A 60,948-nucleotide genomic window follows, 5' to 3' on the forward strand; every position below is an offset into this window, starting at 1 on the left:
TGTTATTACTGGTGACTTACCTGTATGCATAGAAAGCCTTAATGGTACTAGATCTAACTTAGGTAAGGTCCCAGATTCACTCTGTAATAAAATCCTTTGGTTTGATTCAGATGATGTAGACTGGACTTCTATACATAACAAAAAATCATTAAAAATTGACAATGTTACATCATTAAGGAACTTATTGAAACCCATATGTTGGCTCGATGGAAATTGTAGGTAAATGGAATGCCTAAAACGTACCACTATGTAAGGTAGATAACAGTTCTGAATGCTGGATAGATCCATACACAGGACATATCAAGAAAGGGAGTTAATCAAACTTAATTTATGACTGCATAGATTACTTTATCCAATTCGAAGAAGTGTTTTTGCTCCTATCCTGGTTTAAACCACAATCATTCAAACTGACAATGTGCACACGCCAACATGCCAAAAAATAATCATGATATTCATCTCACTCCTGATTTGTGGGTAGTGGGATCTGTCTTCATAGTTTATCTCGGTAATACTGGGTTTTTCATTCTGTGTGGTAATAAGACCTATACATGTTTTCCATTCCAATGATCTGGACACTGTGATTTGGGTTCTCACTCCAATTAACTAAATATGACTTCTAAATGATACTCAAATTCTTAACAGGATCATCTGTACATAGAACAACTCCCCTTCCCCATAAGTTTCTCATGAGCCTCAAAACCTCATTATATGAAGAAGTTCTGGATCTTGTTCTCTTACTAGAGAACTCTGCCCTCAAATGGTAGTGTCTGTATTACAAAAATCACTTATCAATGTTTCTGCAACTCTTGCAAAATAACTTAATGGTACCTTAAGTTCTCTTCAACTGATAAAATCTGAAATGAGCAGTTTAGCCTCAGCAGTGCAGATGCTCCCCAACCTATAATGGGGCTACATCTGGATAAGGCCATAAGTAAAAAAAAAATCTTAAGTTGACAGCACATTCTAGACTTGTATTTTTAATTTACCATGGGCTTACTGGGACATAATCCCATCTTAAGTCAAGGAGACTAGTGAAAACATATCTCTTTTGCACCATCATTAAGTTGAAAAATCATGAGTCCAACCATCATAGGTTGAGGACCTTCTGTACTTCAAAACAGAAAAGTTCTTGATACCCTAACTATTCAACAAGGAAGAGTTTGTGCACTTATTGGAGAAAAATGCTGTTTTTATGTCCATAAACAAGGAATTGTACACCCAGAATCTGGAGACCTAAAAGATAAAATCCAAGTATTCCACCTAATTGGGAAAGCCCAATCAGTTTATCTGTTAATGGTTAAAACTTGACTCTGGGGGACCTTGGCTTTGGGGTATTTCTCAAACTCCTGGTATTACCCTCCTATTAGTCATACTAACAATATCCCCTGTATTCTTTCAACAGGCTTACACGCTTGTCAGCAGCCACTACATCATTGGATGATCTCCATGAGAATTGAAGGACAGAAACTGTATGAACTCAAATCATAAGAAAATAACCTATACTTTCAGTATGCAATCTTTAGATGATCATGGGAGAAGAAAGCAATATGTGGTGATTGAGAGTAACACTTAATAGTTGGCCACACTCCCAGTTAACTGAGAGCACGACCAAAGAGGCAAAAATGTTAAAGATATATTTTTTAGAGGCCACAGTTTGATTATCCACCTAAAGCAGACATCCATAGCCACTTGCGTGAAAACTAAAACTGTCCTGATTCCCCCGTAATACTAGCTGTAACCATAAACACAATTCAAGCTTTCCCAGGTCAGCGTGACCTTACAATTTCCAGCCAATTAGCGATCAACAGGTAAGCTTACAGAGCACAGCGGCCTGAAGTTTCAAGTAGCCCACCATGATAGGGAATAACGTTCTTCCTCATTCATACTTTATAAACTGTGCTGTAACTGCTGTGGGCTGAGCTTCTTAATGCTTTCAGTTTGAAATTCACCAGATCCTGGCCTGTACTTCAAAAACTTTTAAATTGTTCCAATTTGATCTGGTTTTAATTTGCCAAACTGAAAAGTACAGGTTAAAGCCAGGTTTAGGCACAAGGAAGCTGGACTCAAATGATGTCACAAAGACTTTCTCCCCGGGTTACTCAGTTCTGCTTTCCTCCATGTTGGCTTCCTTCAGTAGTAATTCAAGGCTTTTATCATATCAACAGTTGCAACCCCAATAGCTTAAGCAAAAGATCCAGTCACTTTGGTGACAGGGGACTAGAACACTGATTGTTTAGTTCTGGGTTATTATTTCTATCTCTGGGTATAGAGACTGAGGGTAGAAAAGTGCTGGCCAAGGAAAAACCATGATGCAGTTACCAGGAGAAAGAGAAATCAATGCTGAGCACCCAAAGACAACACACGCCCACCAACACACATCCAAGTGCATTACCTGATCTGTGAAAAAGAGTGAGGAATTCTAATTCACCTCAAAAAAGTGTAATACTAGGATCATTGAATTAATGAACATCAAATATCAAATTATGAAATGTATAACAGTTTAACTACTCTTATAGTATTGTATACGGTACTTGACATTTTACTTTATAGGGGACATTAAGTATTCAAGAGAAAGTAGAGGAGGTTTTCCTAAAAACATCTATGTAGAAAGATTTACAAAACATAGTTGAAGAAACCAGGAAATGTTTGTTTTGGAGAAAAGAAGGCTTAGGGGATACAGGATCTCTGTCTCCAAACATTTAAAGCCCTTACTTCTGACAGAGGATGTCCTGTGTGGTTCTAGAGGGTACAATCATAGGATCAGGTGGAAGATTTAGGCTCCAGATAAGAAACCACCCTCTAAAATGAAGGCTGCCCAACAATAAGATGGGTTGACTCTTAAATCTGGGAGGACTTCTTGTCATTAGAAATGTTCAAACAGGGTTTGGATAATCAAACTTCTGGAAGGCTATTGAAGTCTGCTGGGGATATTGCATAGTGGAACAGCATTTTACTTCAAAGTTAGGCTCTAAAGTCAGTGAGGCAAAAATCACATATGCCAAAACTGCCTTGAAAATTACCTGTAAAGTATGGTATATGAATCATGGTTTTAGGACATGTGATATATATGTACAAATGTATTATATATTTAATAATGCACAATATGATAAATAATGCAATTTTTTAAACACTGGCATCACAAAACCCTGTGAGAGGTTTTACAGATGTGTGGGAACTAAATAAAACAACCACTGCAATCACTGATTCAAGTATCCTATTTCACGTTCACTTTGGGGCACACACTGATGGGGTATACAGTAGGTGCATTGCTGTAAACACCTCACTCTTTGCTCTCACTAACAAACAAGCATATTTAGTTGAATCATCCTCTTGTATAATAAAGAATTTGACTAGCTTTTGTCCCTGGTTCCTGGGAGGGAGACTAAATCCTTAGAGTTTCCCAATTAATAGCAGTGTCTTTGTTATTCATGAATCTCTCGGATCACACCTGAGTTCATGGTAAGAGATGAGATGACTCAGGATGGGGGTTGGTCACCAGAAAAACCTACTGTATGAGGAGAGCTTTGGGACTTTGAGCCAGCCTGACCTCCAGAAGGGTAGAGGGGCTAGAGATCAAGCCAATCCATGGTCAGTGATTCAATCAATCATGCCTACACAGTGAGACCCCAACAAAAACTCTGAACATTGAGCTGAGTGGGGGAAACTTCCCGGTTTTTGAGACCATCAGTGGCCCAGAGGGTGGTGCATGCTGGTTCTACAGGAATAGGACACGGAAGCTTTGCATTCAGGACCCTCCCAGACCTTGCCCTATCATCTATTTGGCTGGTTTATATCTTTTATAAAACTAATTGTACATACAGTGCTTTCTCGAGTTTTGTAAGTTGTTTTAGTGAATTATCAAACTTAAGGGTGTTGGAATCTCTGAATTTGTAGCTAGTGGTCATAAGTGTGGGTGGGCTGGGGACCCCTGAGGTATGGCTGGCATTTGAAGTAAAAGCAGTCTTGTTGGTGACTATGCCCTTAAACCGGCAAATTCTGACACCAACTCTGGGTGATTAGCATCGAAATTGCTTGGCAGTACATCAGTTGGTGTCAGAGCATGTCTTAAAGAAATACAGAAGGTGGTTGCACAGTACCTCCAAAGAGCCTTGTCATTCTATTTTTTTTAAGGCAAAGAACCAAACAAAATTAATAATTTTATTCTGGCCCATATAGAAGTGATTAGGCAATTGTCTGTTTCACTATCTTGCTTTATGAAATTTGTGTTCAAAAAACACAAGAAAAATGGAATGTAGGAGTCTTTAACTCATGAAATCTTAGCTTAAAGAAGATAAGGTCTAATGATAGAACAACAGCTTGTCCACAGTGAGGCTACGCCAATCAGGAAGAGAAGGCAGAGCCCGTTTCTAAATCAGAATATGGCCTGGAAGACAACAACATTCTAATAACAAGATGAGCATTCCCACAGCCTAATGGCTTAAGGGTTGCCAAGATTTTTCTTTTCTTCTCTTTCAGAGAAATGTGAGTCAAAAATACCTACGGCTAATATTAATGTAGGGGGAGGGGAAATCTATTTGCAAGGTCTTTTGGGGCCAGAAGGACAAGGCATTATTTTCCCAGTCCCTTTAGTCAGAGCCTAACAGCAGCAGTATTCATCTCAAACACATCTATTCAAATCCCTTATGATGAGCCAGAGACGCTGCCCTGTTCTCTTGGCACAGAAGGGCAGAGAACGAATTCCCAGAGAGCAGAATTGGGAACAAGGGTGGAAGTTACAGGGGACCTTCTCAGCTGACTGTAAAGAACTTTCTGGTGGAGGAGTATCCTCAGGAGATAGAGAACAAACACCGTGTTGCCAACAGGGTCTAAACTTAGGGCCACAGCCGTATTCTGGGGACGAGTGGATGAGGATGCACACAGAGAAGGAGCAAAGACACCAGATGATATCTAGATCCCTGTAGTTCTGACAGTCTAGTTCTAACCTGACTGCAGATTCAAAGAAAAACCAGGGAAAATATTCTCACATAAGGAGTTTTCTCAGCTGTGTTCTTACCACAAATATTCTTCAACAATAAATCCCACTAGAATACCTAGCGGCACATTATTTAGTGCAGTTAAGGGAGATTTTAGAATTACTGCAATGCTGTTTAAATTCATTATCTAATGCTAATTAAAATGATCTGTTTTGCTGTCACCAAGGAAAATCTTGTTAGGGAAACTGATGAGGTGCAGCGAGCTCTCTGGTACTGACAGCAGATGTGTGCTTAACAACATCATACATTTTGTGCCATTGACAATTAAGACTGAGAGAGAATTAACCTGGCAGTACACCCTGCCTCAGGCAGGTTTGGGGGCCAGCCAGGCATCTAAAGAGCACTCGACTACACAGCAGACCTGCCTGTGACCCTCTCTGCCAGTCACCTTGGGGCAGTCACCTCACCTCTTTGGGTTGGGTTAGATCAGTGGTTTTAAATCCTGATGCACTTTAGAATCACCGAGGGAATTTTTAATCCAGATTCCCCACCTAAACCAATTAAATAAGAATCCCTGGAGGTGGGGCCCAGGCATAAGGATTTTAAAGCTCCTCAGGTGATTCCAATGTGAAGGTGGGGTCGATTACGACTGCATTTGATGGTCCCTAAGGACCATGCCCATTTCCAGACTAATTGACAGATGAAAAATCATTGGCTTACTTCAACACTCCCTTGCAGACATTGGTTATTAGGAGTCTGACTCAACTGAGTATTCCACGTGGGTATCAGCTAGGCAGTAATCGCTGTTAAACCATGGTCCATGTCTTGGTTATTTTTGTAAATGCCTAGCATATCCTAGGCGCTCAGTACTCATTTGATAAATGAATGGTTCAGAGGGCAATAATTCAATTTTCAGTTCACCCTTTTGGCTTCATTTTGGGTGGCAAAATGAGTTACAAGAGTTACAAATTTTAAATAATGTATTAAATTCATCTTTAATAACAGAACAGCACAAAATAGCAGTAGCTTAAACAAAAGTTTATTTCTCTAACACATAAAACATTGGCTTTCAAAATATGGTCCTTGAACCAGGATGATCCAAATGACCTGGGGAGTTAGAAATGTAAACTCTTGGGCTCCAAACCAGACCTACTAAAATAGAAACCGTGGGGTATGGCACAGAAATCTGTTTTAATAAGCCCTCCAGGTGATTTAAGAAGCACTGCCATAAAAGAATTTGAGAGGTAGGCAGTGCAAGGCTAGTATACCAATTCCATGAAGTTGGGACCTGCACTCTCTGCTCACCATTCCTTCACTCCTAAGGCACAAACCTTGTCCACATGATATGATATGGCTGCTGGAGTTCCAGCCATCATATCCAAGCTCAAAGGAGAAGGATGGAGAAAAACCTAGAGAAGAGCACTCACTCTTCTTTCACGTGAGTTCCTGTCTGAGAGGATTTCTTGTCCTCTTAGATCTCATTGGCACAAAAACTGTTCTGTGAAGAAAACTAGAAAATGTTATCTTTTAGCTGGGCACATGACCACCCACTAAAAATTAAGGTTCTATTACTGAGGTGCTAAGACAGTAATCTAGTTGTTTCTGCCTTAAATAATTACTCAACAGCGGTAATAAAGAAAATTAAAACTTAAGTGCTAATATGTCCAGGTATTGTGTTAAATTCCTTATGACAGTATCTTATTTAACCTTCATAACTCTATGTGGAATTGTTTTTCTCATCTTGTCGAGTAAAAAAACAAACAGAAAACAAACAAACGGGTTTTTGGAGATTGGTTAATGTGCTTGATGTCACATAACTAGGAAGTGATAAAGCAGAATTTCAACCTAGGTGGTTTATCTGCAAAGCATGCATTCTTAGCTTCTAAGATATGCTACTCTGATAAGTTTTGGTGGAGATGAAAAATGAGTAATAAATGACATTTTATATGTGTTCCTCATTAGCAGGAATAATATAACACTGGTTTTGCCATCATTTGACTAGGTTGAGCTTGCAAAGCAACTCCCACCCCACTCCAAATGGCTGATATGTTCTAAGACTATGTTTTCAGGTCACTTAGGACAGGTCTGCAGTGGTGTCTGCACATTAAGCATTGGGGCTAACGCTAGGGAGAATCCAGGGCTCATGGGACCTGAGGCTTGTACAACTTAGGATCCCCTCTTAAGAAAAAAACCATTAAATTGTGAATACACAATTAGGTAGTGGGCTTTGGAATGCCCAGGAAGTGAGGGGCAGTGATACTTAAGCCTCATTGGCTTCATGGGAAATCTACCTCCAGCCTAACGCTTCCTTTCCCAGCACTGCTTGCCTGTAGCATGGAGGATACAATGCAGATCACTGCAATCAAGCAATCACCAACTGTAGAAGAAATACTAGAGATGACATTGATCAGTGGTTTGGTTTGTTTGTTATTAATGGCAGAACCCTGTTACAAAAAGAAATCTCACTCTGAATCTGAACACATTGAACAGATACAAGTGTGGCTGCTCTGGCTGGAGACCAGGTGGTAGTAGGTCAAAAGTCCCATCTGTTCTTGCCCATAGTGTAATCTCCCAATGAGTTAGTCTTCCTCCTGCCCAGATAAATCCAATTCACTGAGAGAGCATTATTGCAGTAAAGAAGGAGTTTAATTAATGCAAAGCCGGCCAAGAGGAAGGACTGGAGTTATTACTCAAATCAGTCTCCCTGAGAATTTGGAGGCTAGGGTTTTATAGATAATTTGACGGGCAAGGGGCTAGGGAATGGGTGCTGCTGATTGGTTGGGGATGAAATCATGTGGGAAATGGCCCTTGTGTGTTGAGTCCATCTCGGGGTGGAGGCCACATGACTGGTTGAGTCATGTTTCACGGGTCCAGGTGGGGTCAGTTAATTGCCAGGATGTAAAAATCTGAAAAACATCTCAAACGACCACTCTTAGGTTCTACAATAGTGATGTTATCTACTGGAGCACTTGGGGAAGTCACAAACCTTGTGTGACCTCTGACCACATAACTGCTGAGCAGTAAGGAGTTATAGAAAGTACACCTACGTTTTAGCAGAATTCAGGCCCCTTCCATAATCCTAATCTTACGGCCTTTCATTCATTTTACACAGACAGTTTCAGTCCCTGAATAAGGAGGAGGGGGCTGTTTTAGGGAGGGACTATTATCATCCTTGCTTTAAAGCTAAACTACAAACTAAATTCCTCCCATAGTTAGTGTGATGGTTAATAATGAGTATCAACTTGATTGAAGGATACAAAGTATTGATCCTGTGTGTGTCTGTGAGGGTGTTGTCAAAGGAGATTAACATTTGAGTCAGTGGGCTAAGAAAGGCAAACCCACCCTTAATCTGAGTGGGCACAATTTAATCAGCTGTCAGCACAGCTAGAATATAAGCAGGCAGAAAAATGTTAAAGGAGACTCTGGCCTAGCTTCCCAGACTGTATCTTTCTCCTGTGCTGGATGCTTCCTGCCCTTAACATTGGACTCCAATTTCTTCAGTTTTGTGACTCAGACTGCCTCTCCTTGCTCCTCAGGCTACAGATGGCCTATTGTGCGACCTTGTGATCATGTGAGTTAATATTTAATAAACTCCCCTTTATATATATACACACACGTATATATATACACACATATATATACGTATATGTGTGTATATGTATATATACGTATATATGTATATACATATATATGTGTGTATATGTATATATACGTGTGTGTGTGTGTGTGTGTATATATATATATACTAAATTCCTCCCATGGTTAGTGTGATGGTTAATAATGAGTATCAACTTGAAGGACACAAAGTATATATATATATATATATGTATATGTGTGTGTGTGTGTATATATATGTATATGTATGTGTGTATATATATCTTGGGGTGCCCTGGGGCCTCAAGGAACCTATCTAAAAATCACCTGATGTATTCTAAGCCCCTCTTCTTATGGCTGAGAGAACAAAGACCCAGGAAGACTAAATAACTCAGCCTAGGTCATCACCTGGTTACTGGCAGGGTGGGGACCACAACTGTTATCTATCCACAGATCTTTTCACTATACCATAATAATCCTTTGATTTCTAGGCCAGCCTTCAAAAGCCTTTTATTGAGCTGTCTCTTGCCTTTTCCCAAATATAGTATTTGTAGTATATGATAGAATCAAACCACAAGGTATTATTCATTTCTATGGGAAAAGTCAGAAAATGTCTCCCCAGCTGCAGCCCTAGTAGAGAAGGGGTGGGTACTCGCTCAGCTTAAGTCACTAGAGGTTATTCCCCTGAACTGCTGTTGTTCTTTCTCCCCTTGTTTTACCCTGCATTACTAGCCAAGTCCCTGGCACACCCCAGGGAAGGCAAGAGGCAGAGAATGGAATCAGTGGGTAGCATTTGTACCACTGACAGGGAAAAAGCAACAATCCCTTGGGTCACAGGGACATAAAATGTATAAGTTGTGTATAGAGAGAAGCTACCTTCTTGTATAAAAAAAGGAAACCAACATGCAATGAAATATTACACATAGGCACATGGCTATTTTCTTTTCCATCTTTGATTTTGATTGCTGACTGACTTAAATATGGGCTGCAAATTTAATCCTCCTCACTTGCTGGAATTTCATTTTTTTTTTCTGACTATGCTTCTGGTCCTGGCAAAACTTTGGCTTACGAAATCTCTCCAGAGATATTTTAACTTGATGCTCATTTTCATGGAAGTATCACTGATTTTTGCCCACCTAGGTCTTACACTCAACTTTCTCATCGGGTTGCTTTTTCTTTCACAGCTTTCCTTGATTCAAACAATTCTCAAATAAGTTGTTAGTGGGCAAAATTACTTCATTTAGGTCTTCTAATTAGAAAGGAAAAATTCTTCCATCAGTCCCATGCTTTCCTCAATTATAAAATTTCACTTAAAAATCTCAAACTGGTAAGAAGGCTTAATGTTATTCAGTAACTAAAATTATAAATCTCTAAAGCTTTCTTTAAAACAAAAGAAACCTAAAATGCAATCTGAATGTAACAGTATCGTTTCCACAGAATAGTCACATCATGACCACAGCTGACAATAAATGGTAACTGGAAACAGTTTGTTCTTCTACTTGGGAAATGGGCATCAACGGGCCAACTTTTAAAAGAAGTGAATATCTCTCTTAGGTTTTGTTTTGTATTAGTCCGTTTTCACACTGCTGTAAAGACAATACCTGAGACTAGGTGATTTATAAAGGAAAGAGGTTTGACTCACAGTTCTGCATGGCTCCGGAGGCCTCAGGAAACTTATAATCATGGCAGAAGGGGAAGTAGGCATGTCTTACACAGCGGTAGGAGAGAGAGGAAAAAGCAAAAGGGGAAGAGCTGCTTATAAAACCATCAGATCTCATGAGAATTCACTCACTATCGTAAGAACAGCATGGGGGAAACCACCCCCATGATCCAATCCCTCCTTCAACATGTGGGGACCACAGGTACCCTACTCCACACATGAGGATTACAATTTGAGCTGAGATGTGGGTGGGGACACAAAGCCAAACCATATCAGTTGTACAAAAAGGCGGCAAAATAACCATTACCTCTAAAGTGAAATAAACAAACGGCTACTTTGTGATGTCAGAATATTAAAAATATGGTTCTCACAAAAATATATGTCAAATATTTACGTAACTCATTCATGAGAAAACAAGCAGGTAAAACTAGTTCAGAGGAGGATACGGTGGACTGTTATATATGTACATTTTTCTGTATGTCCATTTCAAGAAAAGTCTACTGGAATAAGATTGCAGTTAGATTAACACCAGGTAATAAATAGGGCAATACTGTAATTTCTGGTGTTGTCTCTACTATTGGGCAGAAATCATTTGCAATTTACTGATATTCTGCTCAGCATTATCCTCCTTCCCAGAGTCTGGGCCCTAACAGAAGAGCAAGTCAAACAAAATCACCCCCCTCCAGAAAGTCAAACAGCCCTGTGGTTTTGCAGACCATGCTGTAGCATGTCTTTAAATGGGACAAATCTTTTTGCTTTATTTCTAGGCTTTGGATAATTTTACTTAATGGTAGTAGAGCTTTTTTGTTTTTGTCTGTTTTTTTATTTTTTTTTCTTTATAATCTGTAAACTACAACCCTGTGACTTGAGAACCAAAAAAGGCAAGGAATATTTGGATCTATCTGGGGAGTCATAAACACAATGTTTTTATAAGGCATCTTCACATATGGTCTTATTTGATTCTGACCCCAGCCTCCTGAGATGTGCAGGTATCATCCCTATTTTCACAGATAAGAAAATAGAGGTTCCTAAAGATTGTGACTTGCCCACATTCCTGGTCAGAACCAGGGTCAATCTGCAAAGCCAGATCTTCTGATAACAAACACCAAGGGCTTTCACTGTGGTGCTGCTCTCAACAACCCCTCACATTGTAGAGAAGCTTATGGTTTAAAAAACCCTTGGCAAATTGAGGGCGCACAAAGCAGGTGGTTTTGTTTCATAGATGGGGAAACTGAGGACCATGATCACCTGCCTAGCAAGTGACAGAAGCCAAATCATGTCCAAGTTGCCCCAAACAAGTCAAAGGCTAGTTCCTCCACAAAACGATCACCTGGAGTTAATCCACTTTGTCCCTTGGCGCTGACCCAGATTTCATCTCTGGATGCCAAGACCAGCAAACAACTTGAAGCCCCCACTTCTCTGCTGTACCTCCACCTAATAGGGGTGTGAGTTCAGTTCACCCCTTTCTCCTGCCCCAAGAAACAAACTCCCTTGTTAACCTAACTCTCTGCCATCTACCTCCGCAAGTTGATAGACTTCACAGGAAGGCGTTAATGACAGCTAGTGGTGCTATTCCACCAGGGTTATTTGTATTTTAAAAGCAGCCCCATTTTGGTTTAAGTACTTTCACCTTTTGCTTCCTAATCTATATTGGCAGAAATGATTACAAGGAGCCTGCAAACCCAACTTTCGCCCAAGCACCAGCTGCCAAGGGAATGAAGGCTCATGTTTTGACTACTTTTCAAATGTATAGTGCTGATGTTCAAAATTGTAAATAATATATTTTAAAGTGGTAATGAATTTGTGGGTATTCTTATGTGACTTCTTAGCAAATATATGTTTAAAAATGTAACTGTAACTATGTGTAGGGGCAGAAGCTGCTGAAATGTTTTACGGGAAAAAACTCAAGGAGGGGAACCTAACCCTCACAAAGACACAGCGAGGTGTGATTATCTTCATTTTAAAAATGATGAAAATGAAGCAGAGCGGGTATGTAACTTACAAAGATCATCCAGCTACAGAGCCAGGCTTCAAATGTGGTTCCAGGCCTGTGCTCCCAGCCACTATTTTATATTGCCTTTAATTTTACCTGATTTTCATTTTCCAAAAGGGTGTGACCTATGTGGCAGAAAACACCTCATCCTAATGCTGATCATCTGTCGGAGGGTCCAGCAATAAAGAAAACTTTTGAGGGGTGAAAAGCTACTACAGAAAAGCAAACCAGGCTTGTGGAGACTGAGAAACATTTGAGAGAGGACAAGATGGAACTGTATTTTGCCAACTGTAACACTTTGCCTCTAAGACGTAACACTATTTTATCACTCAGAAAAAAAGCTGCCTATCAACGGTCATGTGAATATGCCACTGACTGTAAGTGATGTCCTGAAAGATTTGTTAAACGCAAAATAAAAATGTAGAATTGATGAAATACAGTAACACGCAGGCAGGCAGCCCAGGTGATAGTCTAAGTTTGAGATTCCAGAATAAGGGAGAGCATCTTTCACATTTTTCTTCCAGAAACTGACTTGATGTTAGTACATTCAACAGTGTTTTAGCCAGAGAACTGTAAGTGCTCTGGTTTCAGTCTCATGCCAGATCCTGATATGGTGCTACTCTTAGTATTAAGAGTACAGACTGTCCCTGATTTATAATAGATCAACTTACGATTTTGTTTTCTTCTGAGACAGAGTCTCGTTCTGTCACCCAGGCTGAAGTGCAGGGGCGCGATCTCAGCTCACTGCAACCTCCACCTCCCAGGCTCAAGCGATTCTCCTGCCTCAGTCTCCTGAGTAGCTGAGACTATGGGTGCTTGCCACCATGCCCAGCTAATTTTTGTATTTTTGGTAGAGATGGGGTTTCACTGTGTTCGCCAGATTGGTTTTGAACTCCTGACCTCAAATGATCCGCCCACCTCGGGCTCCCAAAGTGCTGGGATTACAGGTGTGAGCCACTGTACCTGGCCTACTTACGACTTTTCACCTGTGCAAAAGTCAAAATGATGAAGCAAAGTGATACAAATTCAGAATGCTCTTCAACTTACCATGGGACACGTATACTTCATTAATTAATCACGGTGGCCAAGAGAGTGTTGTGGTTCAGAGGCCAGAGTCACATGCCACTGGTCGAGGCAAATCATAATTCCACTCCAACCAAAAAGGCGACTGAAATGTAGGAGGAGGGGAACCTCCAGAAAGGTGCCAGGCAGGGTATTATCACCAAAAGAGCAGATTCCAACAGATATTTAGAACTAGACTTAGATATCGAGTAATACAATGGGGCCAAATAATTGATCTGGTAAGAACAACCAAACCCATGTCTTGTCTGTTTCTTCAAAAGGATATTCCTGCTATTACAGGTCTTTAAGATTCAGAGTTTTTCTATCACTGCCTACTGCTAAATGTGATAACATCAAGTCAGTACGTGCTTACTGGTCGATATACCAGTAAGAACCTAAGTTTTAAATGCAAGAGAATTTTCATCTAAAAGGAAAGTCTGTTGTCAAGCATCTGGAAGTCATTTTAAGATATCTAAATTAGTAATTATGTTTAATTATAGTCATCAGGAGCTTAAAGTCAGATGATTCCCATGACCTTACCAGACTCCTCTCACCTTTCCCTCAAGTAGTTATCACATATCAAGCACAACGAAGAGCTAATCATTTCCTCCCAAGGTACAATTAACTCCCTAACAACAAGAGCGCATAGACCAAAATGTCTCATTCCCACAATTTTGCAGCTCTATGTGTCCACTTACATTCAGCCATGGGCATGAGCCCATGTTTAAAAACTGGATAAAACATTTTGATGAAAAATATTCCAAACACCGTTCTTTTACAGGGTGTTATCTGTGGTATCATCCAGGGCACTGTCATGGGTACAAACATACATAGCAACCAGTGTCTGTCTGCACACTCTGGAATGCAGAGCAGCCATTTAGTTACTATTCATAAAAGACACTCAATCCAAAGAGCATACCATATCTCTTGGTTAAGGCCATTCATTAAAAAAATTTACTAACGCATTTGGGGAAGTAAGGAGACTTGGGGCACTTTGGTGGCGGTGTTTTTAGGTTCAGAAAAGATGAGGACGATCATAAACTTAGTTTCCTTAGGTTAAGCACTATCAAAAGGTAAGACAAGAGCTCAAATCTCAAATTTTTATGCTTGTTTAGGTCATTAATTTTGGCCTAGAAATAGTTTGATTACGGGCTCCATACTAACTGCTGCTACTTTGTGATCTTGTGTTCTCTTAACCATTATTCTAAATACGTATATCCATAAATTTGCCAGACTTAATCTTAAAAGTGATTAATCTGCTAAAACTAATATGTAACTTTTTCAGATTTTCACTGAAATAGAAACAGAAGTGCCATCTCATGTTTCAAGAGCCAGTCCTTTGAGTTTGTTCAGGTAGGAAGCCATTTCCTCTAAGGGGCCTTTATTCTGTTATGCAAATACTTATTACACCAGACTTCAAGGGAAAATGGGGTTCTCCTTCCTTCTAACAACAGCTGATTCCTAGGAAAAGCAGGGTTTGATGCAAACTGAAAATACAATAAGCTGAATTTTCAAATAAAAGACATTCTCAGATCTGCTAAGTTCATCCATGGAAAAGAAGACCACCATGAAGCCAGGTAGGTTGTTTTCAATCTGTTTAAAGCCATTTGTGGATTTCTGCTTAAAAATGGTGCATTGTTGAGTTTGTCTCTGTTCCTTTCAGAAACAGTAAGATAAGACTAGAAAAATAAAATTGTATAAACTCACAGGAACAAAGTAAACAGAGGAGAAGCCACAGTGGGTGAGAGATAGCACCAAGTATCTGGAAGAACAGGAAGCAGTAGGGAAGGCAGCAGAACCATGGACGTGGAATACCTAGCGCATGGAGAGGAGTGAGTCCATTCTCACCATGATAGACCAGAAAATTCCAGTAGCACATTTCCTCCTATGAGCTTAACTTACCTGAGTGGCTTTCAAACAAAATCTAGCATGGAACCTAATCCATAAGACAGCTAGGAAGGCAGCTGTGGACCCCTGGCTCCCCCGGTACTCATTAAATTCCACTTTACTGTGCCCACGACTCCCCCTGGCTCTTCTTTTCCACATCCTGCCTTCCTTTGACAAGATGAAAGTCTTTTCAAGTCCCACCTTCTCCAGGAAGCCTTCTGAGACTATGCTCACTGAAGATGTCTTCTCCCCTGAATCAACTCGTTCAACTACACTTTATATATTTGGTTGGTCCCACCACATATGATTGGTAAACCTTCCACATTAATTGCCTCACACATTGATATGCTTACTACTCGATGTAACAGAGGAGACAGCTGAGATTTTTGAAAAAGACCATTTTAAAAAACAATTTATATAAATAGATTAGTATACAAAGAAGAAACACATATACAGAGCACCCCAATTACCAGTATGGTGGATCCTACCCCTTCTTTTCTGCATTGGGAAACAGAGAACAGAAAAAAATGATTCCATCTTGCTTTTAACTCTTTCCACCTATGTGCTCAGTTTTTCAAGTAGAGTTTCTATTCCTTTGCTGGTGCTTTTGTTTTTTTCCAATGTAGGAATCAAGCTTTTCAGTGCAGCTTTGACTTTGTTTGCAACTTCTAGGTCACAACTCTGAAGAAGACTGAAGAGAGGAAAAAAATTAAATTTCATAAGAACTCCTACATCATCTCCAATACTACCTGTACCAATAGTATAAAAGACTTGGTTAACTGTGAGACAAGCCTTGTAACTATATACACATTATTTTTCATTCAAAGGATGAATGATGAGGACCAGTAGCTTATATTATAAAGCCATGGAAAAAAATGTTTTAGAATCTTGCTGGTGGAGTCACCCAAGCAAAGACATTTGCAGGACCAACAGCATTCCATACAGAGTTGGCTCTACCTTCACATTATCTTAGGACTTACTTACATCTGTCTTAAAATGATTCTACATGTATTCTATCTTCCCTTCCCCATCTCAGGATTATAAGCTCAAGAGCAGGGACCGTATTTTATTTATTTCATGATGCTACATTTATAGAGCAGACAGCCAAAAAATGCCCACCACATGGCTGAATGAAAATGTGTGAAGAGAGGCACAGAGAGGTCAGAGTTAGCAGCCTTCTCACTGAACTCCACAGCACTAACGTTTAGTGAAGGGGCAAAGAGCTTCACTGTGGAGCTTCACTGCTTGGGTGTGAAACCTGCCTCTACCACTCAGTAACTGTACAACCAAGAGCACGCTATTTAAATTCTCTTAAGACTCAGTTTCCCAAATTGTAGAATGGGATTCACAACAGAGTCCACCTTCTACCTCACAGAGTTGTTTTCTGAGGTTCAAATGGCCTTGTATCTAAAGCTCCCAGCCAGAGCCTGACACTTAGTGAGCACTCAATAAATGTTAGCTATTCAACAAAATAACCCCGGCCTCTGCTTTCCGAAACCCTGCCCGAGTACCCTATCAAAAGTGAAGGGAGCCCTAGACGCTGGTAACAGCGGGCCCATTTCTCTGTGAATAGGACGTACAGCTCTGACCGCAGAGCACCAGGCCTGAATTTCCTGTTCTCTTCTTTTTCAGGACCATATGTAAATACGGACCTCTGAAACACATTCTAGAAATGAGGTACTTGGTATTTTCCAAAGTCCCTGGTCCCAATAACTTCCATTATGTCAATAAAGAGGAGGATAAATGATCAGTACCAAGCAGTATTCTACTGCTTCTGGAAGACAAGCAACAGATTCAGCTTGCCACCTATGATGCTAAAAAGTAAGGTTCCCTTGTAATGAATTCGTGACTCACTAGGTGTTTTAATTTCATGCATCTTGGCTAAACACACAGTTATATAACACATAATAGTTATTGCTTACTAAGCATATGCCACATATTAGACATAATACTAGGCATTTTATATGCATCATTCCAATCTAGTTTTCATAACAACCATAGGGTTATGATTAATCTCATTTTTTTGCCACCAAGAAAATTAAGGCCCAGGAAAGCTGAATTTTCCCAAGGCTATGCACTAAGCTGGAACCCAGGCAGTCTGTCGAGAGCCAATACTCCCAAAAGATAGAGAATTTTGCTTCTCTGAATTACTTTTCAGCCAACATACAAGGCTGATTTTCTTTTCACCTAAAATTTACAAAAACAATTTTTTGTATTATTGTTACATATAGCTCAACTTCCCTTTAGACCTTCAAATATTTCCTGTGCTCCTGTTCCAATTCTAAGTAGTGCTCCATAATAAACCTATAGTATCCTTCCTATGTTTGAAATTCACCTAATGGGAGTTCTGATTGATGAACATCCTTTATAAATTAATTTCATGGCATTGCTGAAATTTCCAGTTAATTGAGTGTAAAGAAAGAATGTGTCAGTAGATGTTAATACTCCAAATGCCTGGTAAAAGAATTTGTAACAAAAAAGTTCATGTATCAGCTAATGAATTCTGACCATTTGACATCAACTGGAAAATTAACTAATTTTAAGCAGAAATGAACAAAAGGATCTGTAACACTTACATATTGGGAGACACTGACATACCTGAAGATACAAATGCTCCTACGTGTGTTTGTGAGTATATGTGTACCAGATCAGGTATATGTTGAAGAAACATTTAAAATAACACTTGCAAACAATATAAATTAGGTTGCATAGCATGTTGCAAGTGAAATATCTTGAGAAATTCAAACTAGAGTTGGTATCTGTTTTCCCAAACCTTAATAACACAGCAGGGGAAAAATCAACAGTAATTGCTTCAAGGCAACATACAAATCTTTTTTTAAATGAATGCTCTTAACAGAAGGTTTTCATCTGCACATAGAATGTTTGGAAAATTTCAATGACTTGTGGATTGATAAACTCAACTAAGTTCAGAGAATAATACAAAACAGGCCACAGTTCATCACTGTTTTTTTCTCATTTTAAGTCAGATATCAACAATTAGCATACAGACTTCAGTAGCAAATGCTCTTCCAATCCTTTTAGAATCTTTTAAAACAATGAAGGAAATTACATGTAGAATTAGGCATGACTTAAGAATCAACATTGTCACAGTTTTCACAGGGACATAAGTTATTCATTAAAAAAAATACAAGCTGGGCGCGGTGGCTCACGCCAGTAATCCCAGCACTTTGGGAGGCCAAGGTGGGCGGATCACAAGGTCAGGAGATTGAGACCATCCTGGCTAACACAGTGAAACCACATCTCTACTAAAAATACAAAAAATTAGCCGGGCATAGTGGCGGGCACCTGCAGTGCCAGCTACTTGGGAGGCTGAGGCAAGAGAATGGCATGAACTCAGGAGGCAGAGCTTGTAGTGAGCCGAGATCGCACCACTGCACTCCAGCCTGGGCGACAGTGCGAGACTCCGTCTCAAAAAAAAAAAAAAAACAATTATGTTTTTGTCAAAACCATAAACATGGTGAAGCCACCTGATATCTTGTGAATGTTATAATTTGTCAAAAAGATGGTAGTTAAAAAATCCTAAGGGCCAGGCACAGTGGCTCATGCCTGTAATCCCAGCACTTTGGAAGATGAAGATGGGAGGATTGCTTGAGCCTAAGAGTCTGAGATCAGCCCAGGCAACATGGGGAGACCCCCATCTCTACAAAAAATAAAAAAATAAAAAAAAAGCTGGGTGTGGTGGCATGCGCCTGTAGTCTCAGCTACACAGGAGGCTGAGGTGGGAGGAAAACTTGAGCCCAGGAGGTTGAGGCTGCAATGAGCTGAGATTGTGACATTGTAGTCCAGCCTGGGTGACAGAGTGAGATGGAGTCTCAAAAAAAAAAAAAAAAAAAAAAAAAAATTCTAACGACTGACTGAAAGAGTTACATTTGCTTTCTAATATTTGGTATGCTTGTCTAGACCATGACTGACTGGAAGTAATACTAGACTACTGAGAACAAATATTAGAACTGATAAATCAATGTGAAGGAAGTATGTCTTCTGCATGACCAGGCCCTGCTCATAGAAGGGCACACGATATACATACCTAGAAAGAATAATGGCACCTCGATTTACACTAGCCCAGGATTTCAGGTTCTTCATACCAACATGCTCTACAAGAGTTTTTGCAAAACAACCTGTAAAATATACTGAAGCTTAGTGAACATCATATAATAAGATTTATACTCCCCAACCCATTCTCTACTGCCCTCAAACGTGCAAATATTTTTAAATAAAAAAGCTAATAAAAGTAGCTTTCACCCAGTCTCCCTTTTAACACTAAAAATTCCAGTGCAGGTTTATCTAATGCATTTTCAAAAGAGCGATTTCTTTTAACTCTGATCCAAAACCTAGGCTATGTTTAGCAGTAATTACTCAAGATAAACAATGAATTCTAATAAAACACTCACTGAGTTATGTCTGCATTTCTTTGTACTATTTAACGATTTAACTTTGACCTGAAAGCTATTCAGTAAATAAATGTTTCACAGTAGCACCTCATGGTTGGTTGAAATCAAGTTCTTCCTCATGGAGAAATGCTTCACTCAGAAGTCGCCATGAACATAACACAGTGTTCACGTGTTCAACAGTGGTTGATAAATGATTGTTCTAGCTTACACTTGGCATTTCTCTTTACAACACTTACATACTCACAAACCAAAAATACCATTTGTCTCCTGTTATTCTGGTACTTCTGATTCCCAAGGTATTGGTATTATCTTTTTCACTGTGCAATTAATGCTTGGACACAGGAGAAATTCTGATAGCTAAGATTTAGTGTAGATGGAGGTAGGGACAACCTATCTTGACGGCAAACATCATAGTCAGGTAGCATGTACTACATAATTCATTCAGATACCTAAATGTAAGGACTCTTTAAACGTCAAGAGGCCTATGGCTACTCAGCCTTTCATGGTACCTGCTAAAGAGGGACAGAGTTCACCTAGTGAGGCAAACTGTTTTCCAAAGCTGACAACAGTAATATCTCCTGTCCTGTGTGCTCTTCTAGAATGCAGCCACTCCCCCATCTACAGGGGGAATCCATGTCTTCTTTTGAATCACGAGGGGCCTCTGTGATTGACTTGACCAAAATAGTATGATGAAAGTGGCATTAAATGACTGCTAAGGATAAATCATGGAAGTGCCAGGCATTTACTTTATTCTCTCAGGATGCTCACTCTTAAAAAAGCAACCACTATCTCGTGCAGGAGCCCAAGCAGCCTAGGAAGGGAAACTGAAGCTGTTGATCTCCAGTCAACAGTCAGTACTCACTTGCCAGCCATGTGATTGAGTTATTCCGAAAAGTGGACACTCCAGCCACAAACCGAGCAGCCTTAGATGACTGACTCTGAGCACAGAGGAGGCAAGCTCCACCAGACCCTGATCAAGTCATTGTTTTGAAAATTACTACGTTTTAAGACTATACAGTAAAAGAGAATCAAAACAGCTAGACATGCAGGAGGACCAACTTATTTGGTGCTATAGGAATATGACAAGACAAACACATCAGACCCAAACAGGCAGATTTTAGGGTTCTCAGCACATTTTAATTAAGAGGGATAAAAACCACTGGACGTTAAGCCAGACTACTTTTCTGGCATAAACTCAACTATACATTAACTTTTTAATAATGAAAATGATGATTCCATATGTTATCTTTTTCTTTAATATTCATCACAAGGCTTCTCTTTTACAAAAAAAATTTTCAGTGAAAAATAGCCCCAGGTCCCCATTCTTAAAGGTAAAGTGAGAAGAGACAGCTCTACTGCTATACTGATTGCCTCACTAGCCATTAGAGCTGCCACTTGCTGTAAGACATGAATTCACGATCTGTCACTTTTTTTTCAGTCATTGTAATGAAAAGCCCAAACTGTTTTAATTCACTAGGGGAAAAAAAATCTCTCCAGTGGTTTAAATACCAGATGCAATTTGGATTTCCTAAGTGAAGGTCTGGTTGGAGATATGACTGAGAGGGGAATGGCATGCAAATGCTAATGCTGTCCTTCTCTAGAGAGCTGAGTTTCTACAGAGCAGCTGTAAGGCTTACAAAAAAACAGAAAGCACCAAAGACTGGCTTACTCTTTGGTCACATGTATTTCAATACCAAATAAACAGGCACTAGTCCAAAATTCTCTTACGAGGATAATCTTCCTCTGCTTATTCTTTCTTCAAACATAGAGATAAATATCATGCCTTTCTACTGAAGTAATGATACTCAACAATTGGGACCCCCTGCCCCGCTCGCCATCCTCATTAGAATGGCATTTTAAGGCATTGACCAAGCCAGGTTAGAAGCCTGCAGCAGCAGAGGAAGGAGAACAGAGAGAGTGAGAGGGGGTGGAAAAAAGAAAGAAAATTAAAGAGTTCTCGGGCACAAAGTTCTAGGGGAAAAAGCATTACCAGCAACCACTGAATCATTTCTTATTCACAGACATCATTTCTAAACACTCAACAAACTTCATTTGAGCCTAAATGGCCGGTATAAAGTTCAGGGATGGCAGGAATTACTGGAATTCCATATAAGATACAAGAAAAGGTCAAATTTCATAGCCTACCTTCTCTCCCATTGTCTTTCATCTTTTTATCTTGCTCTATTAACCACTTCAGAACTAGATGTCCTGCAGGATGTTCTGCAATGTGAAGCTACGAGGGGTCAAGAACAGTCAATCTTAAAAGCTGTTTTCATTCATGCAAATACATTTGAATGAATACATACAATTTATGTCACCACATACTGATAAGGACTCAGCCACTTTTAAAGTTCCACAGGCTTAAGAGGTCTTTATCTAGAACAACCATCATACTTGGGGGGACCAGAGATCTATTCTAATCCCCAGACCAAAAGACGGTTATGTCAGATAACACAACCACTGCACAGCACTTTAGTCTCAGCTTCATGAAATGTGCTCTGAACAGTAGCAGCACAAGGCTCATCTTAATGCCAATCATGTCTTAGACTGAAATATTCCATTCTCAGACACAAATAAACCTACAGGACAGAACACTGGAGCAGAAACATCAAAACCCAATGCTGCATGCTGTTTAAGGACACCTGACTACCTACGGGGATTATCTGATGAGCAACTCAAGAAAGCATCTCTTCAGCTCAACCTTACTCCTTTTCAAGAGCAACAGCAATCGTTCCCAGTTACTTGGGTTTCTCCTTAGCAAGTACGGGAGGCAACCGGCTCAGTCTCCTTATAGCGAAACTTTCAAGCTGCATTCATCTTTCCCATTTGTTAATATGGTCAGGAGGAGCCAGGGCTTCTCTAGGATCTCTTCTCTTCCCCAATCTCAGGTGTCAGAAGCACCTTGGGCATTCAATACTTGGCAATGATTTCATTCATAACCAAATACACGTCTGCAAAACATTCCCAAGTGCCAGGCTTTGACCCAGATGGTTAGAGAAAATTAAAGATGAATGTAATTGCTGCTGTGGGAGGTTCTTTGTTGTTATTCAACAGGCATCTCCCTCCCCAGTTTTCTTACTGACACCCCGCATCCTCCAAAAATGAAGTTTTTGTGGCCTTTGCAGCTTTCCTGCCTGGCCTTTAACGGCATATTACCTCTCCGTCCTTGCCACCAGGATGCAGTTCTGTTGCTGCCAAGCTGGCGATGGCATTCATGGCAGGCTGAGCGTCTCCAGTGGCAGATCCCAGAATGTCAGACACCAACACACACGCAGACTTATCTAGCACCACTTCTCGGGCGTGTTCTTGCAGGTAGCTTAACAAAGCTGGAGAAATGGATTCTAGGAGCTCCCGTCTGCGGACCTCTGTATCTTTCTTACTGTTGAATATGTTGAATGGGGTATTAGGGTAAGATAAATCGCAAAGGAAATGTGATCTTATCATCACAAAAACCTCTAAGAGCTTATCACAGACTGTATCACACTCTATTATTATTGTCTATCTTTCTGTTAAGCACGTAGACAGTGAGTGATTTGAGTATGTGTTCTATCTGTTTTTAAAAATATTTCTGTCCCGCGATCTGAATAATGCCTGCCACAGAACAAGCGCTCAATAAAGGGAGTCTGGCTTGTGTAATACCAAAAAAAAAAAATCCAAAAACCAAACAACATACCCACAAAACAACACATTTACACTGCCGTATGGACACCATACTCTAGGTAGTCAAATACGTGGTATCGGTAGCTTTGAAAAGAAAGCAAAACAAAAATCAAACCACACACCTGAATGCCCACTACGTGCCAAGGGCTCAGAGGTATTCTTTTGGCACAACACTTTTGTTTCCTTTTCAAGATAAAAGCTTTAAGAATCTGTCAAAAATACAGGCGTGACAATGGAATTCACCTTTACAGCAATTTTAGAGAGAGGCGTAAGTGGATTTCTGGACGCATGCACTATTCAACATTAGCAGACAACCAGAGCAGAGGAATAAAGAAGTCAAGCCATTCTACTTGTTTTTACCTGTGTGCATTTCCATCTCCTTTTTGCAGAACTTCAATGATTTCTCGTACTGTATGTGCAGGATCTCTGGGGCTTAGTAAGTACAACAGGACCTTCCTTCCATATTTGTCATTTACTATGCTAGGCAACGAACTGATAATTTCCTATAACATTATAAACAAAAAGAAGAATCAATATCTGCATTCTTAAAAAAGTACCACAGGACCTTCCTTCCATATTTGTCATTTACTGTGCTAAACAAGGAACTGATAATTTCCTATAAAATTATAGTGTATGTGCCGCCGAAGTGAGCACAATGTCCTATAAAATTATAAACAACAACAACAAAAAGAATTGATATCTACAGTCTTAAAGTATGCCTGGAATTTCAATGGTGAAGGACATACTTAACTATTTTTCCCAGCGTACTTCATGGAAAATGTGGAGCTAGTTCTGAAATTGTCTCATTAAAGCACACAGAGATTTACACTTAGAACACAGAATCAATTCTCTTTTGTGACTAGCATTACTGAACAACCCATTTATATTAACTGACCAAGCCCAAGGACTTAAAAAATATTTAAAGGTGTTATCTTCATTCATTATGGCCAGTATTTCTTGGGCCACTATTACGAGGGACATCACTTGCTGAGGTCACTGAGTAGAGACAGTTAATTTGCAGCTGCATTTAAATGTAGCATCGGCATGAATGAAGAACATTTCTATTAGAATTTCCCTGCTGGGATGTATGTGAAAGGAGATAAAGAAACTCTGTTAAATCGAACAAGTGGATAAAGGCTTTTAAAGTTAGGTTGCTTATTCATGGCAAATGAAGGCTGTTTAGCTACCGCAATGAAAAACAAAAACAGAGGAGGAGGGGAAACCAAATCCAGAAAGCCTCAACTAAGCAGTTACAAATTTACACTGTATGACATTTCCAATCAACATACCCAAGAACAGTAACCTCCTTTTCTAGTTGTTCGAATTTAAGGAACAAAAGCAATGTCATCCCCACCCTAACTAAACTCCTGTGTAAATCTGATGTTTTCAAAGACAGAGAAGTCACTTGAAAATTTTTAAAAATTCCTTTATTCTTAATAGAGAAGATGCAACAGAAGAGTCATCAATTTGTTTCCCCACCTCTGACACTCCTATTTCTTGTAACAAACTTTACAAGTATTCAATGCATGTTTGAGCACCCCATATTCTTTAGAACTGGCTGGGCCTCGGAAAGAGTTCTGTCCAACTGGCCAGGTTTACAGATGAGGCATCCAGAAAGAGGAGAGGACCTGCCAGAGGACTCACAGTGGCAGTGTCCTGGTTCTCCAACTCCAAATCCAGTCTCTTTCAAACATAAAACCTCCTCTTAAGGAAAGGGATTCTCTCTGAGAGGACACATTCAGATCTGCTCTTCTTAAAAGGGCCTATTTATTATGATGAGATTAGCAATTTCAGTGTAAGGAACCGAGCTCAAAATCAAGTCAGCCATCAACCATGGGACCATGAATCTCGCTGTGTCATGATCCTACAGCTGATGATGCTGCTCCAGGTTCCAAACACCATGTTTCTCTTTTTAAAATCCCAACCTTCCCTCATTTTTTGCACAAAAGTATAGCATGCTTCTGATAACAGTAGCTAACCCTCATTAAGTGCTTACTAGGAGTCAAGCACTACTGAGAGCTGCGCACTGATCATCTAACATAATCTTCTGACCACTACGTCCTGTTTCTAGCAGTCTGATCCTCATTATGCTCTCCTAATTACTTCTGAAGTCTAAGATCACAGTATAAAGATTTCCATGTAAAACATAAAAGTTTTCAGAGAACTGAAAATTCAATAGGTCTAACCACCTCAAAATGAATATATAATTTCAAGCACCCAGGGAAAATGAACATAAAATTTCAGTAATAAATGGGAAAACACACACACAAAAAATACACAGAACTTGTTACAAGGTAGGGAACTCTTTCAAGGCAAACAAGCTCCAATGTGAATTTAATCTATGTTTTTTTTTTTTGAGACGGAATCTCACTGTTGTCCAGGCTGGAGTGCAGTGGCGCGATCTTGGCTCACTGCCACCTCTGCCTCCTGGGTTCAAGCAATTCTCCTGCCCCAGCCTCCGGAGTAGCTGGGACTACAGGATGCATCATGACACTCAGCTAATTTTTGTATTTTTAGTAGAGACGGGGTTTCACCATGTTGGCCAGGCTGGTCTCGAACTCCTGACCTTAGGTGATCCACCCACCTCAGCCTCCCCAACTGCTGGGATTACAGGCATGAGCCACCGCACCCGGACAATCTATGTGTTGTTGATAACGAAGTGTTTAGCGCCCCAAATATGGCGTAACTTGAGTGTGCCTTTACTGTACCTTTAGGTACCTATATTAAGCTTTAACCAACTCATAAAAGAGGACAAACGCTTTAATTTCTTATATATTTTGTTAATTTGTTGAAAGAAAGAGGTGAGAATAATACATAGGCTGGGCCAATTTCTACAGTTAAAAAAAAAAAAACTGAAACAAAACTTCGCGGCCCTTAACAAAATGATTCTGAAATATAACACCGTTAAAAATGTTTTTTTTTTTTTTTTTTGAGAAAAAACAAAAACTGTATGTAGTGAACAACTATAATGGCTACTCTTCACTTTTATTTAACATTTTTTTCCCTTGGTATAGGGAGGAGGCATGACGCTGGCAATGTATTCCTCCATATAGCGAGCTTTCTCCACAGCTTCCACGCTTAGGGACTAATCCGACACATATGGCTTGGGCAGAAATTGTTTTATAAAATGAGAAACTGGGACTTCATGATACGCATAAAACCTGTGCTTAAAAACTACTCAGACCAGTCCTCAAATTCATTGAACTTTACTCCCTTTTGGTTTGTGATTAAGGAATTTAGAATCTAAATTCATATTTAATTAAGGCTTTTAAAAGAAAGCCAATGTTTATAAATAGCAATTTTACAAAAAACTAAAAAACGTTTACTTCAAAATGTAATATTTTTCAACCCACCTTATTGATCAGAAAAAAAAAAATGTAGTATCATTTAATCCTTCCCCAGATCACCCTCATTCCAGCTTTCCCCTACCATCAAAAACACACATCTTTGAAAGAGTACTTATACACTTCACTTCTCTTTAACTTGGGTTACAGAGAAAATGGGGAAGTTCTGGATTATCACACAGTGTGTACTAACAATTCCAGTAACATGTATAAAAAGAGACAGCTAAGGCATAGTTAATTTTGTGCAGAATTTAGTCTCTGGGGTCTTGAGTTCAAGCTGTGTAGCCTTTGGCAAATCCATTAACCTCTTTGCGTATTAATACCCTTATATTTAAAAGGAAATGATAGACCTGCCTAACGCATGGGCTATTACTAGGAGCAAATCAGAAAAAGTCACACTGCAAAGTGAAAGCTGTCACAAAATAATTATTTCATATGAAAAACATACCTCTCAATATGTATATCCTCCTTAACTACGGAGATTTAATAAAGCTAGCTGAGTCATGAGTTTTCACCCTCAAGAGAAAGAATAGCAAAAATTGTTTAATTTGAAAGGTTCTGGCTTAGCTTACTCCTAACAATAGTTAACTTACAGAAAATTCACAAAGGCCCATTTATTGTGATTTCTTCTTAAGCTCTAAAGTAGGCAAGTAAACAAAGAAAGCATGGGAGTTACAGACTTTCCTTCTGAAGACATCTTTGGCCAGTTCTGACCGCCTTGTGCTGACCTCTAGCTAGATACCTTGGCACTCTTGTTTTGCCAATGCTCTTTTAAAGAGGAAGGGTAAAGGTCAAAATAAAAGATGCACACATGTGTATGCATTTTTGGTCGAGGTTAGAAATGTACAAATCAACCCATCCATGGTGCTGAAGACTGAGCCTGTGGTGTCCACTCTTACGGTAGTTTGCTGTGGGGACAAAAAGAAATGCAGACTACTATATGGAACCTAAAATCTAGTGAAGAGGGAAGACAGTTAATAAAAAGTTAAAACTAAGAGATTTAACTAATGGCTAACAGAACTATAGAGGGCAGGTTAGATCATCAGGCAGCTTCCCGAGTGTTTTGTTCTGAAAACAGGGTGACTATTTGCAAAAGTCTACCTTTTCAGCTGCACTAAAAAAACTGGAAGGTCTAGTTTAGTGGGTACAGTGCCTCGTTCAGTTCTGCAAAATAAAAAATGTCCTGGAGATTGCCTAACAATGAGCATATTTAATACTACTTAACTGTATACTTCAAAATGGTTAACATGGTAAATTTTGTTATGTGTAGTTTACCTCAATTAAAAAGAAAACAAATGTGAAGATCTGTTGCCATGGAGCTCACACTGCCAGGGACTGAAGCTGAATGGCGCCCACCACCTTGGAGAGGGCGTGTGCTCTCACCATTTCCTATAGTCTCTCCCACATCTCCTTGTCTCACACCTGGCCTGGCCACTCATTTACCTATCTGGTCAATGAAGGTTTTGCAGGTTTGTGAGCCCTGGGTGAGATCATGATTAACTGCTCAAGGAAAGGATGGCAAAGAAAAAGACTACAGTAGTTGAGTGGGTGGAGAGACCACATCTGACTAGAAGATCACTATCTGGTGATTACACTAGAGCTTAGTCTTAACAGAAAACAAGCAGTGATTATCGGGCTATGATTTCAACTTGACATTTTGGGAAATCTAGTTACTCTAAATGGAATGCTTAGCAACACACTAAGCTTTCTTGGCTATTTTTAAAAGCACTGCGTAATGCAATGGTTTTGTAGTGGCTGAGTGGGAAACAGGAACACATGACTCTCTATATAAACACATGCAGCAAAACTGGCAGTCCAGAGATTCTGCTAAGTGCCTTAGAGAAACTTAACATGTCCCAAGGAGACATACACAAGAATGTTCATGGATGTGGATTAGCAAAAATTAAGAATTAAAGTTAGTTTTTAAAATTGTAAACAATCTAAACATCCATCACCAGAAAAACAAAATAAATCGCAGTATAGTCACATGTAATAGAATACTATTTGGCAGCGAAAAAGAAATGATTTAGAATGTGGATGGGTAAACTATGGCACATTGGTCAAATCCAGCCTATAGCCTGTTTTTGTCCATCTTGCAAGCTAATAATGGTTTTTACATTTCAAAAGGGTTTTAAAAAACAAAAACAAAATGAGTAAGAATACGTGATAGGACCATATATACCCCACAAAGGCTAAAATAATTATTAACTGGTCCTTTATAAAAAAGGCATGCTGACCCGATGCTAAATCTCACAAACGTGACAAAAGAAAAAAAAGCAAGATGCAGAAGAATACATGTAAGACAACATTTATACAGAACTTGTAAACATGTGAAATAAAATTAGATACATGTTTTACAAAATAAAAAATGTCTACATATAGTGAAAGGATAAGGAAATGCATATGAATAATAAATGCCAAATTTATCATAGTAGATACGGGGCGATGACAGGATACCAGGGATGCGTACACGAAGGGCTTAAATTTGAACTGTATTTGTTAAGTCCTATTTTATGCCAGGTGGTGGGAGGCTGGGTGTTCACTGTATTATTCATACCTTTCTGTATATTTTAAAGACAATGCCTTTAAAAATATGCATCAGTATTTATTCACCCTCAAACAGCAATTAGCTAGTGTACTTATTTACTTTCCAACGAACATTGCTGTCAAACCGCCTGCGTATCAATGACAACAAAGGTAAACTGGATGAAACTTTATGTTTATTTAGGAAAGTAAAGTAGTTAGAAAGAGCTCGTATCCATTTTGAAAGGTGAAAGGCTCAGCTGACCAGGCTGTGATTTCAACCTGACATTTTTGGGAAGTCTGGGTGCCCTGAACAGAGTGCTTAGCAACACTAAGCTTTCCTGTTTATTTTTTAAAAGCACTGCATACTGCAACTGTTTTTGTCGTAGATGAGGGGTGGGAAAAATTCAAGGGCAATTAGCATTCCAGAATTTTATCACAAGCTACACAGTTTAATAATACACAGAACCTGTTGAACATTTGTCAGTTACAGACAAGAGATCGGCAAATCAGGCCATTCAGGGAAAGCTGCCCTAAGTATGATAAAGTCATTAAGAATGTGGGTTAAGCAGTTGTGGGAATCAAAGTGATATAAGGAATTAAAACTGTTTCAACAGCAACTTTAAGTGGCATACATCTTTGGAAAAAAATGAACAGACAATTCTGGCAAATCGTGAAGGAAATTTGGTTTCTCTTGAAATCCATTTGGAACAGTTATGCAAATTTTAGTTGTCGTGAAAATATTAAACAAAAGCAAACTTTCAATATCCCAGCCTGTTTCCATTTCTGTGAAACGACTTTATTCATTAGCCAATTCTATGGCCTCACATCTCTGTCACAGGAATGAAAAACAATCATTATTGATTGGAGTCAAAAGGGTAATAAAGTCACAAGGAACATGTCAAAATACTCAGTTCGTAACGTTGAAGTCTTGCCAACTTGTTTCTTCCCACAATCCTATCCCAAAGAAAGTCATCACAATCTTAAAATAGTCAAGGGTAAAGTTGGAAAATGACAGCAAGGGCATGAGAAATTCACACACACTGGGACCTACAGCTGGCATCTAAGAAAACAATCTTCCCCTCCACTAGCTGGTATACTTTTTCTACTACACTCAGCTCTACTGATCCCGAGGGGCTACAAAGACAGACCATAGCACCACCACCTGACAACAGGTAAATTCTCTTTTAGAATCATCCACATTCTTCTTTCTCGCAGATGTGAAAGTACCACTGGTCATCACTAAGATTTCTCTAAGGGTCCCATTCATGTATATCAAACAGAAAGGCTTGTGTAATTTTCAGACAAATAACCTATATCTATACAGATTATGTGGTTTTCAAGACGTTTCCAAGTTTGGTCACTACTATCAAGCTTGTATCTTCTTATCCCCACTCTGCTACAACCTCTACCATATACTCAACACCACTCATACACTAAAATTAGAAGAAGAGAAAAGACAATCGTAGAATCAGAAAAAGAGGCTATTGATACAGAATGAAGAAAACAAATAGTTTAGAATGCAATTTTGACTTTGGAGTACTTCCTCTAAGAGGACAATTAGTTTTTCTGAAGGCAAGTTTAGGGACAAATACACTACATTCATGTATTAGCACTTTATGGTCATTACACTGGACTAGAAGGAATTGCTGAAATGTAAAAAGGAAGCTAGAGTTTTAATTTTAGTAATAACTTTTAATTTGACCCTACAAAAGCTCTAAGAAGCATCACAACTGAGTGAGTCTTGTACATTTTTCTTCTCCATCAGCTCAATCCAGCACAGATGTAATGATTAACTGGGTAACTGTGCAGAGGTAATTATTTCTCCACAGGGAGAGAGAGAATTTAATAGGTCACAGATATTCTCTGCTTGTATTTGAGTTCTGGAATAACTGAGGAATTACTATGCTAATTTCTGATCATATCTAAATATTACTTTGTTAACTTTCCATAGTTTAGAATCGCATATAGTCTAAAGTACCATGTTATCCTAATCCAAAATAAAAGTGTTAAATCTTAATTTAACCAGTCTTAAATATTTAAAACAGTATTAATATCAAGTTACAAGGTTGAGATTTATACAGGAATAAAACCTCCAAAATAAAACATAATTAACTTAAAAGTAAGCAAAAATATTGATAGAAGGCACAGCTGCAAGTCTTTACACATGCATGGTGAAATCAAGCTTACACATCCACAACTGGTTTATCGAAGTAACTTAAATTCAAGACCATCAGAATTACTTACTGATATGATTATCTGCTTCACAAGCTTAGTATCATCAATACAATCAAATGCCGCCAGTAAAACCAAATGGGAGTATTGGCCCTGCAAGAATTGGAAGCCAGTAAAGGTTAAAAACAAGTGCATAGATTTTCGCTCTTATTCCACACACAGAATATCTTCATAAAGGTTACCTACATTGACAACTTGTCTAACATAATATAAACAAGATGAATAAAAGCCATTCTAATGAACTTTCTCTCTTATCATGACCTCATTCTAGAGGTAAAGTTGATTTTTTTTAAAGCACATTATTCATTACCAAATAGTCTAAAACTAATACCTACGTAAACAGGTATACTGTTAATGAAAAGCTACTTGAAAATTATACTTAAAAGTTCAAGTTATAAGATTAGGTTCAAAAAACCTACATATATAAACACATATATAAGATACTCCAATCATGAAAAAGAAAATATAAACTCACACAATTTTACACACACACACACACACACAATATACATAATACACGTACACAGAAAATCCTGGAAGGCAAGGTATTGTAATAGTCATCTCTGGGTTATACAAAGAATTTTTAATTTTCTATATTGCTCAATTTCTTTAATGTGATCTCACAAAATTAGAATATAAACATGAAAAAAATAAACTAGAAGAGTATAATTATACACTGAATGAGAATGATATAAAAATCATTACTTTAAAACACCTACTTTATGTTAAGAACAAAAACAAAACTAAACTAAAACCTGTTTCCAGAGCTTGTCACACGAGTATCCTGGATGTTGATATAATTGTTTTAAACTTTGATAGGAATTTGATTTTTGATAATAGCCCACAATCATTCAGAGCCAGATCTGATGAATATTACAGATAATACAATTTCAATCAGAAACAATAACGGAGTTGCTAATTGTAAAGTCAAAAAGACAAACTGAAGATAAACAACAAAGGTCTAACACCCTTACTATACAAAGACCAACAACCAACTAAAAATGGGCAAAGAACATGAAAAGTCAGATCACAAAAAACAGAAGTACAAATGTCTTTAAATGTATGAAATAATGCTTTAGGAACTAATTAAGGACAATAATTAAAACAATGAAATGCCATTTATCCTATAAGCGATGGTGAAAACCTCTGACAATAGACTAATTTATCAAAGGTTTAGGAAAAAGCAGGCACACTTTTATGTTGTGGAGAATGTAAAGTCGTTCAACTTCTTTGAAGAGCAACTGACAACACCTATACAAATTTAAAATGCAAGTATGACCTGATCCAGCAATTCTAGTTCTAGGGATTTATCTTGCAGACGTGCTTCCATGTAAGTACAAAGACTTACATACGAGTATATTCACGGAAATACTAATTGTAATTTTAAAAATTCTAGAAACTAACAAAATGCCCTACAGTAGGGGCTGGTTAAATAAATTATGGTACAGGCATATGATGAAATGTTATAGTCACTAAGACAAGTGAGGTAGACAGATGTATGTATGTTGAAATAAAATGACCCGTAATATGAATTAAGTGAAGTAAACAAAATGGAGAACAATGTGCCTACTACAAAATCACTGGTTTCAGTTCTCTTAACTCAGACACACATAAGCATAACCAAGCATAAAATATTTCCGGATGAATACAACAGAAGCTGGTACAGAATTGAATATAAGTGAGAAATAGACAAATCCACAAGTATAGTTAGAAATTTTAACATGTTTCTCTCAGCAACTGATAGAACTAGAAAATAAAAAGCCAGTAAAAACATTGATGGTATGAACACTATCAACTACTTTGATCTAATTGACAAATATAGAATACCCCACCAAACAACTCTACAATATATTATTTTCAAAATATGTAGACCATATGTTAGGCCATAAAATAGGTCTCAATAAATTTAAAAGGAACAAAATATAGAGTATATCAAGAAACCCCCAATATTTGGAAATTAATAATTCTAAATAACCCATGGATCAAATCCATGGGTAATGTTAGTTTATCACCCCTTTAGAAGTAACTCTTAAGAGATTTAAAAAGACATGTATTGCTAATTTCTGTTACCATCATGATGCCATGCTGGGATTAGGTTCTCAAAAAACTTAGTGTTGAATTACCTGACATAACCAAACTGTAGAACTAAAACAATCTAATTATTTAAAAATGTCATACTATTAATACCTTTGTGAATTTTCTATTAACATTCTAGTTTTTACTCATTTTAATGTAAAGTATTCAAATTAGAATGCCACGCATAAAAATTTACTTAACATTGAATTATGAATCATAAAAAAATCACATACACTGGAAAGAACTCATCAGAGAATTCCGTATTTCACTTTGTTACAGGAATGTTAGCTGCCTTCTGAATTCTTCTAATCTCTAGCCCAACAGAAGACAACAGTCAAGTATACAATTACACAGCATTAATTTTAACTTGTTTGACTTACTATTTCAAACAAGTTGAAGTCCAGATGTTAGTAGTTCTCACTGGATTTTTTCCGAAGGATAAAGTAGTTGATTACCACATAATTTTAGTTCACCAATAAATTAGAACTTTACTGATGAACTGTTATCCATCAAATATATAAAATATAACTCAAAAATTAAAATTGTATTTACTACATATTTTCTAGTTATAGTACTCCATAGTAACAGCATGAAAAAATTATTTAATATCTAAAAACATATAAACACTATTTTTGAAGCAACAAATTCCCCAGAAAAAATTAGGAAAATTGTTACTGCATTTCTAAAGAACTATAAAATTTCCATAACTCCACTGCAAATTTATTCTTAAAAAATAAAAAGATACATTTTAATTTCTTTTATGGTTTTGGTCCTAAGGAAAACTAATATCAAGTTTCTGAGGTGCAATCTGGCATCATTCACCCAGAGACTAAAATATGGACATACCGTATCCAGGCAGTAAATTCCCATGTTTAATTAACACGACTGGACAAATTCACCAAAAAAGCTAGTAAATATCAGGTTTTCAAAGAATATCTAATAAAAGTAGAGAACTATCACAATACAATGTTAAATTTAAAAAGAAGAAAAGAATGCATGTGGCATGATTTCCATTTTGTGTAGATAAAATATGAAAATACATGTATATGCACAGAAAAATATAATAAAACAATAATTTTCTTCTTGGTAATTTTTTGAATTTTTCCAAATTTTCTGTAATATACATGAATACATCTTACTATTAAAAATAATTTGAAGAAATATGTAGTTTTATTATACTTACATTAGCCACCTTTTCAACGTAAGTCTTCATTGTTTTCACAATCACTTTCCTGTCCTTAAAAAGGAAAGATTGTCTCACTGAACTTTCAGTTATGTATTAAGGGTATTTTGTAGTTAAACATTTTAATATATTTATTAAGTTTTCATTTGAATGGCATATTTTTTCATTAGTAAAAATAGTTATGCAGCCAGAATGAAAAAACTGTAATATACCAAAGAAGTTCTCTTAGAACTATCACAAGCTTAGATGTGTATGTGACAATCCATTCAGACATAAATATGGAACCATTAAATTGCAAATTGCAAGGCAAACCTAGTGAAGCCACCTTTCACAGTGAGACCAGACAGACCCTTCTTCCAAGGTCTGAACTGTCCTCAAATGCAGAGTCTAGCAAACAGTTAGTACTCGTCTACATTTGTTGAACAAAATTAAATCTGCATTAAAAAAGTAGATATAGTACAACTACCTTTTAAAGGCAGAATTATGCTGACTAAGGAAATAATGATCATTTTTGTTAAACTTCTGTGCCTAACAAGAATCTTTACCTTTTCCCTCAAGTACTTAACACCTATGGGAGCAAATGTGTGTGGCCAGCTGTTTGTTAGCCCTTCCCATTTCCCTCTGCCATAGTATGATCATTAAGTGAGGAGGTACCAAAACCTCTATAAACTAAAGCTTAAATACGTATTATGTTTACTTGCTTGATAGATCTCTTCCCATCCTTTAATGAAACTTCAAGGTTTCTACTACAGCAGAGAAAAGAAGAAACGCTAGGCCTAAAGAAGATGGCTCATTCCCATCAGGCCCTGAGGCACAACTTTTGGAAGATAATGTTGCTGTGCACAATAGGGAAAAGACCAAAGGAGATTAAAAGTCTAAGGACAGCTAAACAAGCCTGCAGATAAAGCATGGCCCTGACTCGTACAGTTTAAATGCACAAGTGCTGTCACACTTACCTTGGGCGTGCCATGCCACAGGCAGTGCATGGCCACTCTGGCGCCATCGTGTGTGTGTGCCAGGTAGACCACTGCTTCGCGGATGGCTTCAATCATTTCCTAGGGAACAAATGCTGTCAGGAACAGGGCTTTGCTTTATTTTCTTCTTTCTGCTGTTTTACCTGTCTGTCTACAGGGGCCAGTTACACAGAGAGAAGGAAAGGAAGAGAGTGCCAGGTGGCAAACAATTTCATTTTGTAGGCCATCAAACAGAAACACAACCTCTTTCTAGAAACGTTCTTTTCCGTCAAGAGCAGTAAATACTGCTGGCAGACAATTTCTGTTAAACACAATATCTGACTTTTACCAACGTCCGTTAGAAAAAAAAGTCACAAACTATATGCGTACTATAATATATTCTAATAATTTTCCAAGGAAAAGAAGCCTAGGAGGTGGTGGTGATAAGAAGGGAGCTTTTAACAGAATAAGTGAGATAAAGAAAATGCTCCTCCCTAAAAGAGACCTGTATGTAATAAACAGAATCAAAACACTCATTTTGACTGAAAAAGTTCCCTTTTTAGTTCATAACAGGATTATCTCCAAAAATCATATTCTTTACCATAAATATGCTTATATATTATTTCCTTATGAAAAATTTCTGTACTAACATTTAGACTAAGACCTCACCTACAAATGACCCTTTAGTAAAAAACATTTAATTTCTCACTACGTAGCTTAGCTTAATTTAACCCTTAGCCTTCATTTTCCATGTACATAATTTCTTATTTACATTTTCTTTCTTTTTTTTTTTGGAGACAGAGTCTCGCTTCGTCGCCCAGGCTGGAGTGCAATGGTGCGATCTTGGCTTACTGCAACCTCCACCTCCCGGGTTCAAGCGATTCTCCTGCCTCAGCCTCCCGAGTAGCTGGGACTACAGCCGCCTGCCACCACACCTGGCTAATTTTTGTATTTTTAGTAGAGACAGGGTTTCACCATATTGGCCAGGCTGGTGTTGAACTTCTGACCTTGTGATCTGCCCGCCTCGGGCTCCCAAAGTGCTGGGATTACAGGCGTGAGTCACCGTGCCCAGCCCTATATTTTCAAAGTCTAAGCACATAGAATGTAAATGAGTTCTGGCAACGAACAGCTTCAGAGCCCCATTTTAGTCTATTCCCAATTTAAAAATTTACGTTAAATAAATAAATACAAAGCCTCATTCCAGGAAAGAGAGGGTAGGTGCCTAATTTCATCAAGGAACAAACAATTTCACCCTCAAGTATCTTACATCGCTTCCCAAGATGACTCTCAAGAGCAGTTTCAACTAACATACCTGAACTTAGGAATCTCTTCCAAGCTACCCAGACGGAAAGCCAGGCATATATCCCAATTACGCTTCCATTTTCCCCAAAGGTTTTTTTTTTTTTAAGTCTCTTTTGAAAATGCCCCCAGTACCAGAAAAGAAAATTTGTCTCATTACTTTACATGCATGCTAAGTTACAAAATATTTTTTGCTGTTACTGAAACATTCAACACTAAAAAGATACTTTCTACCACTGAATATATTCAAATAATCATTGTGTCATTTCTGAGCATACAGTCCTACCTCAGAACTGTGGGATACTGTGTTTTGCAGGAAATAAGAGAAATCTCCGAAAGAGAAGGTGCTGCTATGGTCATCGAACCATAAGCTTAGGTGGGTGGCTACCGTTGGGAAATTATTTTGCATGCCAATTTTAAGAGAGTCAAAACTCCAGTGAACGTATAGTCTGGCATATTTGTTAAGTCAGTCTCATTATTTTCATTATCCCTTGTGATTGGAAAATGAGGACAAATGGACAATGAGCTCACTGTACGATGAGGCAAGCAAAGTTCAGGGAAATAAATGATGAATTCTCATTTGTATTCCCATGACTGACTTGAAGGGCAGTGCAATTTACCTTCACTCTCTGTTCTTCTATCATTTAAAGTCCAGGTTTTCATGGTCCATTTAATTTTACAAACGTATCCTCCTCTAACCTTTTAATGCCAAGCTAATTTTTTTTTTTTTTTTTGGCACAGTTGAATTTAAAACTACCCGAATGCTTGAATATTCCTCCATGAGTTAGTTAATTTTCAGAGTAGGCTAGCTAGCAGATACCCTCCAGATTATAATTAAGGTATAAACATTCAACATGACTAGTAAAACTAGGGTCAATTCTATTGTTTACTGGAATATCTAAATGGAATTTGCAAACATGTTCAAAGGGAGGTGAGTAAATTATCTTCCCTAAATAAGGAAGCATCTCTAAAATTTCCAAAAGACAATGTACCTCAAAGCAGTTTTTCAAATTTCTACACCGCTCCTTCTCCATGTTTTAGTTTAAAAACAAAAACCAAGAACTTACTGATCTGAGTTTGGGGGGTGCATAGGTAAAAAAGTCCAAGAATACTTTATGTACCAATGAGTGCTTAATCACAGCTTCCCTGAAAACAGAAAAAAAAGCAAAAAGACTCATCAGATCTGGCACTAGTCATACCAAGATAGGTAATCTCAGAAGTCCTAAAGTAATCTAAACAAGTGAAATGGTTTTACTGAATATGATTTGTCATAAAATAGACCGCATCTTTCAGAAATACTAAACTTAAACAAAAACTTAGATGGTAAAACTGATTTAGTGCCATCTACAACCAAGACCAGTACAAATGTCTAGTATCTACTCAGCACACATAAGATTAACATTTGAAATATGCTCTGCTCTGTTAAATAAGGACATCTTCATTTTTTTCCCCAGCACTGGACATGATGATTAGAAATCCACACGTGAACCTATTTTTTAATAGTTGTTTTATTTCTGTCAACACCCTTCACAATCCATCTGTTTCACAAAATAATTTTAGCAAAATTAAAACTTGAATGAACCAAACATTGTCAGCAATTGCAACAACACCTACTTAATCCAAACCCCCTAGTGTGACACTTGGTGGATCTAGGTGTACAGTGGAGGGTGATGGTCAGGCATCAAAGACCTAAAGTTCACAGGCGATATCCAAGTATACGGCAAAAACTAACACTGCCTTTATGGGTAAAACAGGCGATATCCAAGTATACGGCAAAAACTAACACTGCCTTTATGGGTAAAACACTGTTCTGAATGTTTTGGAACAACTAACCCATTTAATCTTCATAAAATTCCTATGAAGTCTGTACTATTATTATCCCAATTTTACAGATATGGTAACTGAGGCACAGAGAGGTTAAGTTGCTGAAGGTTACACAGTTAGTGGGGGGAGTGGGGAACCAGGAGTTGTACCCAGGCAATCGGGTCCCAAAAGCTATGCTCAGCCACTCCACTACGGGACAGATGCCATGAAGGGCACAGGCACAGGCTTCTGAGTCTTACAATCCATTTGAAAAAAAATTTTTTTTTTTTTTTTTTAGGCAAGGTCTCAATCTGTTGCCTAGGCTGGAATGCACTGGCACAACCATGGCTCACTGCAGCCTTCACCTCCTGGGCTCAAGTGAGCCTCCTGCCTCTCAGCCTCCCGAGTAGCCAAGACTATAGACACATGCCACAAAGCCTGGCTAATTTTCTTATTTTTCATAGAGATGGGGTCTTGCTATTGCCTCAGCTGGTGTTGAACTCTTGGCCTCAAGTGATTCTCCCACCTTGGTCCCTCAAAGTGCTAGGATTATAGGCGTGAGCCACTGCATCTTGCCTACAACCAAATTTGAGTAAAAATTATATTTGTGAAACTGTTTAGTATACATGGCTTCCATGTAACATTTTATTTGGGGAAAGAATGTTTCATTGCTTAAAAAAGCTAATAAATCACGAATGCATGTTAGTTGCCATTTTATAGGGTACAATATCAGAAAAAGAAATCTCCTTTTGCACCAAGAATGGTTTCAAACCAATACTTTTGCACTCTTATTTAGGACAGATTAACACTTGTAAGTAGGAAATATCTACCTCTTCTGGGCAACAGTTATGTAAAACCTTCCTCCTTTGAATGTCATTTGTTAAGAAAAAAACAAAAACAACTTTCTTACTTCTGGGCCATTGGAGTTAGAATCTGCTTCATTTCATCCATAATAAGCTCTAATTTTTCTGACTGTACCTCTAACACTTTGTCCAGAGTTGGGTGATCTGCTGACTGCAACAAAAGAAAAAATCAAACTCCTCTAAATTTAATCCATTTTTTCACTTCAGGATAAAGAAAAGCAATTACAGTCATTTTAAAGTAAGTTTTAACAAATTTAAGATTTCCCACATTTACATAATGAAAGCTCTGCTGTATATCCTTGTGGAGCAACCTCATTAGCTGATTCTCAGTCTGTATATCTATCAATGCATTTAAAGAGCCAGGCTAAACACCAACTAAGTTAACCAGTCAATAGTTATTTGCCAAGCACCTAGCTCTCGCCTAATTATGAGATCAAGTAGTCAAGTCACAAATTCTTGCCACCATGTGTTTTCTAATTAGTTGGCTATTCCTATTAAATATAATGAACTGTTAACAAAATTAGTACAGCAACAAATTCAACCAAAGAATTGAACCTGACTAATGGAGGCAACCCAGGAATCAATCCATATCCCTTCAGACAAATGTGTGCATTTACGTTCCAAGGTTTGAAATAGATTCTTTAACCAGCTAGTCCCACTGCTCACTATTCTCAAATTCAATCCCTGCACTCTATCCAAGGTTAGGTCTCTCTACTCCCCTTCATCTCTAGATACAATCCAAAGAAGGGCAATGCATGTACATGAGAACACACAGGAGAAGCTAGCAACCAGAGCCCAACACACTTCAGCCAGAGCTGGTTGGGGGTGCTTACACAACTTTGATAACTACTGGGAGTCTTCTCCCTCAGTCTGACTGTAAAAATAGAAGTACTGAAGTGCTACACACAGCATACTTAGGAGAGGACCAAAAGTTGATTTGAAGTGGATTTAAAGCCAATGTTCTGGAGAAAGAGAAGCGTAAGTATGATCACTTGCTTACTACACCAGAGACAAAATAAAGCATGAGGGAATATCAAGGGCATAAGATGGTCTCTTAAAGAACCAGCCAAGGTAAAAAATAATACATTCTAAAAATAGGGCACTGGAAGTTAAGGAAGAGCATATAGAAAAAGTAAAAATACTAGAAAAAGACTTCTGGAGATGTCACCTTGTAAAGTTGAAATGTGTTCCCATAAAGCTCTTCTGTCAGCATGTTCCTCTGCTCCAAAATGGCTTTGTCATTGTATGCGTACTCCACGATGGCTGATGCTTCCGCATGCCGCAGCATCTTCCTCACGTGGCCTTTAAAACTTCTGATTATCTCTGCAATCTGTGGTTTACTTCTAAATGCAACACAATCATGGAAAAAATAAATGATAGAAAGAGAAAGCTGGGTGACAATAAAACACAGCTTACTTCCTCCAAGACCAACTCATCAACCTGTGTTGCTCTGAGGAGTAAATGAGCAAGCATGCATTGAGAAGCTGGGGCTAGCACACAGTAAATGCTCGATAAATGTCAGTTCCTATTAAACTGTTCTGCTTGAAAAAAAAAAGTATGGCAGGAAAAAAGATGAAAGCAAAAGATTCAGGGAAATAGAAAATCATTCTAAGATTCTTTTTGAAGATGGGACTTAATCACAAGTATTTTAACTATATCCTAAAAGAATCAAATAGCTGGTAACTATAGCTAGGAATATGTTTTTGAAAATTTTGTCAACTGCATATATTACACTTTCTGTTGTTGATTATCATATTCTAGCACATTGTTACACTCAAAAAGATTGGTCAAGACAAGTACTAATTCCACTTAATTTAGGAAATTCTCCCACGTTGACATTTTCTAACCCACTAACCCTGTATCAGTCTACGCACCCACCACCCCCTCCCCACTCTCTACCCTCTTAATACTGGTGGCTAATTACAAGCTAATTATTCTATCTCTCTTCTTCCAGAGGATCAAGATAAACATTCACAAATCATCCATCATGCAATATTATTTTTACTATGCTACAGTACCAGTCTACTTCAAAAGCACTTATTTGTTGCTCACTCTGTCTTTGTGACAGAACTGCCTCTTCTTTTGATGGAAGTCCCCACTTGAACTCCCCCTGCATATACTGTGTTTACTGGATGACAAAAAGACAGACATATAGACAGGAACACAGATGGAGAGACAGCCAAAAAGATGGACATGTGGAAGGGGAGGACTTAGAATAGGGCCCAGCATCTTTTGAATGCCAACAAATCAGAAGGTGAGGGTATACCTTCATCAAAGTCATACATCTCAAGGAGATTTGCAAGACATCTCTCATGTATCTTTTTAGGAATGAAGGCAGTACCATAATTCTACATTAATTTCAATAATTGTATTGAAGATGATACTCTCTAGAAACAACACAAGCATCTGCTGAGAGCCATTACTATTACTTATAAAGACCACAGACTTCCTATTTCACATCTGAGCACAGTTGGAAACTATGCCTTCAAAAGACAAACAAAAAATGTATTTTATAAATAAAACAACTTACCCATACATGAGAAATTTCTTAACAATATTTCTGGAATATTTGGCTTTACTTAATTCAACCAAATCATCTGAAAAACAAAAATACATTACAATGACTTCGAGATCTCATTTCAGTTCTCTGGAAACAAAGGGAGGAACTAAATAAATGCACAATCCTGGAAACACAAATAATTCTCAATTTGTCCCAGGCAAGGAAAAAATAAAAACAAAAAAGGATCTGGAGAAGACACACCTAAACAAAAACTGTTTTCTAGACAGTCTTGGGTATTTTAAGAGAAAACAAGTGACTTACTGCAAATGATAACATAATCTTCAGTATGTAATAAATACCTCGCAATTCTTCAAAAGCCTGTTTTCTCTGTTCTTCATTACCATACTGAATGTAACACTGGATCACACGAGTTGAATCATGTGCAAATGCAATCTGTAGGAAAAAGTCTGAGTTAGACTAATTCTCTTTTGAGAGTCATGTTTCTCATTAATTTATCGTGACCTCTTCTGGAATTTCTTGTGAGAAAATAGGTAGTCTTCATGGATAAAATCAAACCTAGATTACTGAGAACTACTTGTTTTAATTACCCAGAACATCATTCTTTTGTTTTGAGGCCTACCATATTTGATAGGTACAATTAATAATGACATTGAGGCAAGGATAAATTAAACCATTCTGCAATACTCCTCTCATTATAATTAAAACCTAACCAATCCAAACCATCTGATGATTATACAGACTATAACTTCTCATTTCTTTGATAGTTACTGTCCCTAAAAGGGAAATATTTGTTTAAAAGGTCTATTACCCTATGACTTTTATATAAGTGATCTAAGAATGTTTGGCTTTGACAACCAGAAGTATATCCGTAAGATGAATCTAAACGTCTTCCTAAAGAAATAAATATAACTATATCCATACACACTGGCAATTATAAGCTAATCATTCATTTGTCACATTTTCATGATAATTCCTGCACATATAGCCAGTTATATTTCTAGAAGAGTTGCTGTGTTTCGAATCTGATTCTCTAACCCATTCCTCCTCACGACTGCTGGAAGGACCCACTGGTCAATTTTCTAGAGCAACCTCCACAAATCATCCATCATGCAAAATTATTTTTACTATGTTACAGTACCAGTCTACTTCAACAGTGCTTATTTGTTGCTCACTCTGTCTTTAAAGTTTTTTAATTCCAACAAATCAGAAGGTGAGTGTATACCTCCATCAAAGTCATAAATTTCAAGATTTGTAAGACATCTCTGAATATCTTTTAAAAAATTAAGGCTGTTTTTGCGTATATATTGAGCATCTATTTTATAACCAACATAACTGCCTTAAACATAGTGTTCGTATTTATATCTCAAAGCAATCATAAGAATGAGATAAGAATGAGCTGTCATTATTCCCACTTTACAGATAAGGGGAGTAAAGTTTCGAGAAGGAACTCGCTACCTCTGTTACCCTAAGGAAGAATCTTTACTTCTCTGAGTCCCAAATACATCAAATATATAACACGGATGATGACATATGGTAAATGACAATGCATGTCCTGGTTAACACAATTCCTAACCTATAGTAAATAATAAATAGGTTGTTATTATTCAAAGGCACACATATTTTAAGCAGCCCAGCCAGGATCTGAACACCAAACTCACTTCTAAGACCATGGTCACACAGCTGTGACCTCAGGGTAGTTGAGAAAGAATCCTGAGTGAAATATTTATAAGCTGCCAGAGCTGAGGGGGCAGTTCTATTGTAAAAAGATCCTGCTGAATTTATAAGAAAGCAGCAGCTGATGACTTGCTATTTTCCTTCAAGAGGTAATATAGCGTCTGGTTAGACCTATGCACCTGACTTGGCAAACGCTGCCCCCCTAGGTGCCGTAAAACTATGAGAATCTGTTGTCTTCCAAGCCATTATGTATTAATCCAAATGCACAAGAGTTACTGGAAATTTATTACAAAACCGGATTAAGCATCAACAATGAAAACTACTTTAGAATTCTCAAATGATTATATTTTAGTTAAAGATCTTTGCATGATGTTTACAAAAGCATGGAGGAAAAGAAAGAAGTAATATGTTCACATCACAAATATAAAAAAGTTGGCAACTGAGAACATACTAAATTATATGGAGTTTAGAACAAGACATTTAAGCAAATACTACTGAACTAGTAACTTCTCAAGATAACTTTAAGGGAACACCGGCTTATTTTAAGAATTATTTAAAAATGACACAGCCAACTGATAATCTTTGCAAAACTCTCCAGCAGTAAGGTCGCTCACTTTTAAATTTTTATGTAGTTCAGTGTTATGGAAGGTATTTAAAACTTTTGGTCAAATACACCGGAAACAATGACAGGATCACCTGTCATGAATGGTCAGCTACTCCTCAGAGTGAGGCAATTTCAATCGTTTAAAACGGCAACAATGAGTATGTCCTACTTACAGTTTTAATTTTCCCTTGAATCAACTTCTGCAAATCACTCATTAACTTTACTCTTTTTTCTTTGTCACAGTCTTTTCTACAAATGAGAAAAGGAAACACAGTTTAAGTAAAGAAGTTATTTTAAACACACAAAATTAAAAACCATACCAGTATATGTTCTCCAAGTTCAGCATGATTTTCTTTTCTACAGCAGCAAACCTCTGACATTAAAATTACTATTCCAGAGCAGCCAGACAAAAGTAATTTTCTCAAAGGCAGAAACTCATCTCAAAAGGTGTAATTTTATGTATCAATCCAAATCTTAACAGCCAGAACTTCAGAAGTAAAAAAAAAAATAATTAAACAAATCTAAGATAACAAATACTGAAGTATCTCAAAACCTAGCTGATAAGAAATTATCCTTCATTTTCTCAGAAATCTCTCAGGAAGAATGTCAAATTTATTTCAACCTCATACATTTTCATAAGCATATCCGATGCCATCGTAATGATTCTACACACTTCTGCAACGGGCAGATATCCAAGTACTGATGTCTCTACTGGGCTGTCATGAGGACGCCCTCAATAACCCAAGTGCTACGTCATTTATTTTAGGACATCTCCCTATTTACAAGGTACACTGACTTCTCCACTGTCGCAAAGGGACTAACAAAGACATCTTTAGGTAGAATTACCTTCTTAAAATCTCCCAAATCTGCTTTGCCCGAACAACAATGTCATAGTTGGTTTTATCACTGAGTTGTCTGCTTTGCTTCAGTTCTTTCTTCTTCTTTTTGAAGTCATCCCATTTAGGTTTCTTGGCTGCTGATTCTAGTTATTATAGAAATTATTTTCAATTACATTTAACATTCTAAGTGTCATAAACCAACACAAATTAGGTATAAAGGGCAATCACTAATCAGGATCAATGCCCATTCTGGAAGCTAGAAAGGGGAACACACCATTCCCCATATATACTTTGCTTTCTGAGCAGTTTGTACATTTTACATTTGTTACATTGAAATCTTTAATTCTTCTAACAGGATACCTATTAAGAGAAAAGGACATTAAAAGAATTACAAAAGTAACTAAAATATTTTAAATATCTTTTCAATTGTGAAATAAACTTCTACTTTTTAAGATTAAGATCACTGGACTTAGGGTATAGTCAACTTTCAATGAAAACAAAAATTAGTCCAAATGAAAACAGGAAAAACAACTTCGAAAATTCACTGTTCTGAGTGCTGTTCTATATTAATTCACTTATTTCTTAAAACAACTCCAAGAAGTATTAATATTACCCTCCCTTCCACGGTGGGGAAAAAGAACTAAGCAGTTGAGATCTCTATCTGAGGCCACACAACCTGCTAGAATTAGGATTCAAACCTAGAAACAGTGCTCTGCTATCATAGTCATGACAATGAACAACCAAAATTTCCAAGTTCGCCACAAACAGTGATACTATTAAAGTCGAATATCTTTCTACCACCACTTTTTTGTCTTCAAAATCCAAGTAACTTACCAATGGAACTAATGATGCCAAACAAAGAACAACTTACTAAAATGGGTATTATTTACATGAGTATCCTGCACGGAATCCTTTGGGGGAATTAGTCACTTCTAACTATCTCCCTTTCTCTTAAAAAACTGGGAAAAATGCAAAAAAGAAAAGAAAAAGCCCTATAAAACCAAAACCTAGTTATAACCACTGATTATTTTCCTCTTACTTTTTCTCCATGCATGTTTTAATCTTTAAAAACTCAAAATGTGGCCTGCTCATGCCTGTAATCCCAGCACTTTGGAAGGCTGAGGAAGAAGAATCACTTGAGACCAGGAGTTTGAGACCAGCCTGCGCGAAATAGTGAGACCCTGTCTCCACGAAAAAATTAAATTAAAAAATTAGCCGGATGTGGTGGTACACGCCTGCAGTTCCAGCTACTTGGGAGGCTGAGGCAGGAGGATCACTTGAGTCCAGGAGGTTGAGGACACAGTGAGCCATCATCACGCCATTGCACTTCACAGTCTGGGCAACAAAGTGTGACCCTATCTCAAAAAAGAAAAAAATTCAGAATCTGCATTCACTGAACATGATTATGTTTTCTCATGAAATTAACATTCCTCAATAACATAATTTCTAATGGCTATCCAATATACTACAATGTATTTATTATTCCCTTATTGTTTACTTATATATTCCCTGCCTGGTAATACAAAAGATTATAGGCAACAGAGGGCGTATTTACCATTATATTAACATGATATCTTCTACTATACAATAGAGGATATTCTGATCCAGGGCTAATTTAGTTCCATAAATATTTGGGTACCCTTGACATATATCATGTTAGGCTGCGATACATTTATCAATGTGGGGGTTTGTCTAGTATCCAATCTCTCATCTTATTCTATCAGTCTAGTTACTGATACAAAAATATGAGAAAATGATATCAAGAGTCCCATTTTGAGATATCAGGAACATATCTCCCATAGCAAAAGAAATCATGGCTTTTCTCACATCAATGTGAGAAATTAGTGCATATGTGTTTAAAATGCAGGCATCAAAAACTCCAGTAGAGAAAGTAAGATTTGGGATCTATTAGAGAGGCTAGGTAAGAGAAAGTATAAGAGAGCTAGAAGAGAAACTACTGGCAATGGGGGAGGAGGAAGACGAGGGAGAAAGAAAAAATGAAAAGAGAAGAGCGAGACTGAGCATGAAAAGATCCTACATCCCTAATGGCAAACAATGGCACTTCCCCTCCTTCCTCTCTCCCCACCTCCGTCTTAAGGCTGCTGTCCCTCTGGTAAGCAGCCCTTAGGCAGGGTAAAAAGCAAGCACCAGGACTAGGGGATGGCACTGAGAAAACCATCCCCAGTGGTCTCAGCTGGCAACAAAGGAGCAGTGTTAAGACATGCTGTGCTGGAGAAAAAGAGAATAAAAGGCACCAGAAAAATTCTCAGGATGTTGCAAAGGAAGTAATGATACGACAATCCACATAACCTGGAAACTGCTTGTTTGAGATCAATGCAGGACAATGCACAACAGAGGAATGTTACACAATAGAGAGCAAAGCTCTGGGTTAGAAATGACCCACTGAACATCGTCACAGAGACGGACAGTTTGTTTCAACAGACCAGCAGGAGACCTGCCAAAACCTCCAATCAGTGAGCAACTTGTCCTGAACCAATTAAAATCAAATCTGTCATGTGTGCACGACACCTTCTCTGGAACTACCATGGATCTGTGCAATCAGATGGGTTATTGTATTAGTCTGGCCTAAGCTCTGTGAAGGCAGGGTCTGTATGTTTCTTGCTCACCAAAGCATCCTTAACCAAGGATGACACTTAGCTGGGGACAGACTGATTCTTTAAAGCCAGATTCTATGATGATTAGTTGGGGCCTGTATCCTTACTGATTGTGCGTGTGTGTGTGTGTGTGTGTGTGTGTATGTGTTTTGCCCTATCTTCTGGTGCAATGCATAGAAAACTCAAATACTCGTTGAATGAATGAATCAATTTTAGCTTATAGAAAGAAACATTTTATTGAGGTTCCACTGTACAAAGCCATTATAATTTAGCTTAACTTCATGGCTAAGGTAATTCACAAAAGGGCTAAGAAATAAAAAACTCCAAGCACCAGAGGGAAATTCTGAGCATGAAAGATGCTCTGTTGTTTGTTTAAGCCATCTACCTGTCCCAAAATGTTACCTGCCAAGGAATAAGAATGTGAGGTCTCTAATGCACCTCCAGAGTCCCTGTGCACAATGAATGGGTTCAGGCACTAGGTCAGGCAGGGCAAGGATCTGCAAAGACCATGCTGAACAAATCAGTACTTACCATCGCTTTTACCATCTGGCTGGAATTTTCTCTTCTTGTTGAATTTATTTGCCTGCTGGAATTTGTTCTTTGGTGATTTGTCCCCTTGCTGCTTATTCTTGAACTGCTTCACACCCTTTTTCCCAGGTTTTGTGATACTTTTCTCAAAGTTCCTAGATGTAATTTTAGGTCCACCTTCTTTAGCAACTTTTCTTGGAAACGTCTTTGAAGAACCAGAATCTAGTGACAATAATAATACAAGTTCAATGATTCTGGGCCCAAATCTCTTGTATCCATGGGATTATATTCATTACAGAAAATTACGTTCTTTAATCCTAATACCTTGTCTTACTCTCAGATACGCAACATACAGCCTTTTGAGTAGAACTGGATTTAAACAATCAAAACAAAATTAAAAAATTATTTCCTTGATTATAAAACTAATGCAGGTTCATGACAAAACAAAACAAAACAAAAACCCAAGAGTAGAGAAATGTAAAATAAAAGCTACCCATGATTCTACCACTAAACACTGGTGTCAGTTTGGTATGTTTCTCTAGTTTTAAGCATATAGCAAAGCTATTATTTATATACCTTTGTATTCTGCTTTAATGATGGTCTACACAGAATTTTCAAGAGTTCAATAACATAAAAGAAGTCTAAGAATAAAATGAATATTCTTGAAACTTGGAAAGTATAACATAAGGACATCTAAAATGTTAATTTGAAAATTTTCTAGTTTTAAGAAAATAAAATTTTAGAGTTTACAATAAAATTATTTAATAAAAACTTTTAGTCAAGAAGATACAAATTAGTACCTTACAAATGAGATACAAACAGCAATGGCTTTATTTTAAGGAAACAGTCATTTGTACAGTTCCCTGACTTTTCTATTTTACAATACTGACACCTGATGGAATAATAAAGACATCACCATTATAAATTCTGAACCTAAAAGTATTTGGCTTACGAGCAGTATGTATTAAACAGTCCTAATTTATCAAATGTTAAAATAAAACGTATGGTGAACTAGTGTGAATAAAATGATGCAACAGCAGTAACAACTGAGATAAGGAGTCTTTCATGAGTAAGGCATTCCTCAATTATTCTGGCAATTTCTTAAGTGTCTAAATGTTATGAGCAACATGTTAACTCATACACAATAACACATACTTCTTCCTACTATTTTAATCCTAATCCTAGCCAATGAATACAGATTGAAATTTACTACCTGCCTTCCCATCCCCCAACTATAATAGCCAAACACCCACAAGGGAAGCATATCTTACCACTATTTTTATGAAATCTGTTTTTTTCTTGTGATGTCTTTGTACTTTTTCCTGTGAATTGCTTTTTCCCTTTGACTTCCATTGTAGCAACTCTGGAAAATCAAAACCAAAACAATCACTGCAGTTCTCTTCATCAAATAAGAGCTGTTACATAGTCACTGCCGCATTTAGTCCTTCAGTCTACAAATACAATACAAATCACCCAGACATAGAATGGGCAACTAATTAAATCCAGCAATTATGCAATCACTGCCTCAGATTTTAAAACTGAAAATGAACAAGGTATCAATAGAAAAACTAGGAACAACACACACCATGGCCAGTGTTTGATGTATCTGGAGGCAACACTTCACTTCCACAATAGTACTAGCTAAAAATAGACCACGATTGACACTAAGTATAATACGCATCAGAGTTTGCATTTTGTAACCTGGGAAGACTAGAGGATGAGTAACTGACAAAATTATCTCTTGATTTCTTGGAGCCTAAAAAGCCAGGAACAAACAATAGGCTGCACATACCACTACATGCATTTAATATAAGAAAATAAAGGATTATCTGAAAGATTCCTATGTGATCCAACATAGCTAAAACAAAGATTAGCATCCAGTGTTTAATTTGTGATTGTTTTAGAGGCAGCCAAGTAATTGGCAGTGAACTCCAAAATAAGATCATGTTGAAATAGTTAATATTTCATTGAAAGGAATCTGTCTAATAGGAGCTTTATAGGCTACTGAGACACCATGGTGCACAGGATAAACAAGTTATAATCCCTCAACTACCCAAGGTCCCTGAAAGCAACGGAACAGATCAAGAGCAAAAGCCATTTGGCTCATTTCTCCACTTTCCAAAGTTGGACGATCAACTCATTTGAAAGCTGACTCTAAACAGCAGATGTTAGTGATCCCCAGACAACAATAGATATATCTAGATTAGAATTGCCCATTCAATAACTAATTCTCAGGATATTAGCATAAGAGAAAACAAGGGTTCGGGGATAAAATATATTTGGGAAACAGTAAGTTACATGACAACAATCAGTCTGTAAGAAAAGGCTTTTCCGATTCTTTAATTTGCTAATATAAACGATCAACTGTCAAGCAAAGGCTAAAAGGATGCAGGATTTTCCAACTCCAGTTGAACCACTTTTTCCTGGAACATCACAAGGGAACAGCAGAGTTCCAAGGAGCACTCTGAAAAGCGCTGTTCCAATCTAGACTTTTCTAATGATTTTGAAAAATGGACAGCCCCCGAATTACTCGGCTTCCTTGGGGCATTTAGAACTGAAGGGTCACATTATCACTTAGCTATGTCCATCATAACGTGTCCGGAATTGGTGGGTTGCTTGGCTTCACTGACTTTAAGAATGAAGCCGCAGACCCTCGTGGTGTTACAGTTCTTAAAGATGGTGTGTCCTGAGTTTGTTCCTTCAGACGTTCAGATGTGTCTGTAGCCTCTTCCTTCTGGTGGGTGGTCTCGCTGTCAGGAGTGAAGCTGCAGACCTTCGTAGTGAGTGTTACAGCTCTTAAAGGCAGCAAAGGCAGCGCGTCTGGAGTTGTTCATTCTTCCCAGTGGTCTCGCTGGCTTTAGGAGTGACGCTGCAGACCTTCGCAGTCAGTGTTACACCTCATAAAGGCAGCGTGGACCCAAAGAGTGAGCAGCAGCAAGATTTATTGCAAAGAGCGAAAGAACAAAGTTTCCACAACGTGGAAAAAGACCCGAGCCGGTTGCCGGGGGCTGGGGCAGTCTGCTTTTATTTCCTTATCTGGCCCCACCCACATTCTGCTGAACAGTACATTTTACAGAGAGCTGATTGGTCTATTTTACAGGGAGGTGATTGGTCCATTTTGACAGCGTGCTGATTGGTGTGTTTACAATCCTTGAGCTAGACAGAGAGTCACAGAGTGCTAGTTGGCTAGATACAGAGTACCAATTGGTATATTTACAAACCTTGAGCTAGACAGAGTGCTCACTGGTGTATTTACAAACCCTGAGCTAGACAAAGAGTGCTGATTGGTGCATTTACAATCCTTGAGCTAGACACAGAGTCACAGAGTGCTAGTTCTCCAAGTCTCCACTAGGTTAGCTAGAGTACCAATCGGTGTATTCACACACCCTGAGCTAGACACATAGAGTGCTGACTGGTGTATTTACAAACCCTGCGCTAGACTCAGAGTGCTGATTGGTGCATTTACAATCCTTGAGCTAGACACAGAGTCATAGAGTGCTAGTCTTCCAAGTCTCCACTAGGTTAGCTAGATACAGAGTACCAACTGTTGTATTCACAAACCCAGAGCTAGACACAGAGTGCTGATTGGTGCACATATGATGGATCCTCCAGCTAGATATAAAAGTTCTCCAAGTTCCCATCCAGTTCAGGAGCCCAGCTGGCTTCACCCAGTGGATCCTGCATGAGCGGGGCGGGGGGCTTCAGGCAGAGCTGTCCACCAGTCCCTAGCCGCGCCTGTACTCCTCAGCCCTTGGGCTGTCTATGGGACCCGGCGCTAGGAAGCAGGGAGTGGCGCCCATCGGGGAGGCTCGGGCCGCAAGGGAGTCCACCGCGGCGGGGAGCGGGGGCTCAGACACAGTGGGCTGCAGGTCCTGAGCCCTGCCCCGTGGGGAAGCAGATAAATCCTGCGAGAATTTGAGGAGAATTTGAGTGCAGCGCCAACCAGCCGCACTGCTGGGGGACCTGGCGCAACCTCCTCCGCAGCTGCTGGCCCGGGTGCTAAGCCCCTCACTGCCTTGGGCCGGTGGAGCTGGCCGCTGAGCCTGCGCGGCGCCCGCCGGAACTCGCGCTGGCATGCTCGCGCTGGCCCCTGAGCACACTGTTCGCAGCCCCGGTTCCCGCCCACGCCTCTCCCTCCATAACTCCCAGTAAGCAGAGGGAGGCGGCTCTGGCCTCAGCCAGCCCAGAGGGGGGCTCCCACGGTGCCGTGGCAGGCTGAAGGGCTCCTCAAGCGCCGCCAGAGTGGACGCCAAGGCCGAGGCGGCGCTGAGAGTGAGGGCTCCTAGCACATTATCACCTCTCAATGACCATACCTGCATCTCTTAGCTCTTGTATGGCATGTAGTTTTATAAGAATCCATTCATTTACATGTTTTCTCTATATTTTTGTTCTAATTTTTATATTGAAATAATTTTAGCTTTACAAAAGAGTTGACAAGATACACAGTTCACATATACCCTTTTCCCAGCTTCCCCTAATGTTAACATACAATACTATTAACTAAGCTACAGAGTTGAGTTGGAGTTTACCAGTTTTTCCACTAATATCCTCTTTCTGTACCAGGATACACTGATTCTGGCCATCAAGTTTCCTTTGTATTTTGTAGAATATTCCTCATTTGGGGTTTGCCTGATGTTGTCTCATGATTAGGCTAAGGCTACACATTTTTTGGAAGACTACCAGAGGTCAAGCTTTCTTCTGGTAGTACTCTACCAGGAGGTACATGACATTAACATGACTTATTACTGTTTATGTTAACCGTGTTCACTTGGTCAAAGCAGTGTTTTCCAGGTTTCTCCACTGTAAAGTTGCCACTTTAACCTTTCCATCTTTATTAGATCCAAGCCACCAAGTCCAGCCCAAACTCAGAGGAAAATTAAGCTCCACTTCCCAGAAGGAGGGGTCTAAAGAATCCAGACATATGCTAAACTACCACAGCAATTAATAAACATTTTAGACAAGATGTTTGGAGAATATGTAGACATCCTATGTCCTCCTAAGTTTTACCTGCTAACTTTAGCATTTGTTGGTGGATTTTGGCTGCAGCAATTACTGCGTTTAAATGGTGATCTTCTATTTCTCTTATTACTTTTACCTTTGTTATTCTGAACTTTTCTGTAGGGAAGACTTGTCCCATCTTTTCTATTTACTTATATCATATAGTCTCAGATATTTATTTCATTCCTCAGTTATAATCCACTACCATTGTTATTTTGTTGCTCAAATAATTCTAGCTCCAGCCAGTGGGAAGTTTTTCAGGTTGCTTCTGTGTCCTTTTGACATGGCCCATCTGTTTTGTTTTGTTTTTTAAAGCACACCCTTATTTTGTGGCACTAGCTCCAGGTTCATTCTGTATTTTCCTTAAACTAGCCCTGAAATTAGCCACTTCTCCAAGGAATCCTGGTTCCTTTCTTTAAGAATGGTATTTAAAAACCATGATCTGAGTGCTAGGTGTGCTTGTTGTCACTGAGGTGTCCCTGTTTCTACGTCCCTTCAGCAGACAGATTCAGGAAACACACATATGTACATTAACCTATGCATATGCACATACCTATATTTATTTTTATATCTATTAAAATAACATGAAGCTCATACTAATGTTTCCAAATCTAATCAAGCACCACAGATTTTATTCTAGGCATCTCCTCTTGCTCATTTGTACGTTCTTTCTCTGACAGTGAGCAACCTGCTTCCCACCATCTACAATTTATTTATACGTATGTTCAACCCTACTATACATGTATACTTTCAGAACTGCTAACCTGTACCTCATGAGAAATAAATTTACAATGACGATACAGTGTTGAAGTACAATTCTTTTTTGTATCCATTCAAAACACTTCCAGAGTTACTTAGAGGCTTGCATGGTGGCTCACGCCTGTAATCCCAGCACTTTGGGAGGCTGAGGCAGGTGGATTACATGAGGTCAGGAGTTCAAGACCAAACCCTGTCTCTACTAAAAATAAAAAAAATTAGCTGGGCGCAGTGGTGGTGCACACATGTAATCCCAGCTACTCAGGGGGCCGAGGCAGGAGAATCACCTGAACCCAGGAGGTGGAGGCTGCAGCGAGCTGAGATTGTGCCACTAAACTCCAGCCAGGGCAACAGAGTGAGACTCTGTTTCAAATGTTAAGCTACCATAGCAATTAATAAATATTTTAGACAAGATGTTTGGGGAATATGTAGACATCCTACCTCCTCTTAAGTTTTACCTGTTAACTTTAGCACTCAAGTCGGTGGATTCTGCCTGTAGCAATTACTGCTGCAGGCAAAAAAAAAAAAAAAAAAAGCTACTTAGATCAGCCCTTCACTCTCTTTAGTGAAGTTATATGTTTATAATATAGCTTAATTGATTGGTCACAGTCAGCATTGCATCCCCAGAAATGCTGGCAGATTTATTAAATGTGCATATAGTCAAGTTTACTCTTTCTGGTGTATAATTCTATGGGCTTCAACAAATGGCTAAGAGTCATGCATCCTCTACCACAGTATATCACAGAAAAGTCTTGTCACTCTAGAAAGTCCCTTGGTACACCTCCTTTGTAATCAACTCCTTCCCTCTTCCCTGACTGCCAATGATTAGGTTTTCATGCCTATTTTGTCTTTTCCAGAATGTCATTCATATACATGGAATCATACAATATGTAACTTTTTGGGTCTTGCTTCTTGCACTCGGCAAAATGCAATTTGCTTTGCTCAGGGACCCTGTACCTTGATAATCAATCATCACATTCCATAGTGTCTCTCAGAATTGGCCCCTCTTTTTCCTTTCCCTCTGTTACCCCATTCTGGCTCCTGTTAGCTCTTGCTCAGTTTTGTTTAGATCTAATCTGCTTTGATCCACTTTCTGCTGCCTGATTAATCTTCCACTAGCACACCTATTTCATGTCATTTCCATGCTCCAATAGCTTCAAAGCTTTCCCACTGCCTTCAGGAAAAAGTTCCAACTCAGGCATTCACAGCCATTCAAAATGTGGTCTTAATTCACCCCACCCATCAACACCACACAGAAGTCAATCTTTCTCATTATTCTTTATCTGAATAGTGAAGTTTAAAGCCATTCTCTCTGCCAACACAATTCCTACCCATCCTTCAAATTCAGTTTAAATGACATTTTCTTATAGGCCAACCTCTAAATGTCAGCATTCCTCAAATCTTTGTCTCAGGGGACGTCCATTCTCTCTCCACACTTCTCCCTAGATGGTCTTATCCAATCTCCTGGCTTTTTATGCTGAGTGCTCCCAAATCATGTCTCCATTCTGAACTTCTCCTTGGGCTCCAAACTTGTGTATAACTGCTTATCTGATACCTCTAATTACGTGTCTAACAGGCACCTTACCCTTAATATGTCTAAAACATACTTCTCTTATGTTGTTCTCTATGTTATTCTTGTTTGTCCCACAGACAACAAGATACTATTTTTCCCTGCCCCACTGTCCCCTATCTCAACCAATGGCACATCATCTATTTTACTGCTCAAGTAAGAAACCTGAGTTACCCTTGACATTTTCCTCTCTCTTGTCTGCCACACTGAACCATAAGTTAGTTCTCTTAAATGCCCCTTAAGTCACCACCCTAATGCAAACTATTATCAATACAATCTCTTGAGCTTCCAAATTAAATACATCTTCTAAAGAGAACCAGGGCCTATTCATTATTCTCACTTGCTTATAAGCCTTCAATGTTTTCTACACATGGTAATAGCAACGGAAATGTTTTCCTACTGTATAGAAAAAAAAATCCCCATCATGTCCTTCAAGGCCCTACAGAACCTAGTTCCACTCTATCCCAATAACTTTATCTTGTACTCCAACTGTACTCCTTCCTAGCTCCCATCTCAGAGACTTAGCCGATTATTGCCTCTGCTTGAAGTACTCCCCGAGTTACCAGATCTCCGGGTGGCCTCTCGCCATGCTTTAGATCTCCGCTTAAAGATCACTTCTTCAGACTCCACTATCTCCCAACTCAGCTTCCAGTTCGTTTCCTCCCAGCACTTATAATCTGCGTACATTCAGGTACACCACCTAGTACTGGAGTTGGTGTTTGTGAAACAGCACAGACAGGCTGATCAGGCCGAGCACGGGCTGGGATTCTAGAGTGAAGCTAGTCCAATCTAACCCAGCACGCAAGGCAACGTGGTGGGAGAGAGGTCGGAGCTCCGCCCTCCTTGCCAGGTTCCAATCAGTCCCAAACTCCTAGCCCAGAAAGAGGCCACAGGAGACTGCCCAGTGGACAGCAGCCCCGAGAGACCTTTCCGACTTCCAGCGCCCGGTAGGGCGCGAACCCCTCCTAGGAGCGACCGCTGAGCCGGCCACACTCACCGCACACGTGGGACAGAAGCAAGTTGCGCAGCGGATCCCGACCACGGCTCCGCTTCCGCTTCCTTGCCTTGCTCCGCCCCCGGACCGCTTTTTTTCAACTTCCGCGGCGGATCAGTGACTAAGAGGTGGAGCTTACCAGGCAATACAAAAATTCGGAGTTTCTATTGGTCCACTGCTGTTATGCCCCCTCTTGAGGAGCGAGTATTTTGGCCCTTGAAAGGATCCGTCGGTCAGAGGACGCGACAACGGTCACGAGAAAATGACGTCATTAACCCTGTCGCTTCCGTGCTGGAAAGAAAGGGAGATCTCTTGCGAGGTCGAACAGGCTGCTGAAGGAGAGACTTGGCCGGCGCGGTTAATAAGAGGCCTGAATCCCGTAGCCTGAACAAATATTGAAGTAGCTAAAGTTTCTAAAGTGTGTTAATTTGCATACTTCCTGAGCAGTCCAGTGTGGAGGATAAAAGGGGTATCGTGAATCGGTTTGAATTGTAATCCCGTTTTTTTCACTTGCTAGCTGTGTGGCTCTGGGAAAATTACAAAATTTTTCTGATCCTTGGCTTCCTGATCAATAAAATAGAAATAATTAAGTTACACATGCAAAGCGCTTAGCATGGGACGCTCTCAATAAATGTTTGCCATTTTTAATGTCTGCTCGTGCCTGGAAAGTGCTGTTATTGCACTTTATACTTCAGGAAATAAAATTGTGGTTAGGATATATGCCCCATTTTCCAGATGAAGAAACTGACACCACAAACTTGGTCGTGTCAAACAACAGGATTTTATTCTGTAACAGTTCTAGAGGCAAGAATTCCAAAATCAAGCTGTTGGCAGAGCCCTGCACCTTTTCAAGGCTCTAGGGGAGATTCCTTTGCTTCTTCAGCTTCTGATGGTTCCAGGCGGTCCGTGGCTTGTTGTTGCATGACTCCAATCTCTGCCTGTCTTCTAATGGCCTTCTCCTGTGCCTGTGTCACCTCTCTGTGTTTTTAGGACACTGAACGTTGAATTTAGAGTCCACGGGGATAATCCAAGATCATCTCATCTGGAGGTCCTTAATTTAATCACATCTGCAAAGGCCCTTTTCCCAAATAAGGTCACTTTCACATGTCCTGGGAGTTAGGACATAGACATACTTTTGGAGATTATTCAACCCACTACATCGGAAAAGTTGAGAACTGGCACTTGATCCCAGGTGCCAGACTTCAGATTTTACTATCTTCCAACTTACTCCGTTTTCTGGCCACTAAGGAGTTAGAGTTGAAACTGGCAATTTAGTAGACTGTATGCTTCTTGATGACAGGGGCCATCATTACTTTCCAGGCACTTATCTCACTATTCAGCACATAGATATTTGATAATTTCTTGTTGTCTGCCTTAACTGTTACTAGTTTGTTTACATTTCAGCTCACTTAAGTCTCATAAGAACAGTTTTAAATAGGTCTTTTCTCATTTTACAGAGAAAGGCAAAACATAGTAGCTTTGGTCCAGTGAGCCTGACTCTAAACTCAACGTGGCTGCCTCTGTACTGCTTTCAATAATTCAGTAAATGCTAGGAGAATACGGAACAGCAATTGCAGGAGGCCCATCAGCAGTGCCTTTTGGGCAAATAGCATAGTAGTGGGGATATTAGACACCTTGAAACACCTGAAGAGTAAATGCTGGCCAAAAAGAAAAAAAAAAATTACAAAATACACGCTAGCACACAACCCTGGAAAGGGGTACGTTTGTCTTTTCAACTCGACAGATAGCAGCACCCCATATCCTTGAAGATAGGTCCATATAGTTGCCTTAAGCATCTACACCAAAACCCTACTATTTATTTGCTTTTTCACCAGGGAGGGAGAAAAAATGTTATCACATACCAAAGCCATTGATTATTATTAAAAACGTTTTTATCAAGTCTTCTGTGAAAGTGGATTGATTTTGATTTTTTTTTTTTTTTTTTTTGGTGGAGTGAATTTAAAGCATCATGTGGTTTTGCAGAACAGCACAAAAAAAGTTTATCCTGTAATTTTTTTTTTCAAGCAAACCCATTAATTCTTCAAATATCTATTGACCTAAATGTAGACCATTAGGTGTACTCCTACAAGCCTAACATGCTCTTCTTGCATGATACACAATTTAATCAGAGCAGCTAGACTTGCACACATCCAAGAGGTTAATAACAGTACTATAGCAATGTAATGAAGAGCACTGAGATTAGAATCAAAGGAACCTGGCTTAAAGTCTAACTTCTGTATGGCCAAGGAGAAGATAGTTAACTTGTATGGGTCTCAGTTTCTGCATATGTAAAATGGGAATAACAACACTTGTTTCTGGAGTTGCTGTGAGGCTTAAAAGTGATAATATCTTAAAGTTCTTAGCCAATAGTAAATGTTGAGTGATTCGTAGCTTAAGAGAGAACTAAGGTGTACCCATCTGAAATACTTTAGGGCCGGGTGCTGTGGCTCACACCTGCAATCCCAGCACTTTGGGAGGCCGAGGCAGGCGGATCACCTGAGGCCGGGAATTCAATGCCAGCCTGGCTAACATGGCGAAAACCCATCTCTACAAAAATACAAAAATCAGCCAGGTGTGGTAGTGCATGCCTGTACTCCCTGCTACTCCGGAGGCTGAAGCACGGAGAATCGCTTGAACTGGAGAGGCGGAGGTGCAGTGAGTGGAGACTGTGCCACTGTACTCCAGCCTGGGTGACAGAGGGAGACTCTGTCTCAAAAAAAAAAAAAAAAGAAAGAAATACATTTGACTTCATGTAACGGAAAGCTCAGCTAATGGTGGCTTAAGCAATCATTTTCTTAACATAAAAATGTGGAAGGTAGTTGGTTGGTGTGGTTCAATGACACAACAATGTCATCAAAGACCCAAGCTCTTCCAGTCTCTGTTCTACCACCATCCTCAACATGTTGACTTTTTGTTCTCTCACTGCTATTTGATTGCAAGATGTACTCCTTAGTTTCAGTATTTATCTGAGAGTTCAGGGCTAGTGAAAGTGGAGAAAGAAATGAAATCCACTTTTTCCTCCCAGTGGGGCTCTGTCCTTTTATCCCAGAAGGAAAAGACCCAGCAGGAGTCTCCCTTCTATTTCAGTGCCAGGAACTGGATTACACGGCCACCCCGGAATTGAAAGACCATCAGATATAATGTTAACCAGGCATTTGGATTTCATTCATTTTCTAGTACTCTGGTAAAAATTAAAGGTCACTTAGCAAATATGCTTTTATCCAGCAGTAGAGATTTAATTTGTGACTTAAACTAATCTGGTTTAAAACTTAAAATAACTATAGTGTCCCAGGTGGTGGATAGCAATCTAGGCAGCACATTGAACCACCTGTGGAGTTTTTGTTTTTCTTTCTTTAATTAGCAGTAATTCTGATTTAATTGGTCTGGAGTGGGACCTGAGCATTGAGAATTTGGTGCCTAGATCATGCTAACATGCAGCTAAGGTTATGTAAGGAACCTTAAATAAGGTTATTTAAGGAACCCAGTTATTTAAGGAATGGGGTTCAAGTTGACAATTGTTTTTGAGACAGAATCTTGCTCTGTTGCCCAGGCTGGAGTGCAGTAGTACGATCTCGGCTCACTGCAGCCTCTGCCTCCCGGGTTCAGGCAATTCTCCTGCCTCAGCCTCCCAAGTAGCTGGAACTACAGGCATACATCACCAGGCCCGGTTAATTTTTATATTTTTAGTAGAGACAGGGTTTCACCATGTTGGTCAGGATGGTCTCGGACTCCTGACCTCAGGTAACCCACCTGCCTTGGCCTCCCAAAGTGCTGGGATTACAGGTGTGAGCCACTGCCCCGGGTCTGTTGATTTGATATTTTAGTTAACTAGGGGTTAAATCTCCCAGTTCCTCTTTGTATTGCAGGTACCAGAATTTAAGAATTAAATGTACAATATGCTTCTCTCTGTAAGTAGAACATTGGAGAGAATTGTATCCTTCTTGCTGATTGAGTTCTCCTGAAGTGATTTAATACCATTAAATGTTAAAAAACGGTTTAAATTTGAACTATACACTTTCAAACATATTCTGGAAAATGTTTGCTTCTTTTTTCAATTTCACATAATTTTGTGCAATTTTCTTTTTTCCATAAAAATAAAATAAGTTAGGTGTCAGCTCCCGTACATCTTCCCCTCCCCAAAATCAGTTCTCTGGAGTTCTAATTAGTGGATTTTTAACGAATTGTGTTGTTTTTCTGTTTCTCAAATGCATAAGCAGGGATAGAGGGCATGTTACTGATATAAAGCACAAGTGAGATTTTGGCAAGGATTGGGCTATATTTTCAGGACCTATTAGAATCATAAATCCATGGAAACGGAGCAGTTGCCAGCACATTTTTCTTTAGTGAAAAAGAACTGCTTCTGAATAG

The 60,948-nt window shown here is 38.8% G+C and overlaps 1 protein-coding gene across 2 annotated transcripts; it reads right to left on the bottom strand.

Moving 5' to 3' along the window:
• Positions 1–15,513: 15,513 nt before the first annotated feature.
• LOC105491816 (pumilio RNA binding family member 3) lies at positions 15,514–56,713 on the bottom strand. Of its 2 annotated transcripts, none has more exons than XM_011758497.2 (18): positions 56,584–56,713; positions 49,534–49,625; positions 48,266–48,484; positions 45,127–45,262; positions 44,454–44,529; positions 42,341–42,434; positions 42,012–42,078; positions 40,650–40,824; positions 39,529–39,632; positions 37,883–37,961; positions 35,520–35,618; positions 34,564–34,617; positions 31,317–31,397; positions 23,563–23,705; positions 22,699–22,921; positions 21,688–21,775; positions 19,179–19,269; positions 15,514–15,821 (listed from the first exon to the last, which is right to left on the bottom strand). In XM_011758497.2, exons 2-18 carry the CDS (start codon positions 49,613–49,615, stop codon positions 15,689–15,691), a joined length of 1,944 nt encoding a protein of 647 aa, XP_011756799.1. In that variant the 5' UTR covers positions 49,616–49,625; positions 56,584–56,713; the 3' UTR covers positions 15,514–15,688. The 2 variants fall into 2 exon arrangements, with proteins under 2 accessions (XP_011756799.1, XP_011756800.1); XM_011758498.3 differs by lacking the exon at positions 56,584–56,713 and adding an exon at positions 56,150–56,547.
• Between the last annotated feature and the right edge of the window lie 4,235 nt (positions 56,714–60,948).

The sequence above is a fragment of the Macaca nemestrina genome, chromosome 14, assembly GCF_043159975.1.
Source record: "Macaca nemestrina isolate mMacNem1 chromosome 14, mMacNem.hap1, whole genome shotgun sequence".
Lineage (NCBI taxonomy): Eukaryota > Metazoa > Chordata > Mammalia > Primates > Cercopithecidae > Macaca > Macaca nemestrina.

Coding starts and splice junctions, on each gene's coding strand:
- LOC105491816 (XM_011758497.2), bottom strand. CDS start 49,615: ATGGAAGTCAAAGGGAAAAAGCAATTCACAGGAAAAAGTACAAAGACA. Junction 48,485..49,533: donor CAGATTTCATAAAAATAGTG/GTAAGATATGCT, acceptor TATTGTCACTAG/ATTCTGGTTCTTCAAAGACG. Junction 35,619..37,882: donor CACCCCCCAAACTCAGATCA/GTAAGTTCTTGG, acceptor TTTGTTCCCTAG/GAAATGATTGAAGCCATCCG.